The sequence below is a fragment of the Pinus tabuliformis genome, chromosome 4_1 (genome assembly GCF_031772625.1).
Source record: "Pinus tabuliformis cultivar Carrire ecotype Pingquan chromosome 4_1, CPIR1, whole genome shotgun sequence".
NCBI lineage: Eukaryota > Viridiplantae > Streptophyta > Pinopsida > Pinales > Pinaceae > Pinus > Pinus tabuliformis.
Genome location: NC_142303.1, coordinates 449,141,738 through 449,213,826, shown reverse-complemented (window position 1 = coordinate 449,213,826; position 72,089 = coordinate 449,141,738). Strand labels below are relative to the sequence as shown.

The 72,089-nt window shown below is 36.6% G+C and overlaps 1 pseudogene; it reads left to right on the top strand.

The window, feature by feature from the left end:
- Nucleotides 1-12,292: 12,292 nt before the first annotated feature.
- Nucleotides 12,293-62,876, top strand: LOC149176268 (uncharacterized; annotated as a pseudogene).
- Nucleotides 62,877-72,089: the final 9,213 nt, after the last annotated feature.

Sequence of the window (72,089 nt, the reverse complement as noted above, 5' to 3'; positions counted from 1 at the left end):
ACCTCTTCCTAGCCTATCATTTGTCCTTGGCCCAGAACACGAAAATAATGTATCATGCTATACTAGGAGGTTTTGGATTTGATGTCGTCCCTTCATGAGTGAATTGTAGGAATAGGTACATAGATGGATCTTGGCATGACGATGAATGGGATGAAGAAGGAGCGCAGATGCTAGAAGACTTACTTGTAGCTAGATGAATGAACAAAGCACATCAAGCAGCAAGCGAAAGGAACACATGCATTGAACCACCTTGCAAGACCAAGACCATGGAAGACCCCACAACACTAAGCCATACAAAGGAGAAGACAAACCACACCAAGAGTAGATCCATCACTTAGCAGCACAATAGCTTGACATGGACACCACAGTCATCCAGTACATGTCAGCAGTGTCATGTCAAGTTGGGTCATGAGTTGTCTTGGCCACATCACCACTACGGGCCATATATGTTGTAATTGAATGTAATGTAATATGGAATTCCAATGGATGCACACAAGAAGTTGAACAGTCACGTGAGTTGAAAAGTCATAAGAAGTTCAACAGTCAGGAGGGTAGTCTAAGAGTCACAAGGGTCAGCAACAGCCTTGGCTATATATACCCATCCCATTGTATGAGTAAGGACTTTTCACCGTGGCTCCTCCCACATAGACTTGAGAGTCGACAATCATTTATTTGAGGAGCGAGGAGTGGCTCCAATGTCCCACCACTAGGACTAGCGATGTATGGTGTACATTTGTGTCTTGGGAATTTTTCTTAATACATAATCTTGTTAAGGCCAACACATTTTCATGCATTTTGTAGATGTTTGCAATATTATTCTTTCAGCATTTATAATGCATGTTTGTTTCACCTATACTAAGATTGTTGAACTATTTCGGTTGTTCTAGTACTTACATTTTTGGGAATGTGGTGTACTGGCTATCATCGTTGTCTCATCCCTATGGATGACTCTGCAGGATACTAGACAAACTACCTTTGTGTATTGATAATCACCTTTGTGTCATCCCTGTGGACTACTCTGTGGGATACTAGAAAAACTATATTTGTTTTCTTCTTATCACCATTGTCACATCCTTGAGGACTCCTCCGCGGGATACTTGACATACAATCTTTTTGTTCAGCTTCCAACGACCGTCACATCCATGTGGATTACTCTGATGTGGTGTACGTGTTGTCCCCTTCAGTTCAGTTTTACCGACTACTGCATCCGCTATGGACTATTCCACTAGATGCTGGAGAAACCTCTCTGGTTCACGTGTGTCTCTTCCTGGATGGTATTATTACCTCTCATGTAGAGGCTCACTTTACTCTCTCCCTTTGTAGTAAGAGAACCAAGACACGAGTTACATTATTCACTCACCAGGCATACTCACCTCGCTTTTTGAAGACACTAACATAACACTCTCATGTGATTAACAAAAAGAGCTAAGGAAAATCTATAAGTAGATGGAAAATGGGTCATCGTACCAGATGGGAATCCTACACCAAAAAATGTGAGGTCTAATTGGGACTTCATACTAGGGAGATCCCCTTAACGTTGGCAGGTTCATCACTGTCAACATTTATGGCGCTATAAGGGGGGCTGCCAGCAGTATATGGTTGATTGTCCCACTAACCCAACTCATCCATCATCTGGTCAAGGAAGTAACACACATTCCCTCTCCCCTACGTGCACTCTGACATTGTTCATTTCTCATCTCCCAAAACTGAGTGTAAAATTTCATATCAGCATATCTGTGTTTTCCATCCCATCACCTGTCAATTCATTAAAGCTATTGGATTGATTCCAAGAGCGTACACTCTTCCATATTCGGAGAGGAAGCAAATGACTACTCCCACAGGAGTGGTATTCTCATATGTGGAAGAAGAAATCTTTTCCAACCTTGAAGAGCTGGTAGAAGCTATGGAAAAATAAGAGGAACCTCCAATCTTTCAAAAGGAAGAAGAAGAAAACCTCTTACTCTTGGGCTCAAGTTCCGGTGCAGGAGGTAGAGGGGAAGGTAGTGGAGGAGGTGGAAGTGAAGAAGAACCAACAGATTCAGAGGAAGAACCATCAAATTTTGAAGAAGAGGAGGATGAAGAAGAGGACAACCATGGTAGATCAAAATTTGCAATGGATGACTCAGGTCCCATTGGCACTTTTGGGTGTCTTGGATAATATGCCAAGGCAAACTGAGAAGCTCTTAAGGAAATATGACCATGGCATAACAATGAAGGCATAATATCACTTAGACACATTCTACCTACATCTGCAGACACTCAGGGTACATTATGACGACGTTGCATGTAGATTGTTTCCATGTACCTTAGACAGAAGAGCAGCTATATGGTATCACAATGTTCCACCAAATACCATCCAGAACTAGGGGGTGCTCAAGAGAATGTTCCTTGAGAAGTTCACTGAAGACAAGACCCCCACCATGTTGCTAAATGAGTTGGGTAGTCTCAAGATGGAGCAGAAAGAGAAAGTTAAATATTTCAATGACAGGTTTAACCAAATTTTGAAAAAGTTCTCAGCAGACACCAAACCTCATGACTCCATCACCATTGGCTACTACACGTCTGCAACTATGACTAGCATTACGCAGTTCATCAAGTGAGTTGTGAGAACAAATCTAATAGAAAATTGTGAAGAGGCTATAGCTTTGGAAAAAGACCGACGCGCTATTGGAGTCATTACAGATGACGAATCCACTAAGGAATCCAAGGAAACGAAAAAGAGATATCAGGACTCTATGAGTAAGGTTGAGGAAAAGGAATCAAGTTACATCGAAGCCTTACCTGTCTCCTCAAGTCCCTAACTACGAAATTTTTCGAACTTAAAAAACGAACGATGATCCAAAATGGATCTAACGTAGATTTCTAAGTCTATGAATTTTCCTCACATAGGAAAAATGAAAGTCAAAGGATGCCCTCAGGAATAGTCTCATTGCGTAGATGTTTTCAATCTGAATCTACTGCAATTTGAATGGACTTTGGATGAAGAAGTTATTGCAAAAAGAAGATTGCCCATTACCCTTAGAAAAGGAGGCAAATCCTCATGAAAATGGGCTTAAGCCTTCATATGCATTCCTTAAGGAAATCGCATTAGAAGAAGTAAAAGGGAGGACTTAGTGTTGGGTCCCTATAATACTAGTGATTACCCCATTACTATTGTAGTTATACCCCTTATTTATATTGTTGTGCCCCTATTACCCCCATATTGTTATTTCTGTGCCCCATAGAAACCCTCTATTGTTATTTTTGTGGCTTTATATTATTATTTTTAGGTCGGTTGGATTATATTGTGACTCCTTAGACTCCTATATATAGAAATGAGGTTTTGTCATTTGAATCATCCAAGAATTGTTCATTTATGTAATGTAAAGGAGGTTTCAGCCTCAAAGAGGCTGAATTCTAAGGCGTTGATCTATCTTTTCTATCTTTTCTTGAGCTGGTTTAATAACATTTGGTATCAGAGCTTTGGATTCTAGGGTTTTGCTGCTCCAAACAGGTCATCGTGGCATTTTCTCTATAACTTTTTTCTGTGACGTTTCAAAAGTCGCAAAAAAAAACCCATTTGAGAAGAAATCGCGCAGAACCTTGGTTCCGAATTTCAGAGCTTTTCGCGCGACATTTTCGGAGATATTATCTGAGGAAGTTGGTCTTTTTGCAAACTCTTAAATTACATTCAAAACAGGTGACCTGGGGAAAATCGTCATAACTTTCTCTCTGACGATCGGATTGAAATTTCCTAAGAAGTTACAGAAAAAGGACGGACTGTAGTTTCTTGTATGCATTGTTTAGATCCATAGGTCGAAACAATGACTCGTGGAACGTCGTACAAATTTTCTCTACTGAACTAGTCTATAAGCAAGTCACTATGGGAGATTCCGCATAACTCTTCCTTGGAGAAACCAATTTGGGTTAGACTTGTGGCATTGGAAAGAAGACTCAGAAGGCTACTACAGGTCAAAATTTTAGAACTAAATGATCCGAAATTACAGAGATACATCAGATTCAATATCAAGCTTCTACAAAGTGAAAAAAGGTGTGTAGTTTTTTTTTTTTAATTTTTGCATAAGATTGGTTTGAAGGAATTCAAAGGGCATAGTAAAGCATTATTATCTCTAACTGATGCCCCGAGGAAAGAAAATGCAAACACCTAGTAAGGAACCTGAAAGCTCAAGCATGACTCATGAAGAAGAGGAAGAAATGCTACATGATATATCAAAATTACAAGAACAAGTGCAACAAATGTCACGGTCACAAAAGCTAACAGAAGCTAAGATAAATGGCGTGGAATCTAAGATAAAGGGCATGGAAGCTAAGATGGATGATTTGAACACGGATTTGAAGAGAGACATGGCAGATTTGAAGACAGACATGGATGAATTGAAGATAAATATGAATAAGTTGCTACAAGAAATGGGCACTAAGGATGAAAGGGTACTAAAGGAAACTCATGATGAGAATAAAATAAATGTTAATCATGATTCCATAGATGCTAATGTTGGATCGAAGACTCACCATTTTCCAAAAATCGATATGAGGAAGTTTGATGGCAAGGATCCTGCCACATGGATATTACAGATGGAGCAATTCTTCGATCTCAATAATGTGCAAAACACACAAAAGGTACGTATGGCAACTGTATATTTGGAACCAAAGTAGTTTGTATGGTATCAATGGCTTTGCTCTCGTAAACAATTTATCACTTGGGCAATTTTTACGGAAGAATTGATAGCACATTATGAGGATACAAAAAGCAACACTTTTTTTAGCCAATTGATAAGTCTCAAACAAAAGGGTTCAGTAATGGAGCACATTGAGGAGTTCCAAAAATTGAACATAAGGGTAAAAGATATTCCAGAGGAGCATAGGGTTAATGTGTTCATAGGGTCTTTAAAGGATAATATCCAACATGATGTTCGCCTTTGGGAACCTGATTCATTAGAGAAGGCATTCAGGTTAGCAAGAAAAATGGAAAGCAAAATTATGGAAACTAGGAAGCATACCACTCACAACTATAAAGATGGAAGTGTTGTTGCCCCTAGTCTTCCACAACCTATAAGGTTGACACCACAACAATTGGAAGAAAAAAGAGCAAAAGGGCTTTGTTACAGTTGTGATAGCAAATACACTAAAGGTCATAAGTGTGCCGAGAAGAAATTATTCTACATAGATTGTGAAGAGGAAGAAGAAAAGGAGCAAGAAAGGTCAAAAGAAGAGGATATACTCCAGGAACAAAGCCTAGATGAAGAACAATTAAATCCGACCATATCTTGTAATGCATTGGCGGGAATTACCACTCCTCAAACCATAAAGATAGAAGGACAAATCAAGAAGAAAAAGGTAATAGTGTTGATTGATTCAGGAAGCACCCACAATTTTATTCATTGTAGGGTAGCAAAAGAATTGAATTGCTTCCTATATCTAGCACCAGAGTGTCAAGTGATGATTGCAAATGGAGGAACAATAAATTGCTCTGGAAGGTGCCATAATATCAAGCTATCCATGGGAGAATATGTATTGACTAGCCCAATGCTTTCCATTCCAATGGGAGGTGCTGATGTTGTACTAGGAGTCCAATGGCTACAATCCTTGGGTACAATAGCTTTTAATTTTCAAGAACTTTTCATCAAATTTTCTACGGAAGGAAAGCAAGTTGAATTAAGGGGTATTGCAGGGAAACCAGGAAATATAATCAGCTCTAATGGTATGACAAAGCTTCTAAAAAAAGAGCAAAGAGGTGTAATTGCACAATTATGTTCGCTAGATGTTTCCACATCGGAATCATCTATTTCTCCAGATCTCCAAAAAGTCATGGACAATCATTTCAGGGTATTTGAGACTCCCAAAGTTCTCCCACCTATGCGTGATCATGATCATGCTATTCATCTGATTCCAGGAAGTGTTCCTCCAACCATTAGGCCGTACAGATATCCCTATGTCCAAAAAAGTGAAATTGAACGTATGGTTGCAGAAATGCTAGAGGCTGGTATAATTCAACCGAGTCAAAGTTCTTTCTCTGCTCCAGTAGTATTGGTGCACAAGAAGGATGGATCATGGTGCATGTGTCCAGATTATAGGGAGCTCAACAAGCTCACTATTAAAGATAAGTTCCCCATTCCTGTGATTCATGAATTACTGGATGAATTTCATGGATCAATTTACTTCACCAAGTTGGATCTTCGTTCGGGATATCATCAAATCAGAATGAAGATTGAAGACATTCCGAAAACAACATTTAGAACTCATGAGGGTCATTATGAATTTTTGGTCATGCCTTTTGGCCTTACCAATGCACCTTCAACATTTCAAGGTTTGATGAATTCAATTTTCAAACCATTCCTTAGAAAATTTGTGTTAGTATTTTTTGATGATATACTAATCTACAGCAAGTCTTGGAGGGATCATGTTGAACATGTTGATAGGGTGCTACAACTATTGGAGGAGAAACAATTATATGCAAAAAGATCCAAATGTTTCTTTGGAGTCCAGGAGGTGGAATATGTGGGTCATATTGTATCTCATGAAGGAGTTAAGGTAGACCCTAGCAAAATTAAAGCCATTAAGGAATGGAAAATCCCCACATCCATAAAGCATCTGCGAGGATTTCTTGGGTTGACAGGGTATTATCACAAGTTTGTTAAGAATTATGGGAGAATAGCAGCACCTCTAACAACATTATTGAAGAAAGATGCATTTTCATTGACTCCGGAAGCAACAAAGGTCTTTGAACATCTTAAAGAGGCAATGTGCCAAGCACCGGTCTTAGCTACACCGGACTTCACAAAAACCTTTATTGTGGAATGTGATGCTTCAGGAAATGGAATTGGTGCTGTTCTAATGCAAGATGAAAGACCCATTGCTTTTGAAAGTCGTCCAATCAAGGGAAAGTTTTTAAGCAAAGTTATTTATGAGAAGGAAATGTTGGCAATACTCCATGCACTTAAGAAATGGTGACCCTACCTAATGGGAAGACACTTCAAGGTAAAAACGGATCATGATAGCCTTAAATACTTTTTAGAACAAAGATTATCCTCTGAAGAGCAACAAAAGTGGGTCACAAAGATGTTGGGTTATGACTTTGAAATCATCTACAAAAAAGGGAAGCAAAATGTGGTGGCAGATGCACTCTCAAGAAAGGATGAGGTTGTGGAAGCATTGTTGTGCGCCATTTCTATTATCCAACCAGATTGGATAAATGAAGCAAGGGAGGAATGGAAGAATGACGAAGAAGTTTGGGCACTTATTCGAAAGCTACAACAAGATTCCAGTACATCTAATACATTTAGCTGGCAAAATGATTCGTTATGGTACAAAGATCGCTTATACCTCTGTAAGAATTCCCAGCTAAAACAAAAGATTCTTATGGAATTGCACACTTCTCCCTTAGGAGAGCACTCAGGATTTTTAAAAACTTACCACAGGGTTAAGAAGGAATTTTTTTGGGATGGCCTTAAATCAGATATTCAAAAGTTTGTGGCAGAATGTTTGGTTTGCCAACAAAATAAAGTTGAAACAATTAAGACATCGGGTCTACTACAACCTTTATCCATTCCAAGCCAACGTTGGGAGGAGGTTTCAATGGATTTTATCACAGGTTTACCCTAGTCTGAGGGAAAAAGTGTCATCATGGTGGTAGTTGATAGACTTACCAAGTATGCACACTTTTGTGCATTATCACATCCATTTAAAGCCATTACAGTTTCTACTGCATTTATGGAAACAATTCAAAAGCTACATGGAAACCCAAAGATTATTGTAAGTGACAGAGATCCCATTTTCACTGGAAATTCTTGGACAGACTTATTTTCTTGTCTTGGTACTCAGTTAGCTCATAGCTCATCTTATCATCCTCAATCTGATGGGCAAACTGAGATAGTAAACAAATGTTTGGAAGGATATCTTCATTGCTTTGTATCTGATAAACAGACACAATGGGTCAAATGGTTGCCTCTGGCTGAATGGTGGTATAACACTTCCTTCCATACAGCAACAAAAATGACCCCATTTATGGCACTTTATGGGTATCAAGCACCATCCATCACATCATATTTAAGAGAAAATTCTAAGGTTCAGGCAGTGGAACATCACATCGAACATCAACAACAAGTCCTCCAACTCTTAAAGGATAACCTCGTGTTGGCACAAAATAGAATGAAACAACAGGCAGATCAACATCGTAGTGAAAGAAGTTTTGATGTAGGTGATTGCGTATTCCTACGGCTACAACCATATAAGCAAATGTCCCTAAAGCAAGCTAAGAAGGATAATAAATTATCACCAAAGTATTATGGTCCGTACAAGGTGTTGCAAAAGATTGGTACTATGGCATACAAATTGGAGCTTCCTGCAGCTTCTCGATTGCACCCAGTTTTCCATGTTTCATGTTTAAAGAAGGTTATAGGTGACAAGCTCCCAGTTCAAACAATATTTCCAGAACTTGACGAGGAAGGAAAAATTATATTGGAACCGGAAGTAGTCACAGAAACAAGAACTCGACAGCTACAAAATCGATCAATTTCAGAGTATCTTATCAAGTGGAAGAACTTATCCGCTGAAGATTCCACATGGGAGGATGAGAATTTTATGCAGAAGTATCCAGAACTACTCAAGCGTTGAGGACAACACTTTTTTGAAGGAGAGGGGCATGTTGGGTCCCTATAATACTAGTGATTACCCCATTACTATTGTAGTTATACCCCTTATTTATATTGTTGTGCCCCTATTACCCCCATATTTTTATTTCTGTGCCCCATAGAATCCCTCTATTGTTATTTTTGTGGCTTTATATTATTATTGTTAGGTCGGCTGGATTATATTGTGACTCCTTAGAATCCTATATATAGAAAGGAGGTTTTGTCATTTGAATCATCCAAGAATTGTTCATTTATGTAATGTAAAGGAGGTTGCCCCCTCGAAGAGGCTGAATTCTAAGGCGTTGATCTATCTTTTCTATCTTTTCTTGAGCCGGTTTCATAACACTTAGACCAAAGGCCGGATGGACCCCCGATTAGTGATCTTCGATATATCACATCAGAGGTAGGCCTGCATGTGATATCAGAACCCCGGGTGAGCTGATTTGCAATTGCGATGAAGTGGCAAGCGATGGTGCAATCGGTGATATATATATCAGTGATCGGCACAGTCAAAGGGAAGACCTTGGGGTCGTTACGATCAGGATATGAGATGGCACCGATCAGCAATAGCGCCAATGTGAGGGGGCCGATAGCGATACGCCAATGCGATGGGGCCGATTGCGATATGCGATGCGCCAATATCAACGATCACAACCATATAAAGGGTCGTTGACATATGCGATTACGATCAGTGATCAAGGCACGGACCCGATAAAGATTATAAACATAGTTGAATAATATTTGAAATCTGGATTTACCGGATTTCTTTGTATTTCCATGTATTTGTCAAATTCTTGGGTTTTAAGCATTTCGCCTGTGTGAATGTGATTTACGATCACAGGATGGACCTGAGAGGGATATAGATGTGATTGAAGGCCATTTGAAGTCTGGACTTAAGGCCCATGATGGGTTTTTCTATGTATTCCTTTGTATTTCCATTATGAACGAGATATGCGTTATTTCACAAAAAAATTTCTGGAAAAAGGCTGCCTGTTTCTTTTCATTGAGAAATGGTCCCTATTCCTACAACATTTGGTCCCACGTTGTAATGGGGCATTTCTGTAACAATGATGCATTATTTAATACGCAAAGCCACAGAGCCAGTGAGCTAGATGGCCAGTCGCAGAGCCATAGAGCTAGAGAGCCAGAGGGCCAGTCGAAGAAACACAGAGGTAGAGGGATGATTACACACAGAGGAATGGACAGGAAGCCGCAAAGCCAAAAGGATTCCTCAAAAGCCAGAGATTATGACTCTCACAGGGGGCTCACAAAAATGTAGCAGCAGAGAAGTTAGTTCTCTTTCGAGGGAACTCACAGCTAGGGGCCGAGACAAAATCGCATAGTACTCTCTCCCCCTTCGCAGAGTTGACAGAGCCAAGAGCCATAAGGCCATAGAGTCAGGGAGCTCGAGAAGGCCAGAAAATCCACCAGATGTTGGGGTGATGGAAAAAGAGGTGATTCCTCAGAGAGCTGGGTGCAGCAGAGTTGTAGAGCCAGAGAGCTTGAGTGCAGGAGAGTTGTAGAGCCAAGAGCCAGGGCGAGAGCTAGAACTAGAGCCAAAGCCAAAGCTAGAGCTAGAGCCAGAGCCCAGAGCCAGAGCCAGAGCCAAAGCTGAGAGCCAGAAACAGAGCGGGAGCCAAGAGCCAAAGCTAGAGCCGAGAGCCAGAGCCAGAGCCAGAGCCAGAGCCAAGAGTCAAGAGCCAGAGAGCCAAATGACCAGGGATAAAAATGATATTCTGAGCCCAATGGTTCAGTCGTAACCTATTGGAGTTGAGTCAAAGACTTGTAAAAGAATTCAGCCATAATCCCAAAGAGTCTAATCAAGTTAATTAGAGCTCAAGGAGACACAGCCCAAGAGGTTTGGGTGAACTCCATATTATATTGTTGTCTCATGTGTTTTCTTATTTGCTCCATTTTATTTACTGTTATATGCTACATATCAGTTTAAGAAAATGAACATAAGCACTTAAGAGTTAAATGCAAACACAAACATACACCTATTTCAAGTTCTTTTAATTCCCCAAATTGTCAATCATAAGCTAGATCTTGGAAATATATAAGATTTTGAGTGGGAGAGATTCTTGTAAGCATGAAAAGAAGCTTTTAGTTCCCCATTTCAGATCAAATGAGCAAGACAACCATGAGTAGCAAGTCTCCAAGGTACCCATTGAAGAAGAATGCAACTTCAAGCAAGCAGCCAACCAACCAAATCTACGCAAAGCTCCAACTTCGTGTTGAACCTTGAAAATCTCACAATAGACTCGTACTTATCGCTCCACAATGAACTCCATTCAAAAAGAACATGCTAAGATTGGAACCATATGATGAGAAGAATGGCCACACAAATGTCCAAAGGAAACATGGTCAATGAACAATCTGAGCCCAATGTTGAAGATGAAGAAGATGCAACATTTGATGAAGCCCCAAGTACTGGGCATGCCTTAAACCTGTATTAGTGTTCGCACACAACCCAACAAGCCACCAATGAGAAGGAGCCTTTGAGTGACAGTCCAAACCCAAAGCAGATTGATCGGTACAACTTGATAATTCAAGGGATCCCCACTATGATTGAGATACCAAGAGACGAAATAAGAAAATACATACTAAGGACAGTATATCTGCGAGTCAACTCAACACAAAAAACTCAAAGAAAATATAGGAAGATAGCTATAGCAAAGAGTGTTTCCATGGGAAACAAAGACAAAAAGTAGTCTGCCAAAAACCATAAACACAATTCTACCCAAGGACACCTCGGTGAGTCTCCCCTCTTTGGATCATAACATTGTAGAAGACATGAAGAAGATTCATGCAAACATATCTATATATGAGTTAACCAATATCACGAGTCGGTAGGACCTTCTTCTACATGCCCTTGCACATATCTCTACACGTGATGCTACCTCTTCCAGCAAGGGAACAAGTAAGTCTCCTAAATCGCTTGCATCTTTGCTCAACGTGCTCCGTATGGAGGAGGAAAACTCACTCTGCCCACCTTTCCTGTTATCATTCAAAATATTCAATTTCAATGCCCAAACTATTTGGTTGATTCTGGCGCATCATTCAATGTCATGCCACTCTCCATCGCGAAGAAGATCAATGCCCAATGGAGCAAGACAACTATGTAGATCATCCAACTTAACAGAACATGTGTGTCAACAATTGTTGAACTCTGGGATGTGATCATTTGGTTATCATCCAACGGACGAGTTCATAAATGCATCAATATTGTCATTGTGGACATCCCGGAAGCATACAACATATTGCTTAGTAGAGACTGGTCAAGAAAACTCCAAGGATACTTTTCCCCCAACCAGTCACACTTATGGCTTTTGTACCAGGGAAGAAACAACCAGATCTGGGTGTTGTTAGAAAGATACAAGAGCCACAATGTGAATCCATTGAATGGAGAAAATGAACTATTGGCTTTCGCAGAGCTTATGTTCAAAAATTTCTTTCTGGAGACATAGTTGGGGTGCTATCTTGCACAGCCATCCTCGATCCCACCCGACACATAGTTGGGTCTCATTCCACGCCCAACTAGCGAAAATAAAACTTTTACAGTACATTATAATAGTAGTAGTAGTAGTAGTAGTGATAGTAGTACTAGTGCAATAAGCGGTCCTCGTATAGATGATATGTGGAGCATGTACTTTGATGGTTCCAAGATGCAGGAGGGCTCTAGAGTTGGTTGTGTCTTAACAGACCCGTTGCAGAGGAAGCACTTAATCTCTAGCTGCTTGGAATTTGAGTACACTAACAACACCACCAAGTATGAAGCACACGTCTTGGGCTTACAGAAAGCCATCAACCTCAATGTTGCTTTGCTAAAAGTGGTAGGTGACTCAAAGATCATGGTGCATCAGGTACGTAAGACCATACACTATATGTGACCACATCTTAAAAGTTATCAACAAGAGGTATGGTGACTCATTTCTCAATTCCAAGATTTCAATATTATTTATGTACCAAGAATGCGTAATGCGGGTGCAGATGCCTTGGAAAATGCAGCTACTACAATGACACCATTAAGGGATAGATTTTATGTTAAAACTTTATATAAGCCAACTGTCCCATAGAACATCACTAATTTACATGTTTTTTATGATGATCAACAGATACTCCATTTCTTGGCCAATGTTGATGTCTTCAAGGATGCAGCGATAGATGAAGATGAGCACGAGGAGTCTCTACAGGACACAGCCGATGTAAGCAAAGGAAACCTCATCCCCAAGGGTGTGGTATCACTTGAGAAGTCGTATGACTTACAGAACCACTTTTAGGGACCCATCAATGTTAGAAACCACAGCTCTACATTTTTGCACGAACAGATTAATCTGGGAACGGATAAGGATCTGAAGTTTGTGCATCTTGATATGTGTTTCACACCTTAATATTAGCAATCTTTCACCGACCTCTTCAAGAAGTACCAAGATGTATTCGCATGGACCTATGACGTCCTCAAGACATATGACACATGAATCATCCAACACATCATACCAATCAAGGAAGGGGCCAAGCCTTTTCAACAGAAGCTAAGGAAAGTTCATCCTGCGCTTGAACCCCTCATACAAAAAGAATTGACCAAGTTGTTGGACGCTTGAATCATTTACAAAGTTCGACATTCCACATGGGTTTCCAATTTAGTCCATGTTAGAGAGAGGTCTAGGGAGATCCTCCTATGCATAGATTTCCGTAACCTTAACCGTGCTTTAGACAAGGAAAACTACCTAGTTCCATCCATGGAGCATATACTATAGACAGTATCTAGAGAAGAGATGTTTTCTTTGCTTGATGGCTTTTCAATATATAACTAGGTTTTGGTAGTAGAGCCTGATCTATTCACAGTCCATGAGAAGCTTGGCCAACACATGTACCATCTTCAATCACTTAACGAGAGGATTAACACTCTCCTTGTCAATGGCCAAGACTTGTAATTTTATTTTCAATCATCTGGGGTTGTGCCCCGCTCTATGTACATAGTCTTTTCATTGCTTGCCCAGTTGATTTATTTGTTGTTATATTTTCCTTACTCTTTATTGTAATTTTATTTTCAATCATCTGGGGTCGTGCCCCACTCTATGTACATAGTCTTTTCATTGCTTGCTCAGTTGATTTATTTGTTGTTATATTTTCCTTACACTTTTGTTGTTTTTCTTTTGTAAATAATTATTATTCTGCACTGCATTCTGGCTTCTGAATGTGTATGTGGTAGAATTTCAAAGAGTCTTGTGACACTGCAACACTTGGCTAATCCTGTGTTCATCTTCTCTGTGTTTGGTTGTAACTTTTGGCCGATGAAGTCTTGATGGAAAATACGATCCGTCTCTAAGGAGAGTTTTGGTCAAACCATGAACCTATGTCCATCTTGGGAAACCTCATGCATGTCCTTACATGCTTCTCTGAAGGAACAACCTCTCCTTCTCTCAATAAGTTGGGATCCCTCTTCCCTCTGAAGAATAAATAAGTGCCTATGCACAATTCTCTTTAAAAAATAACAAAGACGGAAGAAGAGAAAGGTTTCCTGCACAGAGAGGTGAAGCAGGTAACTCCACCAGGGTATTTTCCAAACCCGTTTGCATTGCAGAAATGCTTATGTTCCTGCATGACTCAGTCAGGGTACTGTCCAAGCCTGTTGGCAGCAGAGAAACATTAGAGATGAAAAACTTATACTCTAAAAATCATAAGCTCGGGAGAAAAAATACCTTTCCCAATTTGAAACACTGTGATCTGGCTGAATCTTATGATGTGTTCAACTGAGTTGGTAAAAGGTGAACCATGTTTGTCCACATGGTAAGTGGGGAAACTGAAGTGATCTGCACAATGAATAATACCCCTCGAAAGGCCAAGGCCTTACGCTACAAAAAAACAAAATAAAGAAGCTAGTATTCAACTAGTGTGTCACCAAGTGTTGTAGTGGCTGCAATACCCTTCAATATTTTGGCTTGCATTCAAATTTCAGAGCCTTCCTTGGTTTTTTTGTTGATGTTTGTAAACACTCGAGCTCATCGCATGAGCTCTTATAAAGTCTTTAACCCGTTTTTCTTATTTGACCAGTGGTCGTATTTTGGCATATTGATTGCTTAATCATGCTTGCAATCTTGTTCTTCTGATTTTGAAGGTTTGCCTTTATGTGTTTGGGTTTTCTTTGCTATGTGAACATCCATCTTACTCACACACAAATTTGTAAGCATTGTCGCGCAAGTGCTGTCACGGTCGTCGAAAGGTCTATCTCAAGTATCGTTCTTATCGCTCTCAGCTCTAAGACAGTCTCACTGATGGCATGTTTTGTCTTGTTGTCTTGATGTTCAATGTTGTCTCATCATAGAAGTATGCTAGGTGTGTGATCACAATGTCATTTCTGCACAAGTTCACTTGCCTCCCACACTTAGCCATTTTCCTGAAAATCTTTCCAACTGGACAACCCTCTTCCATTTGACCCCGACTGAGCTGCACTGGGAAATCTTAGCCCTTAGTGAACCTGCTCTGCCGCATGGAACTGCACAGTTCTTGAAGCTTTCCTCCAGGTTAACCGCAATGTGCAATCCTGGAGGTGAGAATCATGTCTTCGTCACCATAATTGTGTAGAAACTGCCACCATGCCCTATTTGAACTACACATTCAATAAGAAAATTCATCAAGCCTCCTTCCTGCCTGATGGAACCCCATTGCACAGAGACCGAGGCCTTTAATACTCTCAAAAATTGTGCAGAAATTCCCTACTGGTCCTCTGCTACCTTGTCATGTCTTCCCCTTGGAAACTGTGCAAAAATACCCAATTGGTCCACTGCTGCACTGTCATGTATTCCTCCTTAAAACTGCACAGAACTACCTAGCTAGCCCTTTGTAGCCCTGTCTTGTCTTCCCTCCAGGAACTATGCTGAAGTGACCCTTAGGGTCCCACCTTGCAGCTACCACTGATGTCCTCCACTGCACAATTCTGCCTCCCAGTGTTCACTGCGCAGTTTTCCCCGACAATGAATATTATGCCCCGGAGTTCCCCATCCTAGCCTGAGTTTCACTCTTTGTTGTCTCAATGACTTGTCCTACCTCTCTATCACCTGGAACTGTGAATTTCACAGTTGTTAGGCCCTCTTCCTACCCTGTCATCTATCTTGGGCCTGAAACACAAAAACAGTGCATCATGCTAGACTAGGAGGTGTTGGATTTGATGTCGTCTCGTCATGAGTGAATTGAAAGAAAAGGTACACAAATGGATCATGGTGAGATGAAGAATGTTATGAAGAAGGAGCGCACATGTTAAAAGACTTACTTGCATCTAGGCATGCGAACAAAGCACATCAATCAACAAGTGAAAGGAACACATGCATTGAACCATCTTGCAAGACCAAGACCATCGAAGACCCCGCAACACTAAGCCATGCAGAGGACAAGACAAATCACACCAAGAGTACATCCATAACTTAGTAGTGTAGCTGCTTGAGATGGACACCACAGTCAACTGGTACATGTCAGTAGTTTCAAGTCAAGTTAGGTCATGAGTTGTCTTGGCCATATCACCACTATGGGCTATATATATTGTAACTGAATGTAATGCAATGTGGAAGTCGAATGGACACACAAAATAAGTTGAAGTGTCATGTAAAGTGAAAATTCATAGGAAGTTCAACGGTCATGAGGGTAATCGAAGAGTCACAAGGGCCAGCATCACCCTTGGCTATATATACCCCTCCCATTGTATGAGCAAGGACTTTTCACCATGGCTCCTCCCACATAGCCTTGAGAGTAGACAGTCAATTCTTTGAGGAACGAGGAGTGGCTCCAACATCCCACTACTGGAATAGTGATGTATGGTGTACAGATTTGTCTTGGTACTTTTGCTTAATACAGAAGCATGTTAAGGCCAACACATTTTCATGCATGTTTTGTAGATGTTTGTAAGACTATTCTTTTGGCATTTGTAATACATGTTTGTTTCACATGTACTAAGATAGTTGAACTATTTCGGTTGTTTTAGTACTTACATTATTGGGAATGTGTTGTACCTTTTATCACTATTTTCTCATCTCTATGGAATACTCCATGGGATACTAGACAGACTACCTTTATGTATTACTTATCACCATTGTCTCAATCCTGTGGACTACTCTACGGGATACTAGACAAACTATCTTTGTGTTATACTTATCACCATTGTGACATCCTTGTGGACTACTCCATAGGATACTTGACAGGTCATCTTTGTGTGCATCTTCCAACGACCATCACATCCATGTGGACTACTCCGCTGGGTGGTCTACGTGTTGTCCCCTTCACTGAACACTGGGAGGCAGAATTGAACACTGGGAGGCGGAATTGTGCAGTGGAGGTCATCAGTGGTAGCTGCAAACCAGAAAGGTCTATCCATCATGCATCTCTTCCTAGGTAGTAATATTACCTCTCACTTAGAGGCTCACTTTACTCTCTCCCTTTGTAGTAAGAGAACCGAGGCACAAGTTACATTATGCACTCACCAAGCATACTCACCTCGCTTTTTGAAGACACCAGCATAGCACTCTCATGTGTTGAACAAGAAGAGCTAAGGAAATTCTCTAAGTAAATGTCAATCGGGCCATCATACTAGATGAGACTCCTACACCAAATGGTGTGAGGTCTAATTGGGACTTCATACTGGGGAGATTCCCTGAATGTTGCGGGTCAAGCACCATCAATAGTTGGATATATTATTATACATGTAAGTACATTTTTAATGTTATTATTTCTTTCTAATTTTGGCACATACATTGTTGTTGGGATTTTTCTATATTAGGGCTTATTTTATGCATCTTTTATTCGAAGTTGTGGAAATTGTGTTTCTGGATAGTGAATTCTTTATATATGGGACATGTATAATGAATGAATGTTACTAGGGATGTTTCATTACTGAATTTCATCTTGACAAGCCATTTACGTTGTAAAATGAAGTATAAAATACTTGAAGCTACTTCTGTTGCTGCCCCAGTGCCAAGCAAAGTTCTCTTTGATGCCTCATTGACCTCAAAAATTCAAAGGTCCATATTTTTAATTCTACTTGACTCCAATCTCCCCAAAGGATTAGGCACTGGTCCACAACACAGTTACCGAGCAAATGAGAAAATTATCTAGTACTCATTTTTTTGAGGTAGCAAAAAATCACCCGATTTTGAAAAGTGGTGATTCAGAATACACCTTTCTTTTTTGGAGCATATTTTTGGCACTTTAAATTTTCTTATGTATCAAGTATGAACATTTTTTTTAAAATGCTAGCAATTTTCATACCGATTTTGGAAAGTATTGATACGAGATCAACCCCATTTTTTTAGAGGGTTGATTTTTGACAGTTTAATTTTCTAATGTATTCTTCTTCCCTAAGATATTTATTTTAAGTGCATTTATGTATTTGTGCGTTTTTATTTTTCTTTTCATTTTTTGTAGTGAAATCTTAATTTTTTTCACATAGTTAAATATTTTAAAAACAATTTTCAATATTTTAAATTTAGTATTTTATATATGTTTATGTAATGTTAATTAATATTTCAATGCACATAAAATTATTGCCACTAAAAAAACAATAATTTTAAACATTTGACAAAAAAATACACATTTTCAATCTAAATATAATGAAAAAATACACATTTTGAGACATTTTTGTCAAAAATGACATGTCAAATAAATGATTTTTATGGGGAAATACTAACAAAGAAACTTTAAAAAAATATCATTTTTTATGAACTTTATGTTAAAAATTAATAGTAATAACAGTTTTTTTACAACAAAAAAAAATGATTCACATAAAAATTAAAGTGAAAATCAAATAATACAAATATTAAACATATAACAACAATAATCAAATGCTCATTCTTCTCATAAAATCTCAAAGTCGAAACATTACAATTAAAACTAATGAATATCTCTCAAAAGTGAACTTGATTTGCAAGCATAACTTAGAGGTCATCAACAATATCATATAATCCATGTTCATCATCTTCTACAACTTCATTATTTTCTTCTTCCACAATATTTTTTGCTTGAGTTTCCTCATTTTCCTCTTATAATGGATCTTTCATGTTTGCAAATCTCCCAAATTTTCATTTTCCAATCATTCCATATAACGATGGTTGATGTTCCTTTCCCTTTTTGGCCACACGTGATTCATTAAAATCTCCTTTTCTCAAACCAACTTCTTGCATTGCATCTGGAATAAATTGAAGAGAATTAATTCTTTGTTGAATAAAATTGCATTTTAGTGGGTATTTTTCAATCACAATGCAATTTATTCATTTTTTTAGGAAACATGCTAGTGTTGTACATAATCATCAAGAAAAAAAAAAAGTAAGTAATTTAGTATAAACACATAAAAACGAAAAAGGAAAAAAAATATTAAATTTTAATTTTATATAATAAAACTTACCTGAACCTGAAAATAAATCCAAAATCCAATCTCCTTCATTTGAACATAAATCTATAAGATATTTAATCAATGCTTGGTGTTATTTATAAATTTTAACTATCTCGCATCTTGCATCTTTATCTTCATATGTTAACTTTCTTACAACAACGTCATGAACCAGTACTTCGTTATGACTCTTTCCATCTACTTGATTCAAAAGAATAGACTTACAACTATCATATTTTTTCCAACATTCAACATGGATGAACTCACAATCACTTATAATTGGTTGATCTTCGAAAGAAATAAGATTTGACTTTTGTCTATAACATGACACAGTAAAAGTTCAATTAAGTTATACATAAAAAATAAAATTAAAAAATTAACATTAATCAAACATACAATTTCAATGTCGTACCATCTAAGTTGCATCCATGAGTTTCCATTTCCCTTGAAGCTTGTTAGTAACATTGCAGATTGTGTGTTTGAATGAAATGTCACAAATCTCCAAAGTGGTGATGTTGTGACTTCTTGAAAGCTTGTAAACACTTCATTAAAATTTGGATAAGTATAAGCCTCACTATCATATCCAATGTCTGGAAAATCGAAACCATGAGGAATGTTTGCAAAAACCAGGCCATATTCCCTTTTAGGTATGAGTTTTGCAATTTCTTCAAAATCACATTGTATTATTGGATATTTGATAGTGTCCAACCCATTCCAAATTAAATTATTAAGAGTAGGATCAAGTTCAACATTCCTAAGGCACTTTTGTCTCAGCCTTTCCAACTTAATTTTTTCAATGAAGCATTTGAAAGTATTTGGTGCTCCACTCACATTCTTGTATTTTCATATAAATATTATGACTAAATAAATAAAGTAAAAATTGTTAAAGTAGTGATATGTATAAAAAATAATACCAAAAACAATACGTTATATTTAAAAGAAAAATATAATCCAAGAAAAAGTAAAATTAATTCAACAAACATACTTTTGAAATTCTTAGCACATTTCATCCAATAAAATTTCACATGACATATTATTCATCTGACTAGTTTTTCATCCTTAACTCCTTGCAATGTTCTCTGAGGTGTGATAGTCATATCATCTGGAATTTGCTTCATTTGAGGACCTGTCTTACTATTGATACATATTATGGATTTAGACTTTTTAACCTTCTGATTTTTTATGGCAATATTTTCTCACATGTCAAAAATATCATCAATCAATTCCCATATCTCCCCTGTTCTAAATACCAACTGGAAAATGTTATGTATGCCTCTGAATATTTATGAATTTACTTCGCCACCTTTGTAATTGATTTTATCCTTAATTTGATAACTTGTTTCCAAACAACATTCTTTCCAAAAGCTTAAACTGAATTTTGTCTTATTCCCACCACATTTTTTTACAAATTCATTATGAATAAATCTAACCCTTTGGATGAAAATCATAAACATTCTATATTCATTATTTTCATTATGATCCCATGCCAAAAAATTTGTGTCTGGTTCTGTTAAACTAGCATAAATGATGCATTTCACTATTTCAAAAAGAGATTTATTGAGATATACCTCAATCAATTGTCTTTTGGCCTCTGCTGAATGGTTCCCTCAAATTACATAATAGTTGTATTCAAAGCATTGTGTCCTATCAAATGCCTCTTTGTTGGGAACTTGATTTGAATCAATAAGAACCACATATACATATGGATTGTACCTAAACAATTTTTTCAAATTATGGACATGTAGGTGATGTGTCTTTCTAATTCGATATTGAGATTATCCTTCATCTGGCCTATAGAATTGGCTAACATTAAGATGAAATTTTTTTCCACCATTAATTAATTTATTCTTCCTCAAGTGATATCGAATGGAATTTTGTTTTTTTTAATAATGTCATCCTCTAAATCGGCACCTGGTGTTATGATTTCTTTATTGCCCTTAGAACTTTCACTTTGATCCTCACTGCTGCCTATGATTTTAACAGATTGACCAACCTTTGATTTCTTCTTCTTACTTGTTAACATATCTTCTTCTACATAAAAAAATCTCATCATCATCAATTGGAAGAGAGATATTCATGGGCATTTTTCTTTTTGGTGTTTTATCTATTTTATCCTTTTGGACAATAGTTATAACATCCTCCTCACTAATGGTAACATATTTTTCAACTTCAATTTCCACATCTTCAAAAGAAACATATTTAGCTTTGCTAGATTGACCCACCTTAAATATTCTTTGATGATCCCTTGTATGTACTATTGCAATGTCATGGATTGTTGCTCTGTGATTCCTTCTCCTTTCTTCTTCTGACCCTGCATGGAAATTGCTGATCACATTCATAATATTTGGCTCTAGATAATAAATACCCTCCATCGTGATTGGAAGACTCTCAGCAAAATCGTATCAAAGAAAATACAATATGTCAATGATCAGTCATTTATAAAAAAATATAATGATCCTTACAATAATGCATAACACATAAATATAAATAATCATACTTACAATGTTAATTGAAATGCTCGTTGTGATTTCTTCACACAATGGTGTAGATTCTTCATATGTGTCTCTTGACCTTTGAGAGATGATATCTAACATTTTCATGTGTCTCGAGCAATTTTGTAAGAACATAAATAGTGTCTGCATTCGACACCAAAAATATGTCTTGTACTCTACCCATCACCTCCTATGGTTAACCAATGTTAATCATACCATAGTATAGATAGATATGTGTACTATCGTTGGTTTCAATATCTTTAACATGCCATGTAAATTTTGTTTTATTATTTCTCGTGAATTCCTCCATTCAAAACTAATCTTGAATGTTCTTGACGGCCCAGTTGCTGGACATTTACGATGTTTCTCAATTCGATTATGTTCAACAGTATTCGTAGAGCATCCAACTGCAACTTTAGATGATAGAATTGTTTCCCTTGTTCCATAAACTTTCACAGAAACCTTCCTTGATGCCATCTTCCTCAATATGTATATATATATATATATATATATATATCAAACCTTTTTTTTTAAATTAGGGTCCAAAGCCCATGGCCTGGTAGGCTCACCCGCAGGCTTTTGGCCTGTCGGCCCAGCGGTTGGGCCTACTCGGCCCCAATTAGCCTTGCACACGAGCTTTCCACCCTATTTTTTTTAAATACAAAAAATCATAATTGATTAAAAAAAAAAAAAAAAAAACTTTTAGAAAAGAAAAAAAAAAGAATTAAAAAAAAAACATATTAAAAAAAAGCTATAATTCTTTTAAAAAAAAAGAAAAAAAAAGATTTTTTTTAAACCAATATAAATGGTTTAAAAAAAAATAATTTATTTTTCTTTTGTTTTGCATGTTTGAAAAAAAAATCAATAAATGGATTTATATTTTCTAAAGGAAATGGTGTGTGTGTGTTTTCGTGCAAGAATTAAAATGCTTCCCAAATGAAATTATGTGTGTGTTTTCGTGCAAGAATAAAAATGCTCCCCAAATGAAATTAAAAAATAAAAAGATAAAGATAAATAAATAAAATAAAATACCAATTTTTTCATTTCAAAGCCCTTAAAAAAAAAAAAAAAAAAAAAAAAACTCTAAATTTTTCTCCTAAAAATCCTACATTTCAAAGCCCTAAAAAATAAAAAAATTCTTAATTTTTCTCCTAAAAATCCTACAAATATGAGTTTTTTTCATCTTCTTTGCTATAAAAATATTAAAAAATAGAGCTTTTTTATGTGGTTTTTCCCATAAAACAACAAATTTTCCCCAAATTCCTTTTTAAATAGACAATATAGAAGGAAAACTAACATTTCAAATGCGAAAAACTCTCATTGAATGTGTTATCGATGACAATGCAGCTCCTCCGCAAAATTGCTCCAAACTTTTTAACAAGACCCAAAAGACTTGATGTGATATGACAAATAAAAACAATGAATGTTATTATATAGCAAAGTTTGTAGAATTGATTTAGTGTTTCTCGGATGTGGTATTAAAATTAAAATTAAAAAAAAATATATATATATAGTTTTTTTTTTTTTTGGTAGGTAAGAACCCACAGGGGATTTGAACCAGTGACCTATCACAAGGAGTGCCTTAATAGTGCACCCATTCACCATCAATCCAAAGCCCCGTGGGCTAAAATAAAAATAAATAGTTAATATTATAGTTTTAGATTAGTTTTTATTCACTGTGGGATAAAACAATAAATATTAATTATAAAAATTAATTTAGTTACATAGTCAATGTTAAATAATTTGAATAGAAAATTTATTTTAATTTCAAAGAAATGCATTAAACGAAAATTTCTGTAGATATTCTGAATAGAAAATATGGTGAAATTTTTCAAGGCCAAAAGTTTAGTAATATGTTTTCAAGTAAATTTTAGAGGAAAATTTTGGAGGGACATATTTCAAAATGAAAGTTTTGGAGGGAAAACTTTCGGTGAAATCTTTTGGAGAGATAGTTTGGAGTGAAAATTTTCAGCGAAAAAAATTGGGGGGAAACTTTAGAGGGAATTTTCAATCTCTAAGCTATAAATTTTCATTGGGAGAGAGTGCATTTGTATCATTCGACATCTTCTTGTTGAAGGTCATGGATTCTTCTGCTATTGAATTTTTTATTTTTGTAGCATCGACATCTTCATCATGCAACAACTTTATTCATTTTGATAAATGTAACAGGAATTTTTTCACTATGAATAGAGAGATAAAATTTACACTTGGTCGTAATCCTAAGGATGATGAGAGAAACATTGACGAAGGGATACAAAATGAATTTCCTGTGAATAGAGAGACAATTTTTCCACTTAGTCCTAATCGTAAGGATTATGAGAGCACCACTGACGAAGGGAAGGATGAAGAATTTCTAGTAAATAGAGAGTCAAATTTTCCACTTAGTCCTAATCCTAAGGATTATGAGAGCACCACTGATGAAGGGGGGGATGAAGAATTTCCAGAGTCAAATTTTTCACATAGTCCTAATCCTAAGGATTCTGAGAGCACCATTGAGGAAGGGGAGGGCAAGGATTAACAATTTCCAATAAATAGATATTCAAATTCTCCACCTAGTCCTAATCCTAAGGATTATGAGAGCACCGCTGACAAAGGGGAGGATGAATAATTTCCATCAAATAGAAATTCAAAGTTTCCACTAGTTTTAATCCCAAAGATTATGAGACCACCACTGATGAAGGGGAGGTTGAAGAATTTCCTACAAATGATAATTTGACTATGAATAGAGAGTCATATTTTCCACTTAGTCATAATCCCAAGGATTATGCGAGCACTAGTTATGAAGGGGAGGATGAAGAGTTTCTTGCAAATGATAATTTTAGAGGAACATATGTGAATAATGCATTTTCTCTAAGGGAGTGTTTCAAAGGCACTCATGGTGATGACAAATTGAATCTTCCAAGGGAGGATTTCAAAAGCACGGATGAAGATGGTGAATAATTTCGTTTGATTCAAGATTTCAAAAGCACATATGTTGGTAGTGAAGAATTTCCTTCAAGTGAGGATGGTAATGAATATTTTCCAAGCACTGATGGTGATGAATTTTCTAACTATGTTCAGAATGTTCATAGTAAATATAATATTCCTCCTAATGATGATGAAAATGCTTCTACATATAATAATGAAATGATGGATATGTTGCAAAAAGATATTGTATCTAGGAGTAGGAGTAGACCTTTTTATATTAATCCAAAATATTCTACTATACAAGGTCTAAGATATAATATCTCACAATTAGAAGTTCTATCAGTGATCTGATTTCAAGTGAATGTTGTCGAAAGGATTGTTTGAAAGATATGGATTTCAACTTTGCTTTGGAGCAAAGGAAGAGATATCTATCAACGAATAAAAGCATGCAAAATTCATTTTTAGTGGGTTACATGCAATCTACACTTGCAAGTTATTATTATCATATTGGGAATGTATTGATATGTAGAAAGGCTTTCAAAACATTGCATTAAATTAGTAATTTTGATTTTTCAAGAATCTAAGAAAGACTAGAAAAATATCCTACATATTATTCAAAAGTAAATTAAAAAAGAGAGGTTGGACCATCAAAAATTACTGGAATGTCATGGATGAAAGACTTATTTTCAAAGCATGGAGAGTGTATACCAAATAATGACAAAATACATGTTCCAGATAATTTTTCAAGACGAGAAATCTATAGCTTATACAGAGAATATGCAAAAGGTGCTCAAGGAGATGGTAATTTTATTACATATTCATATTTTACAAGGACAGGGAAGAGCAAATTCAATAATGTTTGTATTCCTAAGAAGACAAGGATGGGGGTTTGCAGTACATGTGCTTATCTTAAATAAAAAAGGGATAAATGTCAAGGGGCAGAAAGAGGTATCCATTCATAAAATTATTTTTAAATATTGGATAGTTATCAACTATGAAAATATATTTATTAATAGGTTTATTTTATTTTGTGTGCACATTCCAATGTTAAAGCACTTCAAGAGCATCACAATCAGAAAACAAGTGAAAGACAAAAATTGTATAAGCATCAAAATAAGTGTTATGATAATATAAATAAATATTTGGGTGTGATAGTTGATGGTATAGACCAAAAGAAAACACTTTTTCCACATTTTGTGTGCTCACCAAAAAAATTACTAGAGGAAAATTTTATTCAATTTCACTTGGTTTGTTGTATGGTATTTAATGGGAAGATGTCGCCAAGGGTTTACTTCACAGCTCCAAATATTCATAATGATGCAAATCTTACCATAACTATAATCCATGATGTGGTTTCTCATTGGTCTGGTATTCTTCCTAAAGTTTTGTATCTTCAATTAGACAACACAAGCCATGAAAACAAAAATCAAGTTCTTTTTGGATATCTAAACATGCTTGTTGAATTGGGAATTTTAAAAAAATTAAAGGTTGGTTTCCTTCTTGTTGGGCACACTCATGACCATATTGATCAAATGTTTAGTCCTTTTTTAGTAACATTGAGGAGGAAGGATTTTGGGAGTGTGCCATCATTAATTGAATGTGTTAAGAAATCATACATTTCATAGCCTATTTTTCATGTGTTGGAAGAAACTATGGGCATGCGAAGGTTTATTATGAGATCGCATGGTGAGGAGAAATGCATTGAACAACTTAATTACATTAGCTTCTAGCATCAATTCCGTATAAAAAAAATTGATGGAAAAACACGTATATGGGGCAAGAAGTATTCAATTGTTGTAGAATGGGGGTCGCCACCAGGTTTAGCATTTTTGAAGTCCATTCTAGGTCATCCAATATTTGTATCAAAGGTAATATTATTACAATCAGTTGTTGAAATCCATAATGCACAAAGGCATAAGAGAGAGATAAATTCTTCTGAATTCCTGGAAGAAATAAAAATATGTATTAGAGATATATATGAGTACTTTAATGTTGTTGATTCAGTTTGGTGGGAGTCTTTTTTCAATAATCAAAGTGATATCATTTCAAGCTTAGGAGATGAAAATACACTTTTGAAGACTACATTTATTTGGCCACAGAATATGCCAAATGAATAGGAGGAAAGACACATTGTTGAACAACAACAATCTCAAGGCATTATTAATTCTCAACAGGTAGAGGAAAGATAAATCTATATTGGTTCTAGAAGATCACGTGCACAACATGAAGCCATGGAAGACCTTTACAAGGGTTTTGTGTAGGTTGTTAAGGAGGGTTGCACGATAGCAGTATTAGCAGATGGAGATCCACTTGGCTATCCATTCTGGGTTCCCAAGGTTATAAAGGTCATTAAAGAAAATGAAGATAATACAGTTGTTGAAGTACATTGGTATGCCACAAATACCCACCCATTCAATGGTGTGTAGAAGCCAAAGATGGTAGTTGATAAACAAATTGGCACAAAGAGAAAAAGAAAGGGTACAAATATAAATCGTTGCTACACAGACCTATTAAAATTAGAGGATGTTAAAATACTTGTCTATGACTTCAATTTAACAAAGAGAGGAACTCTTCGCTTAAATACCATAGAGATTTTGAAGAAGTTGCTACATAAAGAAATAGTCTTGAGATGGGAGTCTATTTAACCTAGTCGTAGATCTAGAAGACTTTTGAAACCTGAAAAGGTGGGCATGCATGTTGACTCAGATGGGGCTCCAGTTGATGAAAGAGAAGAATATGGGTCATCTTCATCTGCATCCAGTCATTCATCTGAAGATGTTGATTTTGATGGTGTGGCAGAACCTATGGGTGATTTTGAATAAATGTCTAAGACATTTTATGTAAATGATGTTTGCATGGTAAATTGAAATAAATATTTTTAATTCCATATGATCTTACATGAATTTATGAGTCATTTACATGTTTGTTGAATTATATATTATATTTATAAAAAAATCATCTCTTTAGATATATTTGCATGGTAACTTGAAATAGATATTTTGACTTCCATATGATCTTACATGAAGTTATGAGTCATTTCTATATTTGTTGGATTATATTTTTTAAATATGAATAATTCATATCTTTAGAGATGTTTGCATGGTAACTTGAAATAAATATTTTTACTTCCATATGATCTTACTTTAAGTTATGTGTCATTTCTATGTTTGTTGGATTATATGTTTTCATTATAAAGAATTTGTCTCTTTAGAATATCCACAATGCAATGACAGGGGGTTCACTGGGGGAGAAATATCATACCACGTGATTTCATATTGGGGGATATATATTGAAAAAAAAATGACATAATAAATTGGGGGATATATAGTGGGTAAAGCGTTTTCATATTGGCAAATATAAAAAATGGAGCTTAAAGTTAATGAGAAAATATAAAGGGGTATAAAAAATGGTAATTAAAAAATGGGTATCTACAATATCTACTGAAAGTAGGGGTTTTTTAAATTGGGAAGCTGTATTGGGTTCATATTAGTAGGGGGTTAAATAATATGATTTTTAGAGGGATTTTCCAATATGTAGTCAAATTAAGGGTATTGTTTAATATGCCACAAATGCACATGATATGTCATAGATTCACTGAGTGAATCCCCAGTGTTATGGACATATTTGGACACTGCAACCCCAATCTTATATGTCAATAAACCAAGGGCTTTTTTAACCCCTAAAATTGTTGTTTCATACCCTAAAGGATCATGGTCAAGTGATTACATCATTCCACAAAAGTCCCCCCTGAAAAACCACTCAGAACTGGCCAAAACTGGACCATACTCACTGCTCCACTGTCAAGGTGTGAAGCATACTGACTTCTACACTAGCCAGGTGTGATGCATACTGAAGAGGCCTTCTGCGGGGTGCGATGAGCGAGGATGGACAAATGTCTGAGATAGTTTTCTAAGTGGATGCTCATGGAATCTTCCAGAAACTTCTCCCATGACACTTGCCTCTCTGAATTCACCCAGGGATGAGTAAGAGATCCAAAAAAGCTCCTAATGGAACCAAGAACAGCAAGTGGAATGACACTAATCAAAAATCCAGAGATGACTCACACCCTTGCAGAAATCTATAAATGGATCCCTCATCTAAGAGACCTAGAGGTTGGAATTTGGTAATTTGTAAGGAAGTGCTAATAGTTTGTCTTTGAGAAAAGGGCATTGTATTGTTGGGTGATCTTGCTTGTCATGAGGTGAAGAGGGCTTTGGTGCTAGGAGGATGATGCTGGATCAGACAGCTGGGTTGTAATTCTCCCTTCTATTATTAATAAATTTCTTTGAGTTTTCCTCCATACAATCATGTATTTGTGAGTGTTGTTATTTGTGAATGCTATTGTATGTTCAATGTATTTTTTATTCTGCATTGTTTATGATATAATAGATCAATATGCTTTGATGGTGTTCTGTTACTTTTTTTCTACAGGTATTCTCTAAGCGGGACAAGTAGGAGAGGAGTTGCAAGCTCTAATCAAGGGAGAGAGAAATCGAGCAAGGAGTCAAGAAGAAGATCCAGGTTGGTCCCTTTGCTTCTCTCTTATCTATCATACATAAAGGAAATCGCAAATTTCTTTGATTGTTTGTTTCTAGCATAGCTACCAATCCTAATGCGACTAGCAGATCGAGAAGATGCTAGTTTTCCCGGAAACAAAATGGCGACTCCGCTGGGGATTGAATAGTTTGTTTGTTTTTTGTTGATTGTTTGTTTTATAAACTATAGACAGAGCCTGAAGTTAGCCAGATAGCCTTCGAACTGCTCTTGCTCTGCAATTGCAAAGTAGATGAATGCTGCTTCAGTCAATCTCCGGTTTAGTTTATGATTTGAACATCTAACTTACAAGCATTCTAGATGCCCTGTTGGTAGCTTAATAACCTTCCAAGATCATACCCCTGTACTTTGTTCTTTACTATCCATAATAGTGCAGCTTAACTCACTGAAATCAACTGCAAATTTGAGCCAAAACCCACCTTAGTTGCGCTCCCTGGCTCATCGCACTGTCTGTCACTGGAAGCCAGTATGCATCTCACTTCTCAAGTGTAGTAGGTGAGATGCATCCCTGTTTCTGTGAAGCATAGGTGTGATGACTGAGTAATCCTATTTCTCTCCTTGAAATTTGGGTTTTTTATCCTTGTTTTCAACTCTGTTCAATTGTTTTGCTACTTATGAACAGTATCTCATTGCTAAAGCCTCCATGCTTTACATAGTTCAGCCTCCATTGATTAGGATTACCAAATGTTTTTATGTATTTGTTCATCATTTGTAATCCTTTGTCGTAAAGTTGCTTAATCGAACTATCATTTTGGTGCAAAAAAGTGTCGTAACTGTCGTTTTGTATCAAAAAGAGAAGTGTTGAAAGCATTTTCTATTCGAAATTGAAAAGTGTCATTTAAGTCTTCCTTTCTATTTTGAAAAGAAATTGTCGAAATGTCACTTTGAAGAAAATATTTCAGATCTATACTTAGTTTTCCTTTTTGGCATTTTTCACATTAAGGGAACGAAAAACAAATACATGCATTTGCATTTGCATTTAGACTGTGTGCGAAAAATGATTTAGGAAAAGTGAATTTAGTGTGTGCTCTTTGCTCTTTATTTGAAAGAATCGTAATCTTCTTTTCTTACTAGCTAGGATTTTCATTTCTAAAAATAAACAACGATTGTTTATCATTTTAGATTGCATATTTAGGAATTTTACATATACATCACGTGGTGAACCTTGAAAGGCAAACTTATAAACAAGATCAACTCTAAAATACATTTCAATGAACATAAAATGCTTTGGAACCAAACACAACACATCTAGAGGTCTAGGCTAGAGACATGTTCTGGCGTCGTAAAATCTAGTAACTATTGTTTTCACCGAAGGTTGGGTGTTTCCTCCTCTTTGATACGACAAGTGCTAGCACAGATTTGTGCTCCCCATACCGTCGAGTATATATTAGGAGACCACAATAGGCTTATATCCTTTATCCATACGAAGCTGTGTTTGCCACCCTATCAATCGCAATGCACTAAACACAGGATTTGGGAAGATTGACTGTCATACATAAGTCCTTGGTAATTTCTCTTTAATTTATCACCAAGGTCTATTTTGCAGTTTTGTGGTCAGTTTAGTAATCCCTCTGTCTAGATTTCTATAGTAGTCACTTTTGTTCCTTTTCGACTCCCTAAAAGAAAAGGTACATTTGAGCACTTGTCACTTCAGGCTCATTAAAAATCAAAGGGGACTAGAGTCATCTTTAGCTTTTTCTCGATTGTTAAAAATTGAAAAAGCAAAGTTGTGTCAAAACATCATTAAAATTTATTAATTTCGAAATAACATCCCTGTTCCTTCGTTGGTCTTAGGTTGAGATAATGGAGTCCACCGATCAAGGAATCCCTTTGGATGGGATTCCTAGTCCTTTTACATCTTGGGGAAATATTGGTGCACCTCATACAGCCACTTTGTCCCTTTCGGGACTTACTATTGGCCTGCCAGTATGGCTATACTCAACCTCTATGGTTCAAAATAACGTGATTCCTCAGCAACCGAATCAACATCCAGTTGATGTTAAAATCAACCCTTTGCCTTCTTCTTCATTTGTTTCTCCCTCCCCTTCTTCCTCTTCGCTTGGTGAAAGTAGTGATGCTAATAACCAAGAGACTGAGAAGAAGAAGAAAGGGAAGGAGAAGAAGAAGAAATTAGTTAAGCAAGGGGGCAACCATGCGGCATCTGGTGAAAATCCGCACACTAAACTTTATAAACCCATATATCCTTGCATAATCTGTAGAGGAGACCATTATCATCGAGATTGTTCGTGCATTCCTCAGATCTTGAGACAATGGTCCCCCCGTTCGCACCAACCGGTGTCATCAACCTCTACTGATCATATTGATAATACACCATCAACTAGTGATAGCGAATTCCATGTACAAAAAAGAAAAGTCATAGTTCCATGTGTGTCATGTGAAGGGAACCATATAATTCGCTGTTGTCATTTTTTGGGAGAGGCCAAAAGAGTCTTGCATAACCGTCCTGTTTCACCGTAGTGACTTCCACCTAGATACAAGAAACTCGCCCCTAGTCCTTTACTAGTTTAAAATCTGACTGACTTAACTGAACCGTCAGTTGAAACACCTATTGTTGAAAGTGAATCTTCTAAGTCCATATCAAACCAAAGTCAACAGGTCGAAATGGCAGTCGACCCAGTTTTGCCTTTAGAAGGTCCACCTTTAGATGATACCACTCCCAAAGAGAGTAAGAATGATACTGTTCAAATTCTTTTTGTCACTTCAAAGTCCGATGAACTTGGGGGCAATCCACCCGTTCCTTCACAATAGGTAGAGAATCCCCCAGTTCCCACGACTCAAGGGGTTAATTCAACCGTTTATTTGGTACCCCCTCCAAGCAGTCTAATCACTTCCTTCGATTGGAATCGACTAGCAAGATCCCCCCTTCCATCTAATGTACCATTTCGGATCATATAAGTTTACAAAATGATCATGTTTGGTACTATCATAGATGAAGGGGCATCAGTGAGTATCCTTTCCTCAACTGCTTGGAAAGCGCTTGGTTCGCCATCACTTATGCATGTTACACAGAATTTGTCAGGCTTTAACAAAGGAACCACTCAACCATTAGGAATCCTTCCTAAGTTGCCAATAACTTTGAGAAGGAAAACCGTTCACTTGAACGTGATGTTAGTCCAAGGACCATTAGATTAAAATCTACTCCTCAGACGTGACTATGTTTACAACATGGAAGTTATTGTTTCAACACTCTTTCGAGTGATGTGTTTCCCACATGAAGGCAAAATTATCACTGTTGACCAACTTTCATTTCCCGGTTCAAACACAGCTTCAAGTCAAACATCATCCCTAAATGGTTCTTTTGCGTCGAGAATGTCTCTTCAACCTTCATTCCATCCACCTAATTACCACGAGTAGTCTGGTGAATGTAACGAAGCTTAGGGGGCATGCACCTTGGTCTACTTAAGCGAACAAACCCAGCTGAAAAGATAGGTTTCCCCATAGGTTATGTGATTGGAAGTGTTATCTCACACCATTCACCTTTGTCTATTTGATAGACAAAGCCAAGGAAGTGTTTTGTTGGCTCTGCTGACAAAAACAATCCTGCTGAACCGCAGTGAATTCCATATGGTTACCTAGATCCTCTCATTTTCTCAATCCCTAGGGGCATGCAAACCTTTTTATGTGAGTTAGAAACAACCAATTTCATCTTTTAGCTTTTTAGCATTTTTTAGCTTTTTAGCTTTTTAGTTTTTTTAACTTCTTATGTTAGGTGATTGTTCCAGCAATGTCTGCGCTGCAAACAGAACAGAGGAAGGGTTTTGTCTAAACTGTTGATGAAACCATCCTACCTAACCCCATTAGTTCCTTAGCTTTTAGTGTCTTTTTAGCTTTGTAGTTTGGTTGTTTCTATCCTACATAAAAAGGCAATGAGCAATGTTTCTGCAAGGTTCAAGCTCGTTAAAAAATGAACCTGCCAACTGAGCATATGTTCCCCCAGAGTTCAAGCTCATTAAAAAATGAACCCACCTTCGGTAAATAACCTTTGTGATTGCCCTGACATCAACCTTTTGAGCCTTGGTTTTGTTCCTGCCATCACCTCCACTCTTTCGGCTGATAATACGCTTCCACTTGATTGTTTACCTTTTCTAGGAACAACTACGATGAGTGGTCCTGTTAGCCACCCTCTTCACATCACCATGTCTTGAGAAGTTCCAAGATTACCTAGAACTAGTTGCTACCCTAAACGCCACTCGTTCCTCAAAAAACGAGTCTCCTTTAAACTCTTTTCAGACTCGCTAACTATTAAAATATTGTCGAGCTATTTGCCTTTCCAGCTTGCTAAAGTGATTGGAAGTGCCATCCCTCCTGTATATTTTAAACTTTTCAAACCTGAGGGATTATCTCATGAAAAATTTTCAGTGCTTGTCTTTTTCGGCTCACTAAACTGATCATATAAGTCATCCCTTTTTTATTATTTTAATATTTTTCGGACTTAAGGGATTATGATATGAAAAAGAACTGTTAGAGTTTCCTTTTCATCCCTTTTCAAACTCTCTAAACATGAAAAGGACCGAGTTATCTTTGTCGTTAAACTCGTTAAAAAAATAGCGACAAACTTGTCCACCCAGACAAGAACGAGTTTCACTGTCGTTAGACTCGCTAAAACATAGCGACAGGCTTGCTAGAAGGGTAAATTATAAAACAAGTATATGTTATCCTCCTCAAGCTTGACAAAAATAAAGAGGTACTAGTCAACAATGACTGGGGAAAAAGGGAAGAAAACTTGAAGAATTTTATTGGTAGCAGGTCGCTCTTGGACATGACACTTTCACTCCATCACCATGATTGAGTTGGGTTGGGTTATTCCGTTCACCGGTCATATCACCATTGGTCCTCCATACCATCCATATTTTGGGGTTAACGCTACCAATCCATCTCAGTGTCGCCAATATGTTCAAGAGAAGTCATTCAAAGAATTCACAATCGAGTTAATGCCTCATCCACTACAATACCTTCACCCTCCATTTTTCATGACCGCCATTCCTCAACCTTATATCATCAGATAGTTTTCACCTCCAAAAAATCATTTGCTTCATTTCCTGTCATATATGTGGGATACATTAAGACCCTCCTACGATGGGTTACTTCTTGTCGACATCAGCTCATTATCTAAGAAGTTGACTTAGAAACAACCCTTTTAGTACTTTGAAGCTTGCATGCATCAATGGCGAGTTTCTTACTTCCGGCGATAGGTTTACATCAAAGGCCTTCGACCGAAATATTTTGCATGGTGTTTGTCATCGAATCATATATTCACACCACATGAATTGTACTATAGTACCTTGAGGGTCATTATCATTATCGGTGATTCCTCTCGCACCTATTAACAACTTACGTTATTGGCTGGTAATCAGGCGATGTCTTTCCATGTTCAACTTCAGGACATCTTTTCACATGGATCGACTTGTACATCGAGGGAAGATTGAACGAGTTTGAAGACCCCGGATCTAGTTTCATCCATCCGTGCTGCGATATATTCAGGGATATAAAGACATCAAATGTACATAGAAGCTGCATAGAGAAATCTAAGCCAGGGAAGATGACTCTTCATATGAAGAATCACCAGTTTGCAACTACATACGATTATCTGTCTTATGTACATGAAAATGAATTTATAAAGTTGAGCATGGGAATGCCCACCTCAGCTAGATCATGAAAATAACATGATGATGATGCATTGTATTGTATCTTAGAGAGGTCACCTTACAGTTCAAATACCTCAGATCCTCATGATAAAGCATTTCACCCAACATCAAAATATTTACGACATCATGCTTTAGGGGGAAACTGTTATAGACATATTTGGGCACTGCAAACCCAATCTTATATGTCGATAAACCAAGGTCTTTTTTAACTCATAAAAGTGTTGTTTCATACCCTAAAGGATCATGGTCAACTAATTACATCATTCCCCAAAAGTTCCACCTGAAAAACCACTCAGAACTAGCCAAAACTGGACCATATTGACCGCTTCACTGTTAAGGTGCGATGCATACTAACTTCTACACTAGAGAAGTGCGATGCATACTGAAGAGGCCTTTTGTGGGGTGCGATAAGTGAGGATGGAAAAATGTTCGAGATAGTTTGCTAAGTGGATGCTCATGGAATCTTCCAGAAACTTCTCCTATGACACTTGCCTCTTTGAATTCACCCAGGGATGAGTAAAAGATCCAAAAAATCTCCTAGTGGAACCAAGAACAACAAGTGGAATGACACTAATCAAAAACCCAAAGATGACTCACACCCTTGCAAAAATATATAAATGGATCCCTCATTTGAGAGATCTAGAGGCTGGAATTTGGTAATTTGTAAGGAAGTGTTGATAGTTTGTCTTTGAGAAAAGGGCATTGCATTGTTGGGTGATCTTGCTTTTCATGAAGTGAAGAGGGCTTTGATGCTGGGAGGGTGACGCTGGATCAGACAGCTGGGTTGTAATTCTCCCTTCTATTATTAATAAAGTTCTTTGAGTTTTCCTCCATACAATCATGTATTTGTGAGTGTTGTTATTTGCGAATGCTATTGTATGTTCAATGTATTTATGATTCTACATTGTTTATGATATAATAGATCAAGATGCTTTGATGGTGTTTTGTTACTTTGTTTCTACAGGTATTCTCTAAGCGGGACAAGTTGGAGAGGAGTTGCAAGCTCTATCAAGGGGGAGAGAAATCGAGCAAGGAGTCAAGTGGAAGATCCAGGTTGGTCCCTTTGCTTCTCCCTTATCTATCATACATAAAGGAAATCGCAAATTTCTTTGGTTGTTTGTTTCTAGGATAGCTACCAATCCTAGTGGGAATATCAGATCAAGAAGACACTAGTTTTTGCGGAAACACCCAGTGAATGCAATAATGACTTACCAAAATAATGTATGTTATATTCAATCTACCAAAGTTGATATTTTGATTAAAGTAAAGAAATAATAAAAATTAATGTTGATTTTTTAAATTATACGGCAATATTGCCATGATATTATTTATTGTTATCATTTGATATAAGATAGTTTTAAAAATGTTGAAATTTTAATGCCTCATTAAAAGGGACACTTCATTTTGATTGTTGATTTTTAGGTTTCTGTTGCAATATGATAAGTTATCTTATGCTAAGATTTGAAAAGAGCTATAGTTTTAGCCTTTAAAATAAAAATTACTCTTGGAATAATGAATATTTCATTTACTTGTTCATTTTTAAAAATTATTTTAGTCATATAATTTATCCATAATCTCATGGTTGAAATATGTTAAAAACTTAAGGTTTTTAATTCCATTGTTGAAAATTTGTCAAAATCTTAAGGTTTTTCTAAGTTATGATATTTTATCTTTAATGTTATTCTTGAAAACAATTACAAGCTTAGTGTTTTTTGGAGTCAAGATATTTTATCTTTAACAACATGGATGGAAATTGTTGGAATTATCAGGATTTGAGACATGATATTTTGTCTTTAATGTCATGTCCTAGAATTGTTGGAATTTACCGTTTTTCAAAGTCATGATATTTTATCTTTAATTCCATTGCTAAAAAGTATCAAACTTGTAACCTGACCTTTTTTTCTTGTTTTGGCATCAAAACTTATTTTTTTGAGGGTGTTTTTTTCATCCATTTTGAAAAAAAAAATGGCTTTTCCTTCCATTAAAAAAAAATGTTGAAAATTTACCCTAAAAAAAACGTTGTTCTAACATACACATTTTTTGCTTTTGGGCTAAAGTACCCGTTTTTAGGTAATAGTTCTTGTTTGATCGGTAACTATGTTCCACCCACATGTGATCACCTTAAACCTATTTTCCTTCTCCCCTTTCCTCTTCTCTAGGTCTAGTCCTCTAGGTCACCAAGGGCATAAATTCTCTCATGATATAACAATCCAAATACTTTGAGTTTGGCTCCACAACTATGTTGGTGTGTTCGCAACATGCCCTCAAAATTTCAAGAGATGCTGATAGTTGGATCTTGAGATATCATAAGCCCTAGCTCGAAGACCAATTATTTCCCTTGGTTTCCCTTAGGCTAGAAACCTCACTAGGATCCTTCCATTTCCTTTCATTGAAAATTCATTCCTTCATCCCTTTCCACTCCCTAATTAGGTCAAGCATATCATTAGCTGCTAAACCCTATCCCTTTGACCGAACCTTAGGTCCACATGGTCTCATGTGGTCCCATGCACTATCAAGGTTAATTATTTAAAGATCACCTAGAACCCAAATTTCCAAAAGAATTCTAGGACTTAGGGGTATCCTTTATAAGACACATACTAAAAACCTATCCCTAGAAAAATTCCTCAAGGTCTTCCTAGAGAGCCTTCCATATTGTCTTCCAAATCAAGCAAGCCACATATTTGAACCTCTCTTGTGAATAGCTTCCAGGATCACCCCTTTCCCTATCATTGGTCCACCCATTTCATGATCCTTATAATAATGGGTCTCCTGGACCCATCAGTCAAAATCTATAAAGAGAAAGGAGCCTTAGTCAAGGTGACAGTGGGTTATCACCCCTTTGTTGCCCTAAGCCTAGTAGTAACCCTTCAAGGATCCCCTTTTAGGACACCATCTAGTTTGAGCAATAACATTTTGGCATCATTGTTGGGGACATGAAATATTTGTTTTGTTCCCTATACGGCATATTGACATATCATTATTGGTGAATCCAAATGAAGAAGGAATCCCTAGTTCTTCATTGAAATTTAAGGTCGATGCTTGTAAGGTGAAGCAAGCATTTTTCTAGGCATATTTAAAATCACCCTCGTGACTCCTAGATAATTTACATGTATAACTGAAGTAGGGTGTCTTTCTTTGATGATTTTCCCACTTTGGACATCGCTAGAAACCTTGGGCACCCTAGTCATGTCACAGGAAGGATGATACGTGGGGTACTCGTGTTTGATGGTGACCCAAGCTCCACAATTGACCATGGGGAAAGCTTTAATGCACATACTTCAAAGGAAAAAGTGGTCCACCAGGATGTCCTTAAGTTTTTATTCTTTAGTTCTCTCTATGGTCATAACTCATGGTTGAAAAATCATGAACTTAGGAGCATCTCATCTATTGAGGATTTCGTTGATGGATTTCTTAGGAATTTTCAATTATGCCCCACATTGAGAATTCAAGAGGAAGACTTCATCGAGGATCATCAAGACCTTGAGAATCTAAGTGATGAATGGGAAGATGAGTCCTCCTTGGTCCACATGATGAAAGGAATGATTTCGAGAACACATGTGTTGGGAAGGATGAGTCCATGGAAAGTGAAGTGGAGACTAACCTTACCTTTCTCAAGTATATTACTCTCAATGAATCTCCTTTTAAGAACCTTGAAGAAGGTGACCCCATTATCCCATTGGAAGTCGAAATTGAATATTACTTCCACATTGAAAATGAGAAATGGGAAATTTTTGGTAATTAATTTGATTGTGCTGCCATTTATGACACCGACAAGGAAGATGAGATTGAGAGTGGTCTACCCTTTCTCTCAGGAATTATTTATGATGACATATCCATCAATACCCTTGAGAAAAAGGGTCATTATTTCCCTTACATGAAAATGATGAGTTTGAGGAGTAAAAACCGTTGAATATAATACTTCACCCTCCCCTTTTCCTTATACTTGTGTTTATCACTTCAATTCTTCCATAAGTGTTTCCCTCACCCCTTTTCAAATGATCCCGAGTGACCATGAGCCCTTTCCCCCTTCTAAGTATGGTGTCAAGGAAGAACCCCTCATTTGCTATAATTTATCTCCTCTGACACACCCTCAAGATCATGATCACTTTATAATACCCCCTTTCAGTATGATCGTCATGGGCAACCTACATGTGTTTTTCCATCTCATCAGTTTCCCTTGCCTACTGATCATAATTCTATAGAGGCCATAAAATATGGCATAAATTATAAGGACCATAATGGAAATAATATGCATGAGGTTGCCATCTATCAAAATTTTATGAGCCTAATCATTGACATCTCTATGTTTTGGCTAGAACAGAGGATCTCATGGACTAGATTACATCATTTTCTTTCACCTTCTCACGTGATCATCCATTTGTGGGCATTCTATTTTCCTACATACCACTGGCCTTATCATCCATGCAATTTTTTCCACATTTGCTTTGGCATTTTCTACATGAGTAATCATATAGGCTGACATATTTATATTGATTTAATGATATGTTGGTTCCACTAGCTTTAAGATTACACTTAGTAATAGTTTTGTACCATATGAATGTTAAGGTTGGATGCATTGCATGATGATTTTCATATTAGAACTAATGACATATGATATTTCTCATGGTATATTGGCTGCATTTAGATTAAAATTTGCATATTTTTATTTTTTTGTTGATTTTGTAGCCTAACACTAAGCATGGGTGATCATAAGACAACATAAAAACATGTTTCCCCGTGGGTTCAGTCTTTGATATGTATAGGTAACAAGTCTAAGGTAACCAACATATTTTTTGTGTTCTCATGATCTCCTGTTTGAGTAGCTTTGTCCACTTTTCAGAGAGATCATGTCCCACTTGGAGCCAGATTTTACCCACCATTTTGTGGGTGATAGCCCTAGGAGAAAAAATTTATCCATAATGGTCCTCAGTTAGCAGCCAATAGCCCCTCGTAGCCACCAACTAGCTCGATGTGCCACTTCTCTACCACCTGAGTCATCCATGTGGTCCCTCTTCCATCTATCATGATCGTATGTTTGAAGGTCGGTCTCCCAAACCTAAAGGTATGCCTTGCTATTTGATAATTGAGTATTCAATTTTATTTATCATGGAAACTTTGGGCATGGATTAATGGGGGGATTCAGTAGAAAGAGTGGTCATGGTCTGTTCTCTTGTCCCCCAGGTCTCTTTTGGGATGTTACCTTGCACTCTAGTCCTGCGGAATCTCTTTTACTGACCTATTGGCTTTAGGGATGGTACTACAAGGGAAACCATAATTTTGGTTACATGGTCTTGCTCCTTGATTCGCATATGTTACTCCCTTTCTACTCATTAAACCCACAATAATATCTCCTCCCACCTGGGTCCACATTACTCCACTGTGTCGACATAGCGTCAGCCACCGCCTCCCCTTGCCCCATATCTTGGGTCAGGCTTGGTGATGGGACTCCAAATTAGACATAAATTAAGGCCCATCTGACCATCCTTTCGCACATTAAAACTCTCTTTTTGCATTAGATGACATATTTTTAACTTTAATATGTTCATTACGAAGGTTTATGGATAATTGCATATGTGTGCCTAATATTATTTATTTTTGTAGAATATTGTGAGAATATTGGTCAAATTATGAAGGTTTGGAGGAAGAGATAATCTAGGGACTTTCTTCCTACTATAGGAGAATCAATATTGGATAATGAATAAATAGGATATTATGAAATTATTTCACAAATTTTGGAGCTCCAATGATTGAGAAAATCTGTGAATATGTTCCATGTCATTTAATGCAGATTCCTAATGTTGGGAACCAGATCCACTATTTGAGGAATTTTGGAGGGGAAAACTTCCACCGTTCAAGGAGAATGATTCCTCATCATTTTGTATAAGTATCACTTCGAATTTTCTCTAGGGGTTTGTACTTTTTTAGTCTTCTTGTGGAGAAAACTTGTATTTTTGCAGCTCCACTTTCATTTCTAGCAGGGATGTACTTGAATTGATTCAAATAATGAAGTTTGGTGTCATTTTTAGATTCTAAATATTGGTATCCTTCATAGGACTCTAAGTATCCTTGGGCTTGGCCATCCCAAGTGCCTCAGAGACCTTTTGTATAATTTACTTTTCTTCTTTTCACTTCCTATTCACATGCATCTCTTGTTCTTGTTTTTCCTATTTCTGCATTTAGTATTGATGATTTTTTGTTGTAGGATTGGGTTAAATGGATGAAGTGAGTTATTTTGTAGGTTATTTTCAGAGTCAAAAACATGATTTCATCCTTGGAATAGCTTTTTACGGCCATAGTCATCATTGAGCTATTTGTATTAGTTTACTTATTCACAAATCTAAAATTTATGGAAGTCCCTTGTAGCAAATAGTAGTAATTTTCTGCTATTTTTTAGAACATGTTAATGAGATTCATTTGAGTTTATTCTACTTGTATTATCTCATTAAAACATTCAATATAATAAAAATATTTACCTCATTTCATTTGCACTTGATTAGGTTAGGCATTTGATAGGCTAACTAGGTCACTAGTTCTCGAATTTCCAGATTTTAGACTAGTAATTTTCTACTATTTTCTAGCACATGTGAACAAGGGTATTTTGCAAGGATTCCACTTGCAATAGAGACCTAAGACATCCTAATGGATAAAAAAAAATTTCCCATCCCATTTTGATTTGATTTACTTGGTCATTCGGTGAGTTAGCTCCTCTTGTAGCAATTTTGTCTTCTCTTGTAGAAAATATGTCCTTGCGAATAGCAACCCTGTAACACCACGTTCCTTCGTCAATTTTGATCCCAATTACAACTATGACTTAGTATATATGAATAATGACCCCCAACTATGATTTTCTGGCCAGGGGAAGCTCCTAAGCCACTCCAACCCTTCCTTTTCTTCACTGCAAAATAGAGCAAACTTAGTTTCTTTATCACATGTATGATGCAAGTAGGCTACTAATTTACAAGCAAGTGTGAATTAGGTAGATGGTATATGCAATTATAATTGGTAGATAAAATAAATTTCTTTCTGCAACTATATTAACATTTTTCCTTTCATGAATTGATTAGTTAGCGTTTACAGGTTGAGCAAGCAGTATTTCCATTTCTTGCAAATATAGTAACAATACCATTTTTGCAATTATTTTAGGCTTTGATTTCATGACATTCACTCCATTACATCAATCAAAAAAAGAAGGACACATTGTATGTTGCACATATAGTGTTGATACCTCTTAAGTTTGTACGAAACCCATATTGATAATTAATGTTGGTAGCCTTGGGAGTTGCAGCATTCTTTTTGCAATACTGAGGCTTATCACTTGGAATGATGCTTGAAGGTTGATGTAACTAAAAGAAAAATAGAAAGCATAATTGGTCACATTCAATAGGAAATTGTACCACAAAATTAAAAATATGATCGGGACAAAAGCATTTGGCATGTGGGAAAAAGTTGTGATATTATCTCTACCCCATTCCATGACCATCACCCTAGTTCCTAGATGGCCCTTAATGAACCTATTTTATCATTCATGAACCCATGATTGCACCAATCCCCAATGGGTGATGAACTTCCCCACCATATAAGGGGGTATCCACTGCTATACTTTACGCATCATGCTCTCATTACCTAGAGCCCCAAGCAATTAACCAAATAAAATCATAAAAAGGCAAGAGGCATATGAAGAAGGGTGGAAAAATCAAGGTCGGGGTAACTCATGCACCACGATTTCTCCCTCCGACACATTATTTACTCAAGTGTGGGCTTCCCTTTTATTAGCTACCCTTGTACCATGGCATGTGATCCAGTTTATCGCCATTCATTACCTACTCCATTCCATCATTATGCCACATGCCACCACCATTTGAAGGATGTACCATGGACATACCACCCCCTTTAGATGTAGAAACAACCTAATAGGATTCTCGTCTAACCCTATTTTGAGCTAGGAGACATTAGCACATGCCAAAGCCCATTATGGAAGGGCATGCCATTATGAGGTGCTCACTTGTTATCCATGGTTTATAAACTCTTTTACTTGATTTCTTTAATGAATTGGTGTGCTAGAAGACACGAGGATGCATTGGATCTTATGCGGGAATGCAAGTGGTTTCCATTCGAGTTTGGTCTTCCTATACGGGGTCCTGACCCTAGAGGGCTACATTAACACATGTAGGTTGTGTGTAGAGAGCCATGGGCCTCCAGAGCAGCAAACAACACTCCATGGATCTCCATAGCCATTAATAGATTGCTCGTGGTTCACTTATTGGATGAAGAAGATGCACCTGATCCATCATGCCCAATGGTCCCAGAGTTGCACCATACACTTGGCAGATGATCCAAGACTTGTGCAATGATGTGCCATCACCTACACCATCATCCTAGCCCTTGCAGGTGATCTACAGGCATATTTTATCTATTTCGAGACCCATGAGGACACTTGTGTGCCCCCACATGTCATTTGAAGCACCACAGGTTATTACAAGGGACCAACCCCCTTTCCATTGCTTTTGGGAGATCAACTACACATTATGGCACATATGGACTCCATTAGGCCTCCTCCAAGGCCCAACGATGTGCACTATTCTTTATTCCACCTCTTTAGAGGCTTATTGTTTTGTTTATGAACTCTTTTTCTTAGCTTCTCACCAAAAGTTATTTATTTTACACATTATTTTATTGTAGGGGCTAATGTAGGCCTAAATAGCTAAATCCAACTCATTAGAAGTGTATAAATACAAGTGATGTGAATTCATTTTAGCATAATCAATTGGATTTGGAACTAGTATCTCTTTAGAGATTTTCACTATCCTTCTTGGAGGACAAATTTTTGGAGCATGCAATGAATTTTGATCTTTGGATGATTTTCATATGTCTTGGAGCTTCTTGATGGAAAGTTTTGGGATGGTTGGATGTATTCTTATACATGTAAGTACATTTAATGTTATTCTTTCTTTCTAATTTTTTCACATACAATGTTGTTTGGATTTCGCTATATTAGGGCTTATTTGTTGCATCTCTTATGTGAAGTTATGGAATTTTTATTTCTTGATTGTGAATTCTTCATGTATGGGCCATGTATAATGAATTAATGTTCCTAGGGATGTTTCAATACTAAAATTCATCTTGACAAGCCATTTACCTTGCAAAATGAAGTTTAAAGTTTTTAAATATGCTTTTGTTGTTGCCCTAGTGCCAAGCGAAGTTGTCTTCGAGGCCTCCATGACCTAGAAAATTCAAAGGTCCATAGACATAATCCTACCTACTCCAATATCCCCAAAGGATTAGGTGTTGGTCCACTCAAAGGTGATCACCTTAAACCTATTTTCCTTCTCCCCTTTCCTATTCTCTAGGTATAGTCCTCTAGGTCACCTAGGGCATCAATTATGTCATGATTTATCCATCCAATACTTCAATTTTGGTCCGTAACTGCATTGGTGTGTCCTCAAGAAGCCCTCCAAATTTAATGAGATTCTGACGGTGGGATCTTGTGATATCATAAGCCCTAGATCGAAGTCTATTTTTTGTCCTTGGTTTCCCTTAGGCTAGAAACCTCACTATGATCCCTGCATTTCCTTTCATTGAAAATTCATTCCTTGATCCCTTTCCCCTCCCTAATTAGGTCAAGCATATCATTGCTTCTAAATCTTATCCCCTTGAGTGAACCTCGGGTCCACTTGGTCCCATGTGATCCCATGCACTATCAAGGTTAATTCTTCAAAGATCACTTGGAACCCAAGTTTCCACAAGAATTCTTGGACTTAGGGATCTCCTTTATAAGACACATACTCAAAACCTAACCCTATAAATTTTCCTCAAGCCCTTCCTAGAGAGCCTTCCATCTTGTCTTCCATGACAAGCAAGCCACATAGTTGAGCCTCTCTTGTGAATAGCTTCCAAGATCACCCCTTGCCCTATCATTGGTCCATCCATTTCATGATCCTTATAATAACAGTTCTCCTCCCATTGGTGAAAATTCGTAAAGAGCAGGGAACCTTAGTCGAGGTGACAATGGGCTATCACTCCATTGTTACCCTCAGCCTAGTAGTAACCCTTTTAGGACCCCTACTAGTTTGAGCAGTAACAGGTTAAAGTAAAAAACCTATATGAGATCATGAGCTTCGTTGTATACTTGTTTCATTAATGGTCAAAGGTAAATTAGATTTTAGTTTCATTGTTCTTTATTAGAAGGTTTAGTCAATATAATTTGAGTGATGGTCCTTCTTGCAAGTTGCTCGCTAAATAAAATGGGTGTAATAAAGAAATTTGCAAAATAAATTACGAACTTAATAAGAACAATCATATAAATTAAATAGTTGAGAATGATGATAATCATTAAAAACACTTGTGTAAAATTTAATTTATGAGCAATTTAATTTACTTAATAATTTCATCCATTAAATTGTGTATGAAAAAAAAAAATCTCACATTAATAAATATAAACTATATATATTTATTATGTGAATGAAAATTTTTGAAAGCCATATTCTAGAACACCCACAGCACACCTATTGACTTCATTAAATCTCATGATTTAATTAGTAACCCAAAATCACTGTTCCAAAATAAAATGTGTATAATATGATAAAGTTAATAGGGAGAGATAAAATTATTACTTTGTTTAAAAAATTCATTACCTATATTTTCACTCAAAAAGAACAAATATCGGTGTGGTAAACCAAAGTCCACACCCCAAAACCAAAAGTGCATCATCAATGAGGTGGCCCGCAGGCAGGGTCGGAATTTGGATTTCTCTTTACCCATCATATAAAAAAAAAATTGACATTTTGGGTCCTTATGCTTCCCATCAAGAAATGTTATGTTTAAAAATTTTCCCTTCAAGATTATCGTTCTGTTTAAAATTTTTCCCTTGAATATTGATGTTCTCACAATAAATTAGCCCTTCACCAATAAAGGCTTGATTAAAAAATTTCCTTTTGGTAAAATAATTATGTTAAAAAATGTCACATATTTATCATAAGGAACAAAACAAAATTACCATAACAAACAAATAACTTGTTAAATCTTGTATTTTGATTTCAAATTGCATGGAATAGATTAAAATCTTTGGAACCTGAAATCAAATGTGGTTGACAGGACATGCCATAACATTCTATATAGGAGATATGACTAAGTATATTTAAGGGGCATATAAGATGACCAACATGGTAAAACTATTGAATGCTATCAATAAAAACTCAAAAGTAAATTAATTAATATGGTTTATGTTATAAATTACCTAATCTTATATATATTATTATATCTACAGATAAAATATACATCTTACCATATTTATTATAGCGTGTTTTGGGATATACTTTAATATTAACAAGATTGAATGCATAGTATTTGAGCTTTTAAAAATTAAAAGACTAAACTTATAACAAATGGTTATTGTGGATATTTTAACATCATGTTATAAGATTATGTTATGATTTCCTCCATTAGTACTTTCTGAGAGAGAAAACACTTATAAGTATTAAATGTGATAAAATCATGCTGTCATCAAATTCTTCCTTTTATTTATCACCAAAATTTATTAAAATTGATATAATAAATAAACAACTAAACATATATATATATATACACACACACACATTGTGTATGAAAATAACATTAAATAAAACCATAACAAACTCACTCTAAAATGGCTCCATATAGTATCTAACTATTTTTTTTTTGGCAAAAAAAATTCATTAAAAATTCAAAAATAATTTTCACCTTGGTGTATTATTTAGAGACTAGACCCTTTAATCTAACTTGTAAACATATCGATGAAAAGATAAATATATTTAAATTATAATACTTTGATAACTATAATTGTGGAGGTTTCAATAAAATGTGTTGAACATTTGAAACATGTTTATTTTGTTTATTGAAAGTATATAATTGGTCCTAGGTAAAGTACTTGATGGTTATCCATTGCATATCTTTAAATTATCATTTAAAAAAAACAATCTACATTATGCCACCTAAATATTTAGATGCCCAATAATACTAAGTTCCATGCAAATACAGAGATAATTTCGGACATTATCTAATATAAGGTTTGATACAAAATAGAAATATATGGCACCCTAAAAGGGCACAAGAACATACCACCAACGTCTATTTTCAGATCCATCCAATAAGAGGAATGCATTTGGCAACAAACTGTTAATTGATACATATACATATTATTCAAAATGATGGTTTACTCCAAAATCCAACTACATCAAACTAATGTCACAACTTACAAGTTTCTAAATTCCATTGCTCCAATGATAATGAAAGCAACGAAATGCCTCAAGTTGCATGGAAGTTATGCATTAAAGATAGCAAAGAGGGGGATTGGATATATGTGCAAAAGAATCTCGTATTTAAATGCATCTTGAGAAGCATAAAGGGAGAGAAGCTATGTCATAGTAGCAAAGTGATCCAATCTAAACACATCACATCTTTTACTACATTTTTCAAAAGATTGGTAAGATGTGGCCATTTTTCAACCTTGATGACATTTTTCATGTGCCATCAACCTATAACAACAACACATGAAGAATATTTCAAATGATATCTTCAATTTCTTCTTATGGAAGCCATCATCCATGTAACTATTAATGCATGTATTCCACATTCCATCAATACAAAAAGAACATTAAAATTCCATATCATAAATATAAATATAGTAGAGGACAACAAAAGTAAAAAAACGTATGTGTAAATAAACTTTGTGCAAAGTAAAAAAAACATGTAGCTTAATAATTCTCACATGTCAAAAAGTCTTCTTTCCTTTGCACCTTACCAAATCTCATAAACTCGTTCCCATTCCACCTTTGTTGTTTTAGGACATATTAATGATATGTGCATCAATGCATCAAGTGTGTTAATTGATATTCTTGTTCTCCTTATATCTTTGATCATATTTTGCTTAGATAACCCTCGTTCACATGCAACAGTACTCGTTGGTATGACAAGCACTACTTGCCATAAATTTAGCATATTTGGATACCTAGAGTGTTAATATTCTGTTTGAGAAAATGCTTTCTATGAATCTTTCATTGGCAATATTTCTCCATTCAAATAAACCACATCAATAAATTGATATAATTCTCTTTGACAAGTTGCAATATCAAACATTGGTACATTTTCACCTTCATTACATGTTTTATGCTACAAACGTGAAAAAAGTGTTTCAAGCCAATGTTTTACATTATTTTCTCTCACACAAAGATCTAACGAATAATGACAAGGAGTAAACAACCTTGTTGCGTTAAAAAGATGAATATCTAGAAATCTTGAATTGAAACTATCAATCAATGCCTAGACATAATTTCTTGTATGTTGTATGCAACTCTCGAGGGAGCCATCAATGCAAGCTTCCATTGGTTGTGACAATTGTTCATCCTGGATTCGAATACACAAAAAATCATGTCTATGGGTATTCCCCTCTTTGTCAACATTTTCAAGGAAACCATCTTTAGAGTCTTTCAAAAATTTAGTAAGATGTACAACACCTTCTGCAAAAGAATATGGTCTGTAGAAATATCTTTTAAGAGTATTTAATGCATGGTCAATACATATCCCAAGCGATGTGACATCCACATTATCTTCTTGAAATTTTCTGTCTAGATTATTCAACTCCTTCAAAACATCAGCAAGCATATTCAAACAAAATTGAACTAAAAAAATCATTGCCTTATGATACCATGAATTCTTTCTTTCTTTCTTCCATAAACTCAAAATAGCAGGCATTAATGTAACCAGTCTTTCAACCACTTGACCCCTAGAGAGCCATCTAATCCCATGGATTTGAATAACCTGCCAGGATTATAATTCCATTACCTCTAATAAAGCAGTGAGTTCATTATTTCTCTTTGCAAAAGTTCCAACCCATGAGTATACCTTGTTTGTGATTTTCTCAACATACAAAAACTCTGGTATCTTCTTTGAAGCATCTGATGCTGCAAGTGATTCACGATGTGCAATGCAATGAGTACCAATCAGATTTGGTAGATCATTCTTTAGCAATGTGACAAGTCCATTTTCACATCCAACCATAGATGATCCACCATCAGTCAAAACTACTATTAGTTTCTCAATTTTCAATTGCCTTGATTCCTTTAAATTAATGACGGTGTCATATATAGTCTTTCGTTTTCCTTCAGGAATAGTAATCATTTTCATAAATTGTGACACTGGAGGGCCCAAACATTTTAAGTCTGGATATGTGGAATACACAACAAGGTGTTGTTCCAAACCAGTGTCTATACTTTCATCTAACATTATAGAGAAAATTGGATTATCTAACATTTTTCTAGCTTGCGCCTCTTCAAGGTAATCTGATATAGAGTGAATGAATTCAATGGCTGCTTTTCTATTTGTGTAGGAAGAATACTCCACTTGAGAAGGCATATTAGGTGTCTGTAGATGCATTTGAAGATGACAAATATCTTCAAATGTAACAATTGAAATATATTTCTGTGCAATAAAATATGCTAACTTCATGGTGGTTATGACCCTTTCCTTATTAGTTTCACTTACAGCCATGATGTGTTCTGTAATGGGCTTTGCCAACCTTTCAGTTTTATACAAATTTTTTTGAGTTGATGTTTGATGAATAACATATTTTGCATGAGTTGTCACAACATCATATTGAATGGTATTACATCCATTTCCAATACCCCATGGACCTTGAGCATTGTATTTCTCACAAATTTTGCACTTCATACGAGTCTTGTCATTTTCAACATTGATACTATACACCCAAGGATGTTTTATAGTCCACTCTTCTCGAAATTCTCATTTTGAGAAGGTCTTCCTCCTCGAACTACTAGATCCATCATCTTGTCCTTCCTTTTCATGGCTAAGAATTTCTAGATCAGTAACAAACTCTTCATCCATATCTTCATTAGCGTCTTCATTCAAATCAGGTATATATGGAATATCCTTAACAATAGAAGTTTTTGATGTTTTAGAATATCCATAAAATTTGTCTATAGTTGATTGACCCTTCCTTTTTGGAGGCATTTCTATTGAAATAATTTACCTACATGAAAAACAATTACAATAAATTAATAATTTATAAAACTTACAACAAAAAATTAACACATGTAGCTTAAAGGATATTATCTATAAATATAAAATAATTATGAAGAAAAAGGAAAAATTTAGTTTATATTTAAGAAATAAATCATAGCTCTCCATAAATAAAAAATTAATTTAACCTTTCATTGAACACTAAAAATATAATTTTGAGGTTACAAACCCTAAAGTTGAATAACATATATGGCTAGATAATTACAATACATATGTATAAAATAAAACAGCTAGGTAAAGATATAAAACATGGAGTTCATTCATCTTTCTTCAATGTGTATTTGAATTGACCAATCTTCTTTTACCTATGTGACATCATTATAATTATTTAGGATTGATGAACCACATTGTTTTTCACGTAGAACAAGAATACACAAGAATACAACATTGTAAAATTATAATAATAATTCAAAAAATAAATTTAATAAACATAATCCAAATGTTATAACTTATGACCTTTTTCTGGGTATATTTTCTAATTATTTTTTTCCAAAATATAATTAAAAATTACTACAATTACAAAAATAATCAATAAATTTATAAAATTCTAATATTCCAAAAAAAAATTCAAAAACTTAAATTCGTTTTATATTAAAAATTTTAATTTTAATAATAAAAATTTTAAAATCTTACTTAGAATTATTATGTTATTAAATTTCAATGAAAAAACACAATATAAATCATTTAAAATACTCAAATTTAAATTTAATATATTATATTAATATTTCATATCTATGTCATTAATTATATCCCTCCCTCCACTAATTAACTTTTTAAAATAAACTAAATTTATGCATTAAATAGACATAAATTAAATAGTGAATTTTCCATCCAAAAAAATCATTTTAAGGCTTCTCATTACTACTTGTAACTATTGTGAACATAGGTTAGGTTTATTAAATAATTGATATTATTAATATAATATGTAATGATTCTTATTCTAAAAATTATTATATTATTAAATTTCAATAATATAAAAATCTTTAAAAAAAACAAAATACAAAACATTTAAAATATACAAATTAAAATTTAATATATCATATTACTATTTCATATATATACCTTTAATTAGGTCTCTCACTGCACTAACTAACTTTTTAAAATAAACTAAATGTATACATTAAATCATTATAAATTAAAGAGTACATTTTTCAATCCAAAAAATCACTTAAGACTTCTCGTTACTACTTGTCAACTATTGTGAGCATAGGTTAACTACTCTAAGCATAGGTTAGCTTTATTAGGTAGTTGATATTATTAATGTTATATGTAATGATTGCTACACTCCTTCTCAATTAAATCCCCAATTCTAAGTACCATCAAAGCTAAAAATGCATGTGGAATTTCAACTTGCCTTTTTTCGTCTTGTCTCAGATGGCTTTATTGGATTATGGTTCATCAGAGAAGCCTGATGGGAGACATGTGTCACTAATACTAGTATCATAAGTAATCCCATTGAATCATTCCCATTGCTTTAAGATGAATCCTTTGTTTCTCACAATCTCATTCTTAAACTATATTTTCATTCAGTAAAGAAGAAGTTTTGCTATCATCTCAAAGTTGCACTAATAATTCAACCTATTAGAACTAGAAGAGTTGAACTAAGTCGGTCTGAAAATGGAATCGGATTTGAGAACAAACTCTTTTAGATCGACTGAATAACAAGAAGTTCCCCTCACCTATATAAAATCAAGAAGTTGGATTGGATCGAGGAGTCAAGGATTTCTATTAGTTTCACTGTATAAATGCATGTTTACTCTTTAATCATTTCTTGACCTTGCTTCCTCAGCAATTTCGAATTCCTAAGTCAATTAGAGCTATTTATAGTCAATAGGAAAAGAAACTTAAAGCTCACTTTTACCTAGGTGTTAGCTTAGGCAATGGCCTCATAAGAACAAAGTACTAGATAGGGATACCAATCCATTCCAAAGGCTGAGATTGAGGGACTAACAGATTCAGCCAAAGCACCAAGTTCACTTGGAACAAAGTTTTGAAAAACCTGCTTTCTCTTCTAAATAACAAGCAACTAAACTTCCCCCAGAGGCTGGACTTTCAGGTCGTGTCCCACTGGATCGTGGGCCAAGAGTAAACCCTCCTCATGAACTTGACTATTCTTTTGATCTGTCTACTTTCCTTTTTCTTTTTCTATTGAAAGGTTGTATTATCTAGAGCTTGTCTGAGATCAAACTATACCTCCTCGAACTTGTCACTTAATGAACCAACCCCATTTCAAAAATGCATGCGGAATTTCAACTTGTCTTTTTTCATCTTCTCAAAGAGAGAGTTATTTTCCTTTCTCAATTTCGAATTTATGGTTGTTGTAAATATCTCTGAAGCTTCATTGCTACTAAACTAACAAGGTACTAAGTGATAAAAATTGCTCTTCTATTGTTTATATAACACATAAGCATAGTTTTCCTTTCTCAATTTCGAATTTATGGTTGTTGTAAATATCTCTTAAGCTCCATTGCTACTAAACTAACAAGGTACTAAGTGATAAAAATTTCTCTTATATTCTTTAAATAACACATGAGCATAGTTGGGATTCGGGAATGGCACAATTTCTCTTCTATTCTTTATATAACACATGAGCATAGTTGGGATTCAAGAATGACCTGTTCACTTACCAAGCATGTGCTTAGTGCTTAGTGGTGAGTTTATCTAAGATTTCCTCAATGATAAGCTTGAGTTCATCCTAAGATTTAAAGGTAATATCATGTCATATAAGTACATAGCTATGCTAATTCCTTTAGCATAAAAAAGAAATTACAAAATATAATAACAACATTTTTATGATATTAACAATAAACTTAATAAAAATAAATAAATAAAAACTAACTATTATATCACACTAAAAATACATACACTCCAAAATAAAACATCATGTTAAATAATAGCCCAAATATATACCTGAATCAATGCCCACTTCCTCTTAACATTGAAAAAAATACAAAATATGATAAAATTAATACTAAATTTAAAGAAAAAGCACTATTACATCACACTAAAAATACATACACTTCCAATAAAAAAACATGGAAGAGGCCCGGAAAGTGTTTGATGAGATGTCGCGACAAAATGAGATCTCTTGGACAGCTCTGATCGCGGGATGTGCCCAAAATGGGCATGGTGATGAGTGGCTTAAACTATATTCCCAAATGCAACTAGTAGGTGGAAAACCATATGAGTCCACCTTTTCTAGTGGTTTATGCTCATGTGCCTATGTGACAGCATTAGAAGATGACAAGAAGATTCCTACCCAAATCATAAAATAAATGTTTGATTCAGATGTTTGGGTGGCAACTTCCCTGGTTGATATGTATGCAAAATGTGGAAGTATAAAGGATGCACTCAAATTGTTTGACCACATGCCCAACAAGAATGTGGTCACATGGAACTCGATGATTGCAGGGTATGCTCAACATAGGCTTGGTAAGGATGCCATTGAGCTCTTTGAACAAATGCAAAGGGTAGGTATGAAGCCAAGACATAAAACGTTTGTAAGTTTTCTTTCTGCTTGTAGCCATGTCAGCCTGTTGGATGAAAGCTATAAATTTTATGTTTCCATGATTCCATTTTGGAATCATGCCAACAATGGGGCACTATTCTTGCATGGTTGATGTTCTTGGTCGTGCAAGATGCTTGGAAGAAGCAACGAACTTCATCAATGAAATGCCCTTTGAACCTGCTCTGATGGTCTAGATAACCTTGCTTAGTGCTTGCAGAAACCATGAGAATATAGTGATAGGAATACATGCAGCCAAACATGCCCTTAAATTTGAACCACATGATGCTGCAACCTATGTGTTGCTGTCAAATATGTATGCCAGTGTAGGTAGATGGGATGAGGTGACAGAAGTTAGGAAATTGATGAGGGATGTAGGGGTGAAAAGGGATCTGGGATGTAGCTGGATAAAAGTCAAGAATAAAATAAATTTCTTTTTAGTGGGAGAAAAATCACAGCCAGAAATAGAGGAGATCTATGCAGAGTTGGGTAGATTGACTCAATTAATAAAGGAAGTAGGTTATGTGCCCGACACAAGATATGTGTTGCATGATGTTGGCTATTGCTTTTGGGCTTATGAGAGGTTCGTTGATGCCTTTGGGCTTATGAGACTACTACCTAAAATTCCAATTCAAATTGTGAAGAACCTTCGTGTGTGCAGAGATTCCCATAATGCCACCAAGTTCATTTCAAAAGTTGTTAAGCCAGAAATCATGGTAAGATATGCCACTCGCTTTCATCATTTTGAAGATGGATTGTGTTCTGGTGGAGACTATTGGTGATTATAGTTCACAAAACAAACAATGGATTCTAAGTTAGACCTTGGGGTTTTTAGCAAATAACATTTTAGCATGCTTCATAACCAAGGAGACTATGGAGTCTTAAGAAAATAGCATTTTAGTGTGCTTCATACCCTTATTGGGGACTAGTTCCTATTATTTGAAACATTACCTTGTTCCCTAGTTGCCAAACTATTCATAATCATTCACCGTATTAACAATTTCTTTGATGAGCTTCTATATATGTTCTCAAAACCTTGTTTCATGTCGCTAGAAGGGGATCATGCTAATTAGGATGCAGTACACTAAATTTTTTTGAATCTAGTATGCCATAATTAAACAAAAGACCTTGAACTGGACTCTCAAGACTCCCAACTAGACAGCCAACATTTCCAAGCGTCTTCTGATTTTATAACCATAAAATGTTCTGAAATCTCAATGGTGTAAGTTTTCTTTTGATATGTATTAGAAAGAACCATTTGACTTAGGCCAACTTGAGCAGGTTGTCACCAGAGAAGCACAAGTCGTTTGGTCTTATAGAATTCTAAACATTGTCAGTTCTAAGACTGCAATGGGAAACTTTCGACGGCCAGCAAATTTATTAATGAGTTCATGGTTGAAAGGGAAATCTAACCTGGATGCTCTGAGTGGTCAGTGGTATTTGAGCCGAGTACTTGTAGATGTTTGAAGTGATGTGGACGCAAATTATCTGACTGGAGGCGAATCCCTGTCCGTTGTGGATTGCGCTAAGTACTTGTAGATTTCTCAAGTGCTATGGATGCATATTATCATGCTAGAGGTGAATCCCTATCCAATGTGGACTGAGCTGAGCATTTGTAGATTTCTGAAGTGTTGTGGACACAGATTATTAGGCTGACTGCTGGAGGTGAATCCCTGTACACTGTGGACTGTCTCGAGGACCCTAAAACTCCTTGTATATAGAGAGTCAGAGACCATGCAGGAGAATTGCGAGCAAAAGCACCACCAACAAAAGCAAAGGTCGTCACCTACAGAGACGGAAAGGGTGCGCCGCACTACCATCAATGGGCATAATTTGGATTTAGCTCCCAAGTAGTCGAGAACTCCTGATCGGCGATGGGGAATGTTATTTCGAGTCATGAATTTATTAGGCCACATCGCAGTTGTGTAAGATCTCCCATCGAGATTTGCTCTGGTCATTGAAATATATTACCTTAATTAATTAGACATCATACTGCATGTTGTGATATCTTCAGTAAAAAAATTCATTTAGTTTTTGTATTTAATAGACAACGTTCGTATTTTGGATTTCAATTCAAGTTCTAGGCTTCTCGTTTAGTGTCTTGTGCCATTGAGCCAATGGGCAGCGTTGATAATTGTTGTACAGTTATAAGTTATAGCCATTGCCAATTGTGTAGTTTGGGGAGGAGGTTTATGCCCATTGCCCATTCGCGATCACCAACTCCATCTATGAAGTTCCAGTGGAATACCAACAATGCCACCTGGTTCCTCGAGCACCCCGTACTGGTAGGTGGAGAAAAAAGTGAAAGAACACCCCGTACTGGTAAGTGAAAAAAAAAAAGTAAAAATAAAGAATGTCAAAAATAAGTTTTCCTAAATTTAAAACACGATTAAAAATACAGGCACCAAACAATTTTAAAACATTAAATATAGTTAAAATTGCCTATACTGGCCTGTTAAATTGTATCTCTTGTAAATATGTTAGAAAACCTGCAAAGATGAATCTAGCTAGTAAAGGTTGAACACACAGCTTTGCAGAGCAAAAACACTAAAAGAAAATCGAAAGAAGAAAAGGGTAATACATTATAAAATAGGTTACAATGCTCATGATATAGCATTACTGGGTGAAGATCCCAAGGTAATGCACCATAGTGGTGATCAATGAGAAGACTCAACACGTACAACAAGTTCTGGAGATAACTAGCCAGTTGCGGAGTTAAAGAAGGAGCAAATCAAGGAGTAGATCATGCAAAAGGAATCTTGCATGCAGTCCCATGCTCTAACTAAGAGTCACTTGTAGATATGTAGTAGTTGCATGTAGTCGCATGCTCTAACTAAGAGTCCGCACGTAGGTTTGTAGTAGTTCCAACACCCCCCCTGAACACCACTATGGGGAAAACTAGAAAATGGGCCCTGGCAACTAAGGCCAAATGTAACCCAAAATACAGTGCAACTTGTACTAAAATTGAGGAAAGAGGGAAAACCTCGTGGGAAAAAGCCCCTCTCAAAATACAATATAATAAAAATAAAAGAGGAAGAAAAGACAGTTGTTAAGCAACTGTGTCCTTCACTCCAAGACGATCATGTAGAGAGCGAAACTTCTACTCAATGAATGTCTTGGTGAAGATGTCTGCAGTCTATTTTGCTGAGGGACAGAACTGCAAATCAATGACCCAATCATGTACTAAGTCTCCGATGTAGTGCATATGGATCTCTATGTGCTTCGTCCGCTGCCGTTGTACTAGATCCCTGCAAAATTTGAGAGTGCTCTGGTTGTCACACCAGATGACAATGGGCTAGTGGAACTGGACGTCCAACTCAGTGAGGAAGTGTTGTAGCCACACAGCCTGAATGGTGATGTTGACTACTCCTCTATACTCGGCCTCAGATGAAGAGAGAAATAGCAGCTTGCTTCTTGCTCGGCCAACAGATAGGGCCATACCCTAGACTGAGTGAATATCCGGAGGTGGACTTGCGATCAATGTTGTCGCCCACCCAATCAGAATCAGTGAAACCAAGGAGATTCAATGTAATGTCGATTGCATAGTGAATCCCAAAGGTGATGGTGCCCTGCACATATCGGAGGATGCGCTTGGAAGCATTCCAGTGTAGCTCATGCAACTCCTGCATGTATTTGGAAACTACCCCTACTGCATATGAGAGATCTGGCCTGGAGTGGGTGAGGTACAATAAGCTCCCCACTAGCTGTCGGTAGAGAGTGCTGTCAACTAATGGAGTGTCACTTCCATCCTCAAGGTGGACCCCAGACAGAAAAGGAGTCAGTTCTGTCTTGCAGTCAGTCATGCGAAATCTCTCGAGGAGATCCTGTGCATACTTAGCCTAAGAGAGTTTGATGCCTGTGGCATCTTGGCTTATCTCAAGACCAAGAAAGAAGTGTAATGGACCCATGTCCGTCATCAAGAACCTATCATGCAAGGCTCTCTTGACTGTAGCAATGGCTGAAGCCGAGCTACCGGTGATTAGGAGATCATCCACATACAAAACTAAGATAAGAACAGAATCATGTTTCCTAAGCATGTAAACATTTGGATCAAACTTACATCTTTCAAAGTTTTGTGATAAGAGAAAAGAATCCATCTTCACATACCAGGCTCTCAGGGCCTGCTTAAGGCCGTAGAGAGATTTCTTCAGTCTGCAGACCAAAGATGAATCCTGAATGAAACCATGTGGCTGCTCCATGTAAATCTCCTCTGATAGATCTCCATGAAGAAAGGCATTCTTCACATCCATCTGATGCACTTCCCATCCCCGCGTAGTCGCAATGGCAAGCGTAAGGTGTATGGAATCCATCTTTGCTACTGGAGAAAAGGTCTCGTCATAATCAATGTTATGCACTTGTTGGAAGCCTTTAGCTACTAGCCTCGCTTTCCGTCTAGTGATTTGCCCATCTACAACACTCTTAGTCCTGTAGACCCATTTGCATCGGAAAAGTTTCCTTCCTGAAAGAAGGGGGACCAGATCCCAAGTCTGGTTCTCGAGGAGGGAGTTATATTCCTCCTCCATGGCGGACTCCCAAGATGGATGCCCAACAACTTCAGCATAAGACTGTGGATCAGAAGACTGAACCAAATGACAATGCCAGGATGGCGATGGTTCAATGGCAGTGAGGACAAGAGGAGGCTCAATAAACTCTGAGCTAGTCCTTTGCAGATCAGAATTATCCCCCACAAGACCATTTCTAGCGGCTGCGTGGTCTTCTGCATATATCTCACGTAAGCTCCTTGTTCTATGATTTATGACAGGGGAATATGATTCACTACTGGAAGCTCGATCTGGACTTTGATGTGGATCATCATTTGCATGCACTAAATTTGTATCTGAAGACTCTGTCTCTGCATCTGCATGCTCTACCTTGGCATTTGCATGCTCTGTATCTGCATCTGAGTGTACTGAGTCATCATCTCATACATGAGGTAGATAAAAGGTGTCTACATGTGGCAATTGAGGTGCATGCGAGAGGCTTTCCTCAAATTTGACACTTCGCTCAATGATGAGCTTGTCCGTAGAGGGAATCAGGAGTCGGTATCCCTTCACACCATCAGTGTATCCAACAGAGATGCACTCAATGCTCTGTGGATCAAGAGCTTTCCTCTTTTCAGAGGGGATCCTGGCCCATGCTCGGGAGACAAAAGCACGGAAGTGGGTGACCTCTGGTTTAGTGCCGCTCCAAGCCTCAAAGGGGGTATGATCCTTGACATACCTATGAGGAGATCTGTTCTGGATGTAATTAGCACAATTAAGTGCTTCAGCCCATAGCTTATGAGGCAGTGACTTAGCATGCAACATGCAGGAAGCCATCTCTTTGAGAGATCAGTTCTTTCTCTCAGCAACTCCGTTCTGCTGCGGAGTGTATGGAAATGTGTACTGCAACTGTATGCCGGATTGAAGGCAAAGGTTCCGAAGTGTTGTGTTAACATATTCCCACCCATTGTCTGTATAGAGGGCTTTGATCTTTCTCTCTGACTGTGTCTCAACTAGTGCTTTGAAATCTTCAAAGTGCTCAAAAACTTCAGATTTGTTCCTGAGAAGATACACCCAAGTATACCGTGAGAAATCATCAATAAATGTAAGCACATACCTTGCTTTGTTGATGGAAGGATGAGGAAAAGGCCCCATGAGATCACTATGGATCAGATCTAGAGGAGAGGACGCTCTGTGAGTCTTTCCGGTGTCAAACTTTTCTCTAGGATGTTTGCCAAGGACACACCCTTCACAAACTCCTTTGGAGAAACTGATATTTGGCAAGCCTTCCACCATCTCATTCTTGCTTAGCTACTGCATATACCTGTAATTTAAGTGACCAAACCTCTCGTGCCAAAGCCTACTACTCTCATCAACATGTGTAAGCAATAAAGAGGATTCAGGTTCAATAAATTCAGAAAATGTATACAGTCTGGTTCCATTATTTACCTCACCGGTTGCAATTTTGGAGCTGCTATCTAGATCATATATGTTCACTGCATCTGGAATGAATTCCACTCTCTTTCTGGTGCCGGAATGAGTGATTTGATAAACTAAAAGCAGATTTACCGAAAGTTTTGGAACATGAAGCACATCTTCAAAGCTTTCGTGTAAAAGTTCCACTCTACCTTTTCCGGTAGTTTCAATAGGTGAGTCATCTCCCATGAGGATGGGAGGTCCTTTGCATGCATCCAAAGAGGAATAGACTTCCTTTGCAGCAGCCATATGATGTGATGCACCAAAATCTATAATCCATGCATCAGGAGAAGAATTAATTGCAACTAAAGCATGAAAATTGTTACCTTTCCCGTGTGGCGGATCCTCAGTTTTCTTCTTGGCGCCCTGAGGGATGTGGTCCCCAAGGTTGTGCTTCTGAAGGATTTCTTCCATTTGATCAATTTTTTTCTTCATGCAAGAGGATTCTGGATGGAATCCTCTTTGACAGTAGGTGCATCTGTTTCCTTTCTTCCCTTTCTCATTTCTCGAGCCGGAGGAGTCATTGAAGGGCTTGGTGTACCCTTCCTTCTTTGGATGGGAATGCGCTTTTCCCTTGTCTTTTTGCTGCTAATTTTTCTGATTTGAATCAGATCTATGATTTTTATTGTGGCTTCCATCACGCATAGCAAGTGCATGCGCTTTTGGAGGTTTGATTTTCCCCATGCCAATGAGTTTATCTTGCTCAAAAATAAGGGACTCCATAAATTCTTTGAGAGAAGGCATAGTGTAGGATTTACTTGTTGCGAGCCTTACTGAATGAAATGTAGACACAAAGACGGAGTATTCCGGTCCGAGCTTTGACATAATAGAGAGAACTTGGCAACTTTCCCCCTTGGATTTGTCAATTCCACAACCCTTGAGTTGCAAAAATAGATCATTATATTTGGTGAAGAAGTCTTGAATTTTGTCATAGTTTCGTGGATCCAATGAGAGAAACTCCACTTCGAGCAGATGTCCTTTCATCTCATCCTCTTTCCCGTAGAGATATTCAACCTTTTTCCAAATCTCATTGGGAGTATTGCAGGCAGATAGGTGAAACTGCAACTTTGGAGAGATGCACATGCATATGGATCTGTGGGCCTCATCCATACAGTTGACGTACTTGGATTTCTCTATGGCTGAAGTGGGTTCTATTTCTGTAGCCATGGTAACCATGTACAACCCTTTATGACGAAGGTATCGGGCCATTTGGTCCTTCCATTCGTGATAGTTGTACGGTGTTAGGATCGATGCTTTGGGAAACTCCATTTTTCTGTCGATCTTTGATCTCCAAGCTGTAATACCTGCAAAATAAAGTACTGGTGCACCTTTTATCTAGCAACCTATGGGCTCTGATACCATGTAAATGTGTTAGAAAACCTGCACAGATGAATCTAGCTAGTAAAGGTTGAACACATAGCTTTGCAGAGAAAAAACACTAAAAGAAAATCGAAAGAAGAAAAGAATAATACATTAGAAAATAGGTTACAATGCTCATGATATCGCATTACTGGGTGAAGATCCCAAGGTAATGCACCATAATGGTGATCAATGAGAAGACTCAACACCTAGAGCAAGTTCCGGAGATAACTAGCCAGTTGCGGAGTTAAAGAAGGAGTAAATCATGCAAAAGGAATCTTGCATGCAGTCCCATGCTCTAACTAAGAGTCTGCATGTAGATGTGTAGTAGTTGCATGTAGTCGCATGCTCTAACTAAGAGTCTGCATGTAGGTGTGTAGTAGTTCCAACATCTCTGTCCGTGGGTCATGGAAGATTAGACCACGCGTGGACAATCTTTTTCATTAAACGAAAATTAATAACATGCACCTTCATATCGCATTTCGTTTATTTCTTCATGGAGGTGGAGGAATTGTTCAGACCACAAAATGGCTAGAATTTGAATAAAAATATTTCAATTTTTTTTATAGATACAGTGTTATGATATCTAAAATTTATGAAGTTTGATAATTTTTATTGGCATTCACAAAAAAAATTATCAAGTTTTTTCAAAATATAACTAAAATTAAATCTCAAAATTTAATTAGTAACCCAAAATCCCTATTCCAAAATAAAATGCGTATAATATGATAAAGTTAATAGGGAGAGATAAAATTATTACTTTGTTTAAAAAATACATTACCTATATTTTCACTGAAAAGGAACAAATATCGGTGTATCATCCGAAAGCAAAAGTGCATCATTGTTAACGTGGCCCATCGAAGATTAGATCACGCACCGCGCGTGGACACTCTTTTTCCCCAAACAAAAATTAATAACCTACACCTTCATATTGCACTTTGGGCAAGCATTATTTCCACCTCTGTAGGAAATTTAATGCCCGGCCCTTACAGTACTAGCCAAAGGTTGAACTCTCAAACTCTCCGGTACAACCACACTGACACACCTGGAATATTTCTAACAAGAGCTTTCCGGTAAAGGTTTTGTGAGTGAATTTCATCATCCATGGCATGGCTGATGGAACATGGATCCATGATGGTTCGGATATGGTTGTTTCTTGTTTGAAAGTTGAAACTGAGCCGCGAATCAGGATTTTGCACACTGTTGGAATGGGCGGGACGACTTGGGTGAGCGCTGAATAGTGGATCGATTTGAAATTTGAATTTATCTGCATTCATTGTGAAAATTTGCAACGTATCTGGTTTTCTCATTCTTGTTCTCATTCTCAGACACAGAGGGCACCAGAAAAAGCAAAATGATTCACCTGTGGCTGCTCTATGCCTTGGTCCTCACACTGTCCACATATATTTTTCTTGATATTTATGTGAATCACATCCATAGCTTTGGATTTCTTGGCATTGAGTTTGGCATTTTTGTGGCCTGCAAGCGCCAAGGCTTCACTGCGCAAGTGTTTAAGCATAATGAATGGGAAGCCATGGCCAGAAACAGTAGCGAGTTGTGCAGGATGAGAGAAGGATTCTTGGACAAAGATGAAGATTAGGTTGAGAATCCATGGTGGCAGATGAAGTGGATAGGACGTTGTTGCCTGCCTTGTAAGAGGTCATCTCATTGAGAAGCTCGATGATCGCAACAATTTCCGCAGAGGTTTCGCCCTCCGATTTTCCAATGATGTGGAGGACAAAACGCACATCTTGTCGTGGCTTCTGCCTTCCAAGGCGATCGATCTCCATGGCAGACAGCGACGGGTTCTACTGGATCTGGGTGCTAATGCATTCAGCACCAGCCTAGCATGGTTTCTTCGCATGTAGCCCTGTGATTTCACTGAGATTCACGCCTTCAAAGTCGATTCCAAGCTCCGAAAAAGCCGAACCCGCTTGGTTTTGACAAAGAGAGTAACGTAGCATAGACGAATCCCTCCTCCCTCACTGTAAAGGCCACTCCCCAACCTTCGCAGTGGATGGTGGATCGAATCCAAGTGCACTACAACATTGTGTCAGACTCAGAGGATAAAGCCAGGAATGCCATAAATATACCGAGGTTTATGAAAGAGGAGCTGCAATTGAAAGCGACTGATATAGTGGTTGTAAAGATGGACATCGAGGGAAGCGAGTGGCCGATTCTGAGGTGATGGGTCAGCGATCCAAAGATGCCTCTCATTATGGACGAGCTCTTTATGGTGGTTCACTACAATCACCCATCCATGTGGAACTACCACTGGTTCAGTTTTGGTAAGATCACCAAGCAAAATGCGAAAAAGCTTCTTGCAGATCTCAGATGGCATGGCTTCTACGCCCACTTTTGGCCCTAATTCATTAATCTACCTCACGCCCTCCTTTCACATTCACCACTGGCACTCTCTTTCCACTAGCCATCTGCCATCTGTGATCATCAAAAGAAAGGAACAAGACAGAATCACATGGAATTACTGGCCTATTTTATTCTTGGAGGGATCTTATTTCGGTTTCTCTTACACTTTTATTTATACTTTTGCAATCTTAACGGTTTTTTATGATACTTTGTAAAGTAGAAAGTATAGGTAAGTTTGATTTAAGAAAAGTTCAGAGTTGATAGTTGAACATCCTTCAAACGGTACTGTAAATTTGGAGTTTACCAAAAATTGCAGCGTTTGGCTTATGGAATCTCTGACCAATTTAAAAGAAATTGTACTTTGATCTTGAACATATTTAAAATAGATTATTATGGATAAGTAGTAAGAGAAATGGTTTAGCTCATGAAGGCTTAAGCAAATGAAAACAGATGGTAATCGATAATAAAAAAGAGAGAGGAATGATGATCATTGTGAAGCAAAGTATTGTATGACTCTATGATTTTAAAGTCGTATATAGAGTGGTTGTATTTTATATGTATTTAATATTAAATTTTAATTATAAAATGGGTTTATAATTTTTATTTTTCATTTTTATATTAAGATAAAAGTGGAAGAAGACAAATCAGCTAAAATAAAAATAAGACAAAAAAACAGTTATGTGAGAGGGTGAAAGCCATACCAATTAGATTAAAATATCATATTAAAATTAAAAATAAAAAATAAGATGTAATATTTAAAAAATATAAGTGAAATTTTTTATTATAATATTTTATTATTAAATTGTTGATTTTGAATTAAAAGAATAATGAAGAAAAAATAACATCTTATTATTGGTCTTCTACAAAATATTTTTGGCTTAAAATTAAATATATATATATATATATATATATATATATATATATATATATATATATATATATATATATATATATATATATATATATAGGTACTTAAACACTAAACATTTACATGTATAAATTTGAAAATATCTTGATTTTGACAAAATGTCATTTTCATTTACATATACAAATTTGAAAATATCTTGATTTTGACGAAGTGTCATTTTCTAAGATTCATGAAACTTCCATTGTATAGAGCATCTCATTTAAGGATCATTCCTACCATATAGTTTCTCATTTCCTAAGATGACTCTATAGCATCTTAAGATGACCCTATAACATTTTGAATTTCTTTGTTGAAGAGAAATGCAAATTATTCTTCCAAGATGGACTATGATAATACATTCTTCAAGCTATCTGTTAGGATATTTGTGATGATATTATAAATTGAGTAATTAAGAAATTAGTCTATAGTCCTTGAAAGATTCCAAAGGATTTTTCTTTAGAATTAGTGCTTTAAATGTCACATTTAGGGTCTCTGGATTCTTTAATTAAGTCTCAACAAATCAGTCTCCAACAACATGTTATAGAAACCCATATAAAATTCCATTATCTTTTCTTCACCCTCAAGAAATCCTCTTCCAACATGTGATAGATACCCCAATAAATTTCATTGTCCAAGTGTGTTTGAAGAAAAACCTTTGCCTCTTTCTTTAACTCCCAACAAATCCTCATCGAACATGTTATGGAAACCCAAATAAAATTCCATCACCTTTCCTTACCCCTCAACAAATCCTCTTCCAAGATGTTATAGAAACCGAAATAAAATTCCATCATCTTTCCTTACCCCTCAAAAAACTGCTAAAAATAGTAAATGCTGAAATGAACAAGGAAACAGATGAAACTAGCTAGGGGTTCTAGTTGGAATAGGTAGGTGGCCACCAATATCCACCTGGATCAAAACAGGGCTTGGAAGTTGAATACAGCGTCCTACCATCTCTTCTACACTTGTCTCTACGTATTTCATCCAGCTATTCGAGCCCTTTCCAACCGTAATTCCTCACAGGGGCCCTCAGAAACCAAAGTCTTGTCACAGGTTCCCCACAAGTTCCCCATCGCTAATGAACCAGAAGGCGATAATCGAGCAGTGCTTGGCCAAGGTCTGTCAACCCTGGCTCTTCTCCTCTCCCCTGCACTGTGCCACGCAAACGAACTAGGCTGATGAGAATTCCAATAGGTTCATTCTCCTTGGATGTTCCAAGGTCCCAAGGATCATCCAACACTACCAACACACCCACACTGCTCACCAGTTATTGGCTTCTCTGCCTCTTCCCCAAAGCCTAGACCTTGCGAGGTGTGCAGGAGCTCCACAACGCTTATCGCACTTCACAACACTACCATCTCGCACCACGACCAAGAAATGCATAACCAGTTCCAAGGAAGGGATTTAATAGCCATCGTCGTGGGTGCCAACCTTGCATGCTGGAACTTGCTATCACATCTATTAAACATGGGGGTGGGGCACACGTGGAGGTCGGACAGGCTCTGCCACCTCCTCCTCCACCACTTATCCAACAATGAAGGCACCCTCGTTAGGGATCTGAAGGTTTGTATCTACAAGATATTGCAGAGTCTGAAGATCACCTTGATCTAGGTCTGCCTTGCTTCTCAAATCCCTCTAGGAAGAGGTGAAGTCTTTAAGGTTACTTATGGATTCCCAGTTTTTCAAGTTGTGTATATACAGAAGATGTGCGCATATACGGAAGTTGTGCATATACAGAAGTTGTCTATATATGGAGGTTATCGTATATGCGTATTACAGAAGTTGCAGATTGTTTTTATGTATGCAAAACTTTTGTATATGGTTGCAGATTGTTTTTATGTCTGCATAACTTCTGTATATATGCATATACAAAAGTTGCACATATATGGAAGCTATGCGCATATACGAAAATTTCACATATATGGAAGATATATAGAGAAGTTCGCATATACAGAAGTTGTGTAGAACTTCAACCTCTATATAGGCGCAACTTCTGTATATGCACATCTGTATATTAGCATATCTTTCCCAGATGCCCACATAGCCAACTTGCTTCTCTTAATGACTTGTATGTTGCCCATCCATGTTAAACAAGTGAACCCAAGTCATCTTAACTGCACCCATTCAAACCATCCAAATCTTCTCAAATCGACTAAATCTATCCATCTAACTCATCTTAGTCCATCGTTCAACTTGTCTTAGTCAACCCAAATGTCCCAAGTCTATTCAATCTATTTGAGTCCATATGACTACACCCAAACCAACTAAGTTCATCATATTATACCTAGATCCACATGAGTCTATTTTCTTGCACCTAAGTGAACCTAGCAATGCATCTGAGTGCATATTAGTGTATGTGCACTTGATAATTGTGTCTCTAGTGGATATGCACCCAATGAGTGTGTCCCATGATTACAATAGATGAATACTTGTTCCTAAAGGCACTCTATCATCCATTGTGTTGAAATATGTAACTAGGTTCAGTCTTCTAATGATAAATGTAATCATGATTTTATGTATTTGATATAAAGTGAAAAAATAAATTTGTAATTTTCATTCTTGAGGCATAGGTTTCATGCTTAAAGGAAAATTATTTTATAGGTCGAGCACTCATTGAGTGCTTCTAGGGCTTGTCATTGAATCAACAAGTGATAAGAGTCATTGTCATGTATAGAAGACCCTTTTGGGCATGTTACATATTGTAAAGAAAATTTTATTTGAGTCAAATTAGAGTCAAAGATCCTCCAAGACCTTGTCACGGTGCCTCAAGCAAGTCATCCTTCTTGAAATATCAAGTTGGCCTTAAGGAAGCAATTCATACCCTTGGAAATCCTATATATAGGAAGGAACTTGACCTCATTTGGACACACAACAAGAAAGTTCGATCTCCTCAAGAAGACGCTAGAAAATGACAAAAATCAAAGATAAGAAGAAGAAAAGCAAGATCAATTTTTTTGGATCTCTCTCTCTCTCTCACTCTTGTGTTAGGGTTTCTAATGTTGTTGGGCAGGTCGAAGTGTTGGAAAGTTGTTGGGCAAGTTGAAGTGCTAGAAATTTGTTGGGCAAGTTGAAGTGGTGGAAAGTTGTTGGGCAAGTCGAAATTGCTAGAAATTTGTTGGGGTCAAAATTGCAGAAGAAACTGTTAGGTTGAAGTTGCTGAAGAAACAGTTGGGTCGAATTTGCAGAAGAAATTGTTAGGTTGAAATTGCAGAAGAAATTGTTGGGTCGAAGTTACAGAAGAAACTGTTAGGTTGAAGTTGCAGAAGAAACTATTGGGTCAAAGTTGCAGAAGAAACTGTAGGGTTGAAGTTGCAGAAGAAACTATTGGGTCAATGTTGCAGAAGAAACTATCGGGGTTGAATTTGTTGAAGGAGTTTTTGGGGTCAAATTTTCTGGAAATAAATCTCGTCAAGGAGAAAGGTTGAATTGGCCTTGGAGGGGTCTTTGTCAAGGGTCTTAGGTCTTGGAACCCATCATTTGAAGATTCTATAAGAAGAGAATAATTCTTGTGGGTTTTCCTCTCAAGAGGAGAGGTTTTGGCCCTAGCTAGCAACCTACATTTTGTGTCCTCTTGTCTCTTTGATCTTAATTGTTTGGTAGTTGTTTGATGATAAGAAAAAAAAAATTAATCAAGTAAAAAGAAAACACAAACAACTATCAAAATAAGAGAAATATTTTAATCTAATTGCCCTAGATTTCTCAACATTGTATCATAGCTATGGTAACAAGACAAGGAAAGGTAGTTTGAAGCGGGACCATTAAAAGGAATATAAAGAGAGTTCAAAGCATTGAAGAGGACATCAAAACATCAAGAATGGATTAATGACCGAGAAATCCTAGTTGAGTCCCTATCCTATACTATAACATTACTAAGTCACCACCACCGTGTATTTTTTTCTCAAAGAAGATTTAATAGAGGGGATTTCCTCTTGTCTTAACTCACAAAGTTTTTTAGTGGTTTTACTCTTGATATTGGGAGGTTTGTTGGGGAGAGGTTTTATGTCTCTCCCTTTCATCCATATTTGAAGGGACCCATTAGTGCACCATCTCATGTGTCAGTGTTAGGTAGTTCCCTTTGACCCCTTCCAGCTCAGTGACTCATCACAAGTCGCCCCTTGACAATAACATGGTGGCACCACCCCCAGAAAGAATTCATATTTCATACATGGTTAGTCTAAATTTGTCAGAAATATTTAAGCTTATTAATGACCCAATATCTTATGATCTTACTTATCGTACAATTTCATCTAAGATCCCCTCAATATTACTTAATCCCGAAGTGGTTTACGTAAAAAGTATAAAATATTTACCTAAAAATGAGACTTCCATGCTTAGTACACTATGCATTAATCAAGACCATAATATTTACTCAAACTAAATTATTTTCAATGCAATTTGTATAGGTATTTTAAGAATGACTAAGTGGGAGAGGATTAACGAGTTGGAAGTTGAAGACCCGGAAGATATGATACAATTTTCAGCAGAAGACTTAACATGGACAGAGATTGATGGGGACCAAGTTGTAGTTATTCCATATTGTTGACTTGATGATTTCATAAGTGGAGAGAAATCAAATGAAAGTGCACCCACTCAATTTCTTCTTAAGTATCATCGAAGTCAAAAAATAGAGGATATCAAACACACCTATTACTCAACATATCTGGAGTACGCTGTGTGAGTCTCTATATGCTTTTTCAAGATACGTATAATTTTTTCAATATGCATAAATATTATATCTAATTTGTAGTAATTTTTTTATGTACAGTTATTGGTGTTCATATGGTCCACAATCAAAAAGAAGAATTAGGAGTGCATCCTCATATCCAAAGACAAACCGCAATCGACATGAAAGTATTAAAGTTGGTTGCCAATGTCACTTCTTTGTGCGACGACTTCAAATTAGACCAGATGATGCTGTAATAATATATACTGCATGTAGGCATATTGATAAATCCAATGTTATTTTTCATGGGACAGATGCAATCGGTATGCCCATGAGATTCAATTATACACCACATTTAACAAGGGATATGCGATCTAGTGTCCAACATTTCATTGAAAGAGATTTTGATGTTACAATGATGTGGGACAAGTTCATCTCTGATGTGAAGGATGGATCTGGTGAGTTATACACAGGGATCTCGAGATACATACATGACAAGACAAGATATATTAAACATTTACAATGATACCATAAGGCTAGAGTATGTTAAAGATCAAAGTGATTCAAACAGTGTAGAATGCTGGTATAAGAAACACCCAGAGAGTTTTTTCTTCTACCAAAAACAAGATCTTGTTGAAAATATCCCTTTTATCATAGGCATACAAACAAAGTGGATGTGTTCAAGGATGTTGAAATACTCTCACAATAATATTATCTCAATGGATTCAACATTTAGTACAAATAAGTACGGGGTGAGCACATATTTATCCTAAATCTGATTCATTTATTTAACCTCATATTAATGCATGTATCTTATATAAATATAATTATGCACATTTTTTTTAATGCAATATCGACTTTACACCTTAATGGTTTTCGACGAACATCACAATGGGGTTCCAGTAGCTTGGGTGATATCATCACACAATACTATAGCTGATCTTTCTAAATGGATGTTGGCCTTATTTGCAATTGGAAACAAAGAGCGACCAAATTGGCATGTTCTTGCCTTCATCACAGATGATGCTACTGCCGAAATTGAAGCATTAAGGTGATGTGTTTATTATTTTTATAAGAGGCATAAAAAATATTGTTAATGTATAATCTCTCTAAAAAATATGTTATTACAGGTCTTCAATCAAGTGTAAAGTATTATTATGTGTGTGGCATGTTCATCGTGCATGGTTGAAGAATGTTGGAAACAAGGTCTAAGGAAGGGAAAACCAAATACACATTTTTCGTGGTTTAGGAGAAATCATGCACACATGTAAAGATGATGAATCTGTGAAAAAGGAAGTTGAAAGCTTATTTGAAGAATTCAGTGAACAAAAAAGGTTTTTGGAATATTTTAGAACTACTCGGTTAGACAACAACAAAATATGTAAGCTTCTTATTGGTGGTTTTAATGACTCTATATTTCATGTCATATGTATACTTATTAATATATAACTAATAAATTTCTTTCTACAGACATGTGGGCAAAAGCATACAGAAATTTTCCACATTCCAATCAAGATACGGACAATGAAATTGAATCTTACCATCGGTATATCAAGGAAAGGTACCTATGTGAGAAGAACAATGCCTGCCATAGAAGGGTTGACTGGTTAATCTATGTTTTGTTGACAAAGGTTGTATTATATTACAATCATATGCACTGTTTAAAAGATGTTGGTTTTGTACGACCCAAAAAAATCTAGGAACAATTGAATTCATCCAAGTGTATGATAGCAGGCTGAGTCTGCACACCCAGGAACTTTTCATATACAAAGGCATCATCATCATATTCCCAAATCAATTTCAATAATTGGCAAATCACACTATGCAATTTACTGACATGAATTCTTCTGCATCAAGGCCTTTGAAAAAAATAATGGTCAAATGTATTCGTTATCTTCAAGATCCTGTCGTCAACATATTTGTCATATGACCAAACAACATCACAACTTTAGCAGGCGTCTTACTGCTCTAGAACTCAATAAATAACACATTTGGCAAATCTGGAAGGAATAGCTTGGCTGGCGATCTCTTTCACACAACAAATCTGTAAACAGAAATACACTACTTTAAAGACAAATACATATACTCTTTTATATCCACAGTGACGCTCCGAACCCATACATTCAACCGAGCAGATGTTATAACATATGGAACATAATCAGATTGGTATCGTAAATGAGCAATCTCCTACTAATTATACTGAACACGCCGATTTGTCAGTTGAGCACCATAAGAATCAGGTATGGCATTGTTTTCTCTTTCTCTGCCGCTAAAAAACTCTATTATGGATCCCGCTCATTCCAGCTTGCCTACGCACTATCTTCCTTACCACAACTCTCTTAACTGCAATTGTTATCGGCGCGACCTTTATAGTGTGGTACTGAGTTACGGTGGACAAGCTTTATTATGTATATTTCCACAATATGTATATAGCGTTCCTTCGCAGACACATAAAACAACTCCTTGCGCAACCGTGGCTACATATATATATTACAGTCATGTGAAATAAGTCGCACCAACAGTTTTATACAATCTGGTTATGCCATTAAGCTTCCACCGCATACAGCAAGTATGTAACCAAATATTCAAATAGATTAAACATATAATGCACAGAGAATATAACCCTTTACTTACGCCTCTACACAGTTAGGTCGGCACAGTTCCATGCTTCGGGCCAGGCGCTCCTCCATTCTGATATCGCCCCTTGCTCTTACTCTATACAAAGGCTCACATATATATAAAGTCGCAATAGCTATGCCGTTCCTATGCCGTTGGGTTGATGTATATATATTGTCACAATTGCTCAACCGACCAACGGCCTACACAATTCAGGGATCAATACTTCCACCGTGGCGCAGTTCTGCTATCCTTGTCACGCTACGCTCTTCCAGAATACGGGCTTTGTCACGCTACGGCTCTTTCAGAATACGGGATTTGTCAACCAACAGTTCCAACGAACTGTCGACACAATCGGTGCAATTTGTCACAGTTATATATATATATTTATCAGTTCGGTTGTAACCAGATCGCAGGCTCAACATGACATCCGCAGCCCGCTTTCAATACGATGAGCATGTGCACATCTGTTCAGACCTTGGCCACAGATAGGATTCCCAACCGGAATGTTTAAACATTCAACCCTCTATGCGTTCAAACTTTTTGTATAGGATTAATGTGCACCATCTAGAATCAAGCCATGGCATATACTTCCCCTTACGCTCATCCATTATAACATAATATAACTGCATATATGTGCGCCATATAAATCAATTACAAACAGAGACGAAATTCAATAATCATCAGTTATCCACTTGCCAATTTCGATACACCAGCACATATACGATTTCACATACTCATATTCAAATAAAACAAGTATTTACACAGAACTTGCTCTTCATGGCCAGATATACAATCTATGGCCCTTTTACAAACGCCCGAAGGCTCCCAAGGAGAACTTCTCTCTCCTACCTCACTCTCACGCTCCCTCTTTTCTTGCCTTTGAGGCTCATAAATTAATACAAATTGAATTGAACCAATTTAGGTTCAAATCCCCTTAATCACTCAACAAAGTCCTCAAATATCTCAACACCCCTACAATCTAGATTTCATCCCTAGAATATTGAAACTAAATCTAATTTAAATAGATT